We start from the raw sequence: 70,919 nt of genomic DNA, 5'->3' as shown, positions 1-70,919 counted from the left end.
CTTTCATTTTTTCTTCATTTAACATCAATCCAGCATCTTGTCATTGTTGCTGAGGATACAGAGGTTAATAAGACACCAGTCTGGGCCCCCTCTATCTAGTAGAAGAAACAGATGTGGGAGGAATGGTGCCTTAGGCTGAGAGGTGGTGTTTGCACATAGCACAGATATGGGAATCTGGGTTGCTTTGGGAGGTGGGGAGAGGGAAAGAGGATGCCAGTTGACAGGAGTTGAGTTGTAGAGGATCTTACATTTCCTTGTATTACATCCCACATGGTAGTCAGGGCAGGGCACAGAACAGTGGAGAGTTCTAAGCTTGGAAGTTAAATGATTAGCATAGCAGTGGGGAGTGGTCGGAAAGATGGTTAGAAGGGGAAGGATAGAAAGGGAAGTTCCTCAGATTCATTTGAAATGCCAAAACAGTTGTATAATCCAGATATTCTCATTATGATGATTTTTGGCATAGAAAACAGACCCTTATACTGTTTACCTCTTGTTTCTTTGTGTATTGAATGCTCTCTCTCCTCCCATTTTTTTCTTTCAAGGACTATTCAAGCTTCCGAAATACAATAATCACCTTGTGAGAGTACATAAGCTGGCAGTAATCCTTTTCTGTATGTGTGTGTTTGTCTGAAGCAGACGGGAGGTCTCCGGTCGGCCCCTCCGTCTGCTCAGCAAAGTGATGTCCCCGAGTCATGTGCTCCCCTTTTGCACTCATTGCACTAGAGGAGGACAGATTCCTCTAGACACCCTCCAGCATCACTGACTTTATAAAGCAAAATAAACAGAACGTGTGACTTTGTAATAGACAAACTTTTTTTTTAATGGGGTTCTGTGGGGGGCAGTTCAGCCTTTCGTCTTGCTGTGTGCTATCCAGGTGCCTCCCGGGCACTCTGTCGTGCTTGCCTCTGCTGTACAAAGGGTGTCGTGACCACGTGTGCAAGCCAGAGCTTGGACTGAGAGTGAGCAGTATTATGAATGTCTGTGCATCCAGGAAAAGCATATTGTTGGAGAGTCCCGGAATAGCTATAAACGCTCTCTTCGAGATCTGCCATTAAAGTATTGGACGTTTTGTTTATTTTACGCCCCTTGTCCCCCAAGACCACCCTTTCGGAGCGTGTGTTACTGATTGTGTAGTCTCCTGCCTTACGCCCTCCAGTCTTCCCTCCTGTGGGACTCTTTGCTTTTAGGTACTGCTGCACTTAAAATTGTAACCAGTGCGCCACACAGGTCTCACTGAGGTGGCTTAGAAGGTATGATTGTAAGTTAAACTGCACCAAACTGCAGTTTGATGAGGAGCGAGGTTATACTGGAGGTTCCAAGAGCAGGATTTGGAGCTGAGGGCGGTTTCTGACCCAGGTTCCCAGACGGGCAGGACCTGTTGTGTCCAGCCTGTGGCTGTGGGTTCTTGCCTTCCCCTCATGGAGGAAGGGAAGCAGAAGTTGGCTGCTGCCAGGTGTTAACATGGTCAGTTCTATGATCTCCAAACTGGGACATCTGGAGAAAAGGTGACTGTGATGGACAGCTTTCTTTTCATGGCTCTGCCTGTCTGCAGTGGTGGAGAAACCTCTCAGACCTCATCACCTGGTAGACGGGTTAGCTAGTGTGTGCTGATCCAGGAAGCCCATTGCAGACCTTGTGGGCTGCTGCAGGCAGGCTCTAAAAATGACCAGGCACACACCAGAGAAACCGGGTGATCTGACTCCAGAAGGACTGAAGTCAGGGAGGTTAGGGAGCACCCAGGGTTGGAATAAGTACCGAGGACCTCCAAGGAGCGCCATCTTACTTGGCTCTTGTGAGCACAGATTGCAGTACCTTAAATTAATGCCTCCCCTAAAACCTATCCCTGCAGGCCGGGGGCGTTGGCCACCTGGCCTCAGAGAAATCATAGGAGAGTAAGGCATTTCCTTCTGGTATTGATATTACTCTTCCTGCTTTCCAACTCCTGAACACTGTCTCATTACCACTGCCTTGGGGTGCGTACTCCTAAAAGAACAGAGGCATATAGGGGCCAAAAGGGAGGTGCTTCCATTGCAGGCGAACTTAGGTCAGAGAAGGTCTAGCAGCGATTTAAACTCTAGGAGTATGAAGAATAAACTGGTGTCCAGACAGTTGTGAAGGGCTCAGACAAATAAAGAAGCAACGTTGGCCCAAGCAGTGGACAAAGGCTGCCTCCTGAGTTTAGCCCCCAGGGAGGTCTTCACTTTTGCCTAAACTCAGATTTTCCATCAAAATTTCAAAGAGAGTGGATGTTTGGATTTGCTCTCTGGGCATCTACCTGACTGTTAGAGTGTGCGTGTCGGTGCATATGTGTGTAACATGTTCATGAGTGAAGGTTTTGTCAGACCAAGTGCTTAGTTGTCCATATTTTTTTTTTGGGGGGAGGTGGGTGTCTCGTTTTGATTTCTTAGTCTCTTGTGTTTTCTAGAGCTGCTCATGTTACTCCCCACCCCCTGCCTTCCTCTTTGCAGTATTCGAAAGTCATTTTTTCCCCATCAAAAATATGCTGGCTAGAGCAAGAGTTATTTCTGCTAGGCAGCGTCTTGTCCTAGAAGTCTCCAGATCTTCTGCCTAACAGCTTTAAATCTGAGATCGAAGAGTCGGTTTCTCCAAACCACCTGTTTTCCACACTAGCTTTCGAGGTCTTTTCAATTCCTAATGACTGCACGGACCCCCGTGACACTGAGACGGGACACAGTTGCGGTTATGGTATCACCTGTTCCAGAGAAGCAGGAAGAAAGGTGCACCAGGGCCACCCTTGCAGACGTGTTGGGTGGCTGCTGCAGGTGGGACGTCCACTGTGCCCAGGCGGGCTGCTCCCAGGACCCCCAGAAACTGGCCCCACGCCTCGCCAGTGCTCTCCTCTTACCCTCCCATCCATGTGTGTGTGTGTATTTGCCCTGTGACGTTGGCAGTGACAGTTTTCCACCCAGAGACGCTTGTGGTCCATGATGCTCCAAGAATGAATTTCCAAGTATTTGCCAGTGGACAAGCAGAGGCTGTGACAAGAGTGATTTAGTGTTGCACTTTCAGAGCAATTGTCTGCTGCAGTAATAAATGGAAAATATTCAGCAAGAACCTGGTTGTGGACTCTTTAATACAATGGAAAATGGGGATACTAGTAGTGTTTTGCTTCCTGCTTCTGCCCTTCAGCATGTAAGTCTTTAAGTGTATTCCAGAACAAAATATGTGGAAGAGTCTATACACTGCCAATATCATTTACATGAATGTAACATCACTTCATGGCAAACAGATGGGGAAACAGTGGCTGACTTTATTTTTCTGGGCTCCAAAATCACTGCAGATGGTGATTGTAGCCATGAAATTAAAAGACACTTACTCCTTGGAAGGGAAGATATGACCAACCTAGTCAGCATATTAAAAAGCAGAGACATTACTTTGCCAACAAAGGTCTGTCTAGTCAAGCTATGGTTTTTCCAATGGTCATATATGGATGTGAGAGTTGGACTATTAAGAAAGCTGAATGCCGAAGAATTGATGCTTTTGAACTGTCGTGCTGGAGAAGACTCTTGAGAGTCCCTTGGACTGCAAGGAGATCCAACCAGTCCATTCTAAAGGAGATCAGTCCTGGGTGTTCATTGGAAGGACTGATTCTAAAGCTGAAGCTCCAATACTTTGGCCACCTCATGCGACGAGTTGCCTCATTTGAAAAGACCCTGATGCTGGGAGGGATTGGGGGCAGGAGAAGAAGGAGATGACAGAGGATGAAATGGTTGGATGGCATCACCGACTCGATGGACATGAGTTTGAGTGAACTCTGGGAGTTGGTGATGGACAGGGAGGCCTGGCGTGCTGAGGTTCATGGGGTCGCAAAGAGTCAGACACGACTGATCGACTGAACTGAACTGCCAAAACAATTTACATTTTTAATACCAAAGTAATTTTAATTCTGAATTTGGAATGAGGAATGTTGGAATTCAAAGATTTAGACGTGGAAGTAAGAAACCACCCCAGGTCTTGGCCTGGGATGTTTTATTTAGCCCAGGGGTGGACATGTAGCGCATTCCAGTGACCCTTGCTCATGTGAAATACCAGGGGAGAATGAAGCTGAATGCAGAGCCTCACAAAAGGTTTGAAACTGTAGGTCTGAGACTGCATTTCCACAGGCAGACATTCCCTTTCTGTCCATCTGTCATGGTCCAAGTGGAGACAAACCAGGCAAGTCATTTTAACAATATGATCGAATTGTTGACTCAGCCACTACGAAGGCCTGAAGGAGACAAAGCCAAGGAGGCCGTGAGTCCAGGGGGAGGCGCCTCGGGGTGGATGCCGCTCAGCTGGTGCTGGTGTGAGGGTGGAAGGAAGCTGGCCTGAGTTGTTCAGCTTCAGGAACACACTGCAACCGCTGAGGTGAGGTCAGAGCTCGTCCCTTCTCCTCCAGCACTCGAGTGCACCCGGCGGGAGAAATCCAATGGTCTGCCAGCTGCCAAGGTAGAAATCTCTGCTCAGGGAACTAAGATCCCACGAGCTGCAAGGTGCTGCCAAAAGAATAAGGAGGAGAAGAAAAGTAGAGACTCCCTTCTAATGAGGGAATGTGTGGGAAATAAAAAATAGTAACTGGTAATTGAGAAACCTGACAGAGACCCTGTTCGCCGAGTGACCCAGGTTCACGGCACCACTGGGGCGTGTTGATGCCATGTGCGCAGATACGTGTCGAGGACTCTTCATCTCTGATGTCTTTCCCTCCAAATGCATAACCTGTCTACTCATGAGAAAACATCAGACAAATCCACACTGAGAGACAGTCTCAGTTCAGTTGCTCAGTCTGACCGCGACCCCATGGACCACAGCAGGCCAGGCCTCCCTGTCCATCGCCGTCTCCCAGAGTTTACTCAAACTCGTCTCCACTGAGTTGGTGATGCCATCCAACCATCTCATCCTCTGTCGTCCCCTTCTCCTTCTGCCCTCAATCTTTCCCAGCTCTGCCTGTTTCCACCCACCAGCCTCCACCTTCCCCATTACCTGTCCTAAGTCAGCACCCAGCCCACAATTGCTGTAGGTTTCCAGCTTGACAGTAAATCAACATGAGCCCCACTTGACACGAGGGAAATATTTTCATGAGCTCAGATTTTTTAAAATGCTTATAAAGCTGAACAGGACCACCCGCTACCCTAACCACAGTGGGAGGGGAGGAACAGTAAGACCCAAAGGAGCAGAGGGTAAAGAATCGGGCCCCAGAGAGGAGATGTGGCTCCTAAAGGCCAGCAGAAAGAGGACAAGGTGGGAGCCCCAGGAGTGGAAGGCAGAGCCCTTCCCATCAAGGAGCCTCACAGATTTCTCCCACCAGCCCTGCATGGGCTCTGGGTGGGCCACACAAGCAGGCGGCTGGAGGCCAAAAGGAAGGGGGCACCCCACCGGCTGATAGGCCAATGGTAAGACTGTCTTCTCCCAAGTTAAGGCTTGGTAACGCAGAAGAATTGATGCTTTTGAACTGTGGTGTTGGAGAAGACTCTTGAGAGTCCCTTGAACTGTAAGGAGATCCAACCAGTCCATCCTAAAGGAGATCAGTCCTGGGTGTTCATTAGAAGGACTGATGTTGAAGCTGAAACTCCAATATTTTGGTCACCTGATGCGAAGAGCTGACTCATTTGAAAAGACCCTGATTCTGGGAAAGATTGAGGGCAGGAGGAGAAGGGGATGACAGAGGATAAGATGGTTGGATGGCATCACTGACTCGATTTACATGAGTTTAGGTGAACCCCGGGAGTTGGTGATGGACAGGGAGGCCTGGCGTGCTGTAGTTCATGGGATCACAAAGAGTCGGATACGACTGAGCGACTGAACTGAACTGAAGGTGGTCACAGATAAACCATACCGAAGAAAAGGCAGGAAAAGGGCACCATACCAAGATTGGACCTCTAGAGCAACCATCGGTAAAATGTAAGTCCCAAATGAGCGCAGGCCTGCCAAAATGACCACAGGCAACAGAAAGGAGCATTTAATTGATGATCAGAGCATAAAAGAAATAAGGGCCAATTGGTGCAATATCGTATTGTTGGAGGAAAATCGAACTGTCTCCCCAGCATGGCAAGAGTGGGCCCAGCAGCATAGGAGCAGAGAAGAGCCCAGAAATCATGGATGCCCAACCCTAAGCCAGGCAGGAGAATGGAGGTGTGGTGACAACTGGAGACAGAGAAACCTTATCTGGTTCTCTGGAAGAAGAGAGACTCTAGCTAACTACACACAGGGTAAATGCAGATGGTGGGTCTGGCGGGGAGGATGGCCCCAGAAGTCTCCTCTAGTCTGGAGAAAGGAATGTCGACAGGTGAATGGCTTCAAATGGCTCATTGACTATGGAAAAATGGCCTTGTGCCATGGAACCAGGACCTCTGGGTAGACAGAGACAGGCTTTCAGTTTCAGAAGAGCTTCCTGATAATATGGAGTGACTGGTGCAGGCAGTGCAGGTGAATGAGCAGAGGCCAGAAGGTCACATATTTGGGGGATTTACCGGGAAGATTCCAATGGCCCCACTCCAGGGTAGACCAGATGGCCTTTAAGGCCACAGTCATTTCTGGGATCTGACAGTCTTAAAATTGAGGGGGCAACTTCTCTGCCAATTCTCTCATTGCTTCTGGAGATGCAGTGGCATCAGGCTCTCAGCCTGTTGCTGACTGGTGAATCACACTGCAGCCCCAGTGACAACAAGCAGCCTGCCAGTTTGGCCACGAAGGTGCTAAATGTCCAGGCTCTGAGCCCCTGGCCTCCTGGGAAATTCTTACAGCATATTTATAAAATGACGGCTTGATGGTGAGCTTTTCCAGGCTGCAGCTGCTAGGAAGGGGTAGGATGAGTGGTTTGAAACCCACCATAATCTGGGCAGGAAATTCCTCAAGACACTGGTCAACATGAAGCAACATAAGACCTAACCGTTCCAGCACCTGTCATGCCTCCGCCCTCTCTCCCAGGACCCAGAGGCCCTGGGCTCCAGCGAAGCACCTCCTCCGGTGCCCTTCCGCAGTCCCTTCTCCAGGCCATGCAAGCTGACGCCTGCCCCCTGGAATGCCCAGCTGTGCCCAGTCCTCCCAGCCCACAGCACCATCATGTGGTGCCTCTGCCACACGGTCTCATTCTCTCTCGAATATGCTTTATACCCCTTTTATTTTAAAAAGTGCTCAATAGATAAACAAACTGCTGCATCTATACGGCAGGATGTTATTAAGTAACATAAAAAGAAATGAACTATCAAGCTATGAAAAGACATGAAGGAAACTTAAATGCATATTACTGAATGAAAGAAACCAATCTGAAAAGGCTACATACCATGTGTTTCCATGACGTGGGACAAGATAAAATTATGGAGACGGAAAAAACAAAAAAAAAATTAGTGGTTGCAGGGGAGAGGGGAGGATAACAGAGGCACACAGGATTTTTAGGGCAGTGAAACTTCTGTCTGATATGGTAAGAGTGGGTAAGTTTATGATACAACTGTCAAAATCCATAGGATGTGCAACACCAAGCCTGAAGCCTGATGTAAAGTATGGACTTTAGTTTAATAATAATGTAATAATAATAATGACAAAACTGGCTTGTCAATTTTGACAAGTACACTACACTAAGATGTGAAAAATACGGGAAGTTGGGGAGGGTGGTAGAGAGGATCTGGCAACTCTAACTTTTGCTCAAATTTTCCTGTAAACCTAAAACTGCTCCGTTACAGGAAGTACAAAAAGGGGTGAGGTGATCAAGAAAAATCCATCATCTCACTCAGAAAAACATTTTTGCTACCAACGTATGTGAAACCTTTACTATATACATATATACATGTTAGAGATTTTTAACAAATGGGATTATTCTGTTGTTGTTCAGTAGCTTAGAAATGTCCAACTCTTTGCGACCCAGTGGACTGCAGCACACCCAGCTTCCCTGTCCTTCGCCTTCTCCTGGAGCTTGATCAAACTCATGTCCACTGAGTGGGTGATGCCATCCAGTCATCTTGTCCTCTCTCATCCCCTTCTCCCCCTGCCTTCAACCTTTCCCAGCATCAGGGTCTTTTCCAGTGAGTCAGCTGTTTGCATCAGGTGGCCAAAGGATTGGAGCTTCAGCTTCAGTATCACTGCTTCCAATGAATATACAGGGTTGACTTCCTTTAGGATCGACTGATTTGATTTGCTTGCAGTCCAAGGGACTCTCAAGAGTCTTCTCCAGCACCACAATTAGAAAGCATCAATTCTTTGGCCCTCAGCTTTCTTTATGGTCCAACTGTCACATCCATACATGACGACTGGAAAAATCAGCTTTGACTATACACACTTTTGGAGGCAAAGTAATGTCTCTGCTTTTCAATATGCTCTCTAGGTTTGTCATAGCTTTTCTTCCAAGGAGCAAGCGTTTTTCAGTTGCATGGCTGCAGTCGCCATCTGCAGTGCATCTTTTTCATGTTTTCACATTTTCTTTTAAAATAATTATAGACTTACAGGGCGTTGCAGAATTAGGGTCCCCAGTGCCCCTCACCCAGCTTCCCGCAGTGGTAACATTTTGCACAAAGATATCACAGGAACAAAACTAGGAAACTGACAATGTCACAACTGTGCTTTTTGTCTTGTAATTGGCTCTGTTTGTTCAGCAATGAACTGTGAACATCTTCCAATGGTTACATTCCTGCAGTTGTGGACTTCTGGATGGCTACCTAATAATTTGCTGTGTAAACCGCTGCAGTGCACTCGATAGTCCCTGTGGTTGGATGTTAGTTTATTTCCAACTTTTTTGCTGTCACCAAAGGCATTAACTTTATTTTTTGCACAAATTTTAATAACAGTTACATGTAAGTGTGTTTACTCGATGTGCCTCCCTGAAGTGGCTTCATAAAACGCACTTCCCTGGAACTTCCCTGGAGTTCCGTGGTTAAGACTTCACGCCTCAATAGCAGAAAGCAAGGGGTTTGATTCCTGGTCAGGGAATTAAGATCCTGAGGGCCTCACTTGTGTGGCCAATAAGTAAATAAGTGAAATGCCATTTTAAAAACAAAAACATACTTCCCTCCCCTGTGTCACTTCCACACTCTCCTGCTGGTGTTGCCTGGAATCACTTTTCAAATAATCCACTTGCCCTGGATCCTTGCTCTAGGATGGCTTCTAGGAAAACCCAAACCAAATGATAAGAGGAGATTCCCTGACACACAAAACCAGAATGTCCAGAGGTAGAGCAGGCTTCAGGGTTGCTGTGGTTCACTGTGGTTCACTGCTCCCCCAACATCATCAAGGACCCAATCGTCTTCTCTCCAATCTGCCTCCCTCAAGACAGCTTAGCAGCGCCCCTCATTGTGGCAAAGTGGCTGCAACACTTCCTGGGTTCTCAATGCACTCCATTTCTTCCAGAGAAGGATGGAGAGCACACAACTAGGAGCTCTGGCTAAAGAACAAGGAATTTTCCTTCCCAGCAGTCCCAGCAAATTTCCCTCTCTTTGGCTTGATTTGGACAAAGTGGCCAAACCAAACCAGACATTTGGCCAAGGGAAGTGGGTTACTTGGCCAATTGCTGTGGCAAGAGGTTGAATTTATCCCAATTGGACTCAAGTACCCCTCACACCTCCCCCCCACCCCCACAAGTTTATTCAGAGGGCAGGCATGTCAGGGATACTGGGAATCACAGCATGGTCTACATACCTTGGAAAGGCTTTGGCGTGTACCAGCAAACTGCCCCCAGAAAATACCTATCTTTTACACATTCTCCTACTCTGGGTCTTACTATAAGTTTTTTAAATCTTTGCAATTTGATAATTAAGAAATTATTCATTTTTGACATATTTGTTGGGTATTCATATATTTTGTAAGTTGCCTACTTATGCCCAGTTTTTCTACTAAAATAAACATTTTTACTTGATTTCTGAAGAGCTCTTTAGAGATTAAATATACTAATCTCTTGTCATAGCTGTTGCAAATATTTCCCCCAGAATGTCATTTCTTTTGAGTTTCATTTATGGTATATTTAATTTTTTTTACCTGGTTAAGTTTATCAATTTTTCTTTATGCTGTTAGCTTTTGCTTAGTTCTTCTATTTTAAAGTTTTGAATCTTTAACCAAACATTTTTTTTCCAGTAAAACTTCTGCTTTTTGTTTTGTTTATTCTTTTGCATTTAAATCTTAGTAAACTCTGGAATAAATTTGGCTTTAGATATTAGATAGGCATCAGTTCAGTTCAGTCGCTCAGTCGTGTCTGACTGTTTGCGACCCCATGAATCACAGCACGCCAGGCCTCCCTGTCCATCACCAACTCCCGGAGTTCACTCAAACTCATGTCCACAGAGTCGGTGATGCCATCCAGCCATCTCATTCTCTGTCGTCCCCTTCTCCCGCCTCCAATCCTTCCCAGCATCAGAGTCTTTTCCAGTGAGTCAACTCATTGCATGAGGTGGCCAAAGTATTGGAGTTTCAGCGTTAGCATCAGTCCTTCCAATGAATACCCAGGATTGATCTCCTTTAGAATGGACTGGTTGGATCTCCTTGCAGTCCAAGGGACTCTCAAGAGTCTTCTCCAGCACCACAGTTCAAAAGCATCAATTCTTCAGCGATCAGCTTTCTTCACAGTCCAACTCTCACATCCATATATGACCACTGGAAAAACCACAGCCTTGACTAGACAGACCTTGGTTGGCAAAGTAATGTAATATAACCATATTTTCCAGTTTATGATGTTAGCCAGGTTTTATTCAAAGTCTTTATTGAATTTATTAGCATCTTACTTCTGTTTTGGTTTGTTTTGTTGGCAGCAAGGCATGTGGGATCTTAGTTTCTGATCAGGGATCGAACCTGCACTCCCTGAATTAGAAGGCAAAGTCTCAACCACTGGACCACCAAAAAGTCCCAAAAGCCAGGTTTTTTAAAACACCATTTGTTAAACATTCTCCCCAAGAACTTGAAATGCATCCCTTATCACATATTGTGTTGTTGTTCAGTCTCTCAGTTATTTCTGACTCTTCGTGACCCCATGGACTGTAGCACACTTGGCCTCCCTGTCCATCACCAACTCCCAGAGTTTACGCAAACTCATGTCCATTGAGTCAGTGATGCCATCCAACCTTCTCGTTCTCTGTCGTCCCCTTCTCCTCCTGCCTTCAGTCATTCCTAGCATCAGGGTCTTTTCTAATGAGTCGGCCCTTCACATCAGGTGGCCACAGTACTGAAGTTTCATCTTTAGCATCAGTCCTGCCAATGAATACTCAGGACTGATTTCCTTTAGGATTGACTGGTTTGATCTCCTTGCAGTCCAAGAGACTCTCAAGAGTCTTCTTCAATACCACAGTTGAAAACATACAGTTCATGGGCCCACTTATGGATTTTCTGTTAAGTTCCTTGGATCTGAATGGCTGTTTCAATTTTTCTTTTACCTTTAGAAATGATTTCTTTATTTTTTGCCTGTGATGCTGCATCTACAATATGCAAAAACACAAATAAAACTATCCAAGGTGTTTTGTCACTGAATGGCTGTTTCTATGCCTATAACACAAGGTTTTAATAGATATAGTTTAAAAATACATTTTAGTAACTGTAAGAAAGTCTGCTATCACAATTATTCTTTTTCAAAAGTTTCTTGACTATTTTCGCACATGTATTAGAATTTATTTTTAATTAATAAAAACAATTAATGGAATTAAAATCTGAATATCTTAATAACATACATTATTTTCAAGGCCGTGGTGTATATTCTTCTCTTATCAAGTCTGTTATGTCTCTGCAAAGTTTTATTGTTTAGCTTTATTTTTGTTCACTTTTAAATCTAGGTTCTATTCATGTTTGTTAAATTCATTCATGTAATTCAGACTTTCTATCTTGCTGTTATTGTGAATTTTTTTTCATTATACTTTAAACTGATAATATAGGGAGGGGAAGAAGTATTGTTTTTGTAAGTTTCTCTTTTATAACCACCTTTTATTGAAAATCAGCTTATTAGTTCTAAAGTTTCTTGAGTTTGTAGGGTGTGTGTGTGTGTGTGTGTGTGTCTGTAGAGGGTGGTTGATTCTTTGGACTGTGTGTGTGTGTGTGTGTGTGTGTGTCTGTAGAGGGTGGTTGATTCTTTGGACTTTCCCAGCTAGATGTCTCATTTTCATCTCCGGCTGTGTGTGTGTGTGTGTGTGTGTGTGTGTGTGTGTGTCTGTAGAGGGTGGTTGATTCTTTGGACTTTCCCAGCTAGATGTCTCATTTTCATCTCCGGCTGTGTGTGTGTGTGTGTGTGTGTGTGTGTGTGCGTCTGTAGAGGGTGGTTGATTCTTTGGACTTTCCCAGCTAGATGTCTCATTTTCATCTCCGGCTTCCTATTTCCCACAGCTCCTCAAGACAGAGAGACCCCCTCTCAGCCCGCATGGACTGGACTCAGAAACCGTGACACCCCTCCTCGGACATGCTTCTCACAGCCGCCCTTCCCCTTGGCACCCATATATTCTTGGGTGGTTATGCCTTTAATACATAATCTCATTCTGTCTGTTTAAGCTCTGATAGCCGGGCAACTGAGATCCCATTTTACAGCTAAGGAAGTGGAGGCTCCAGGAAAGGAAGCAATTTACCAGACTGAGCATCTACTAATAATTGCAGAGCCTAGGAAGGGGGAGGGGGTGGCACCAGGCACCCAGAAGTCCTCAGCAGATCTGCTCTCCAGGGTGTGTCCCAGCTCTCTGGATGTCTCACAGGCCTGCCTTGGTCTCTTGCCCCATGTTCTTTCGCAGGAGAGTCAGGGACCCAAACACTAAGCTGCAGCTCCCACCCCCAGTCTCGGGGGCATGTTAAAGGCTTAGGGACAAGTCCTCAAGACCGTGACCCCAACGTTCCCCACCCTCTTCCACCTTAGGCTCTTTTTTTGTCTATGACTCTTGAGCATCTAGAAAAACACCTTCAACAAGGAAGTTTAACCCCAGGGAGAGCGAGTGCAGGGCAAGCGGGGAGGGAGGTTACGACCTTTGGGGGTCAGGCCAGCTTTGCTGCTTGCAAGCCGTGTGACCTCAGGCAAGTCACTAGACCGCTCTGAGCCTCGGGTCCTCCTCTGGAAAGGTAGCGATTTCCTCCGCCTGAGGTTCCCTTATCATCAAGTACACTAAAGTCCCCCAGGAGCCAGCGCGGCGCCTGGGACGTGGTGGGGACCAACGAACCGCCACGATCGCTATCAAGGTGGATGCGGAGGGAAGAACTTGGCTGGTCTCAAGGCCGAATGTGAGCGGCGTGGCGGCGCCCTCTGGCGGTCGGTCTCTGCTTTGCTGCATTTCTTCCCACGCCTGGTCCAAGAACAGAGGGAGTGCTGGTTGAGAACGAAAGAGACGCCAGCGACCCTTTATCCAGAAGCTCCCGACTCTGGGGGCAGCTGAGAGGGGACAGGCAGGGTGTGGAGCTACATGGCTGTCACCTGGGGTGGGGGTGTCCAGGCTCTCGTCTCCTCTTCCCACCTTCCCACTGGACACAGATATCACTGTCACTCCCAATTCAACAGGCTTAAAGTGAGCTATGGTTTTCCCAGTGGTCATGTATGGGTGTGAGAGTTGGACTATAAAGAAAGGTGAGCTCCGAAGAATGGATGCTTTTGAACTGTGGTATTGGAAAAGACTTGAGAGCCCCTTGGACTGCAAGGAGATCCAACCAGTCCATCCTAAAGGAGATCAGTCCTGAATATTCACTGGAAGGACTGATGCTGAAGCTGAAGCTCCAACACTTTGGCCCCCTGATGTAAAGAACTGACTCACTGGAAAAGACCCTGATGCTGGGAAAGATTGAAGGCAGGAGGACAAGGAGACGACAGGATGAGATGGTTGGATGGCATCATCAATTCAATGGACATGAGTCTGAGTAAACTCCAGGAGTTGGTGATGGACTGGGAGGCCTGGCATGCTGCAGTCCTTGGGGTCCCAAAGAGTTGGACACAACTGATCAATTGAACTGAACGTAAACCGAGCCCATCCCCATCCCGCTTTGCTCTGGACATCTGGCTCCTTCATCCGTGACTACTCTTGGGTGGAGGAGACATCAGTTGACTGCAGGATAATTTCTTTCACTTTTCAATGATTCTTCAAGTAGCAACCCTTAACATACATATTAAAATCTAGTGTATGACACGGCAGCAGTAGAAGGAATTGGAGACACAAGGCATGAGAATATCACTTCTGTTCACTATGGAAAAACTAATTCCACCAAGAAACACTCAGGCTGCTAAAATGAGTGGGTGAAAGGGGAGAGGGACAGGCCGTTATATGATCCCAGAATATCTGTGCACGAAATACGTATTAAATACAAAAGGAAGGAAAGAAAGTTCACCTTAAAAATACCAGACACATATTGTTCCCATCAAGTGGAGCAGGCCATTACCACCGGCTGTGTGACCGAGGGACGTTGTGTGTCGCCCACCAGGTTGCAAGGGAGAGGACACAGTGCATTTGACACTCTAACCACGAGGAAACACTGGACAGACCTAAACAGAGGTCCATTCTATGAAATGACCGGCCTCTGTGCTTTAAAAAATATACAGTCCTGAAAGTCAAAGAAAGACTGAGGGGCTAACTGGGATGGAAAGTGACTGCAGAGGCAAGAGAGCTGGCTGTGATGTGTGATACTGAACTGGAACCTTCTCCCTAAACGATGCTTCTGGGACATTTGGTGAATAGTCTCCAGCTGGAGGAGGTACAGAAGCTCTTTGTCCTGATCCTGCAGCTTTTCTGTAACTTTGAAGCTGTTTTATGTTAAAATGTTGAAACAAACTAGAGGATGGGGCTGTAGGCTGCAGTGAAGAGTAGAATCTCCTGCTTCCTGCCCTGAGAGCATCAGACAGTCCTCCCCCGCACTCCTGTTGGAAACAACTGGATAACTGGATGAAATGCTCAAAGGGCCTTGGGAGATGGGCAGCTCAGAAGAGGGAGGAAATGAGGTGAGTTCTACGGTGGCTCAGATGGTAAAGCGTCTGCCTGCAGTGCAGGAGACCGGGGTTAGTTCCCTGGGTTGGGACGATCCCCTGGAGGAGGAAATAGCAATCCACACCAGTATTCTTGCCTGGAGAATTCCATGGACAGAGGAGCCTGGCGGGCTACAGTCCATGGGGTTGCAAAGAGTTGGACATGATTGAGCAACTAACACTTTCTTTTCTTATTCTTTCTTTCTGCCAGGAAGGTAAAGTCCAAACTGGCACAAAGAAGGGAAACCTAAGCAGAGCCCAGTAACCTCCCTGAGTTAAAGAGTCAGGGGTGGAAATTTGCAGAGGTCTGACAGGACAGAGCAAGCAGGCAGGGGGAAAGCAGATGAAAAACTCTGCGTGGGGTTCCCTGAGTCTCTGGCTAAATACAAATTGTACACGCATGGGGGGAAAAGGTGTGGGGCAGATGGAAACACTTCTAGGGAAGGAACAATTACTGCAGAGCTGAATCGTTCCCCAGACTCAGAAGCATGAGCAATTGTATTTTATTCCCATCAGCCAAAGTGAAGAGATTTCATTGAATGCATAGGGTGTTGGGTAGAGAGTCCAGACATGCCGCACCTTACAAGTGGGTTAGATTGGTCATAGAGGAAAGGCTAGACCACCCTTGAAAGAGCTTAAAACAAGTCTTAAAAGATCAAAGTGATCTGCAAGTAAACTACTAATAACTGCTTCCCATAAAAATTCCAACACTCTTTATTAGGTGTTCTTTAAAGCCCCTTTCCATCTTGAAAGTCCATGATTTTTGATGTTAACCAGCTGATCTTTTTTAGTTTTAGCTTTATGGAAGTATAATTGACATATATAAAGTGTACACTGTGGTGATTTGATATATGTATACATCGTGAGAACATTCCCCATCTACTTAATTAACACATCCATCACCTCACATAATTATCTTTTTTCTTTCCTTTCTTTTTTGTTAAAGGTCTACTCTCCTAACAAATTTCTTGCCTTTGTGTAAGGACGCGGTAATTCTTCATTGCTGCCACTGGGTGGCACTTCTAGTTTTTAAATCCCCTGCCTGGCTGCAGATTTGAAATCCTCTTCTCTGTGGCTCTGGGAGTTGGTGATGGACAGGGAGGCCTGGCATGCTGCAGTCCATGGGGTTGCAAAGAGTCGGACACGACTGAGCGACTTTTTCACTTTTAAACCCATGTTCAAGTTTGTCTTGTATAGAAGAGAGTATTGGTAACTAAAAGCTTGTAAGATCTCATTGTCTCCTGAAACCCTGTAATGTGAGAGAAGTCCGAAGCAGACTCACCTGGAACATTAGTGAGGGGGGGGTGGGGGGTCCCCACACTGTCCCTCCTCCTAGGCTGCTGGCTCACCTGCCTTCTCCCCTTCAAGGGGCGGGTCCAGTGAGGAGACCCATAGGGCCGGAGACGCCCTGACCAACTTCCACGCAGCACAGACCCTCATCTTTAAAGTTAGGGTCACAAGATCCACCTTCTTGGTATGCTCCAAACGTGGGACACCCCAGAGCATCTTATTTCTAAAATACAGATCCCCAGGCTCCATCTCCAGGGATCCTGATTCTGGTTAGGGTGAGGGGATTTCCCAGGCTACTGGGAAGACTAAATAAGACTCTGCAGAATTTAGGGGAAATCAAGTGAGGCTGTATATGGAAAGTTCCTAGTGTCACGTGCAGCACAGAGTAAGTGTTGGTTGATCGGGAGCTTTAACTGTTTACCACCCGGGGTTAGCAGCCCAGGCGCCCTTGACTGTGTCTGTATATAGTAGATACCAGTGTGTGCCTGTGTGCTTATTTGCTCAGTCGTGTCTGACTCTTTGTGACCCCATGGACTGTAGCCTTCCAGGCTCCTCTGTCCATGGCATTTCCCAGGCAAGAATACTGGAGTGAGTTACCCTTCCCTTCCCCAGGGGATATTCCCAACCCAGGGATCGAAGCTGGGTCTCCTGCCTTGCAGGAAACTTCTTTACCATCTGAGCCACCAAGGAATCCCAGATGCCCAGTAAATACTGTCAAATGAATGAAAAAAACCTTCCAGGCAGACCCCGGGGGTGGAGGCTCCAGAGCCCATCTGCAGGGACGAAGGAAACAGTGTGACCACCTGCCCCACCAGGATCCCTGTTCTGCCCACGGAGTCTCCAGTGGGTTGCACATGCATTCTGGAGATGCGAGGGGAGACGGGGATGAAGGTGGGGGGCGGGGGTTAGAGGGAGTCCATCCTGAGAAGACAGCAGCCTGGGGGAGTCTACCCAGAGCCCTAAAGCCAGGCGAGGACACGGCTCTGCACCTGGCCCCTGGGGCTTCTTGGGAGAGAGCCTCTGCTCCCCGTGTCACACGTATTGCATCTGTGACAAGATCCTCTATAACTTTCCCCGATGGCTTGTGGTAAAGAATCTGCCTGCAATGCAGTAGACTTGGGAGACCCAGGTTCGATCCCTGGGTTGCGAAGATCCCCTGGAGAAGGAAATGGCAGCCCACTCCAGTATTCTTGCCTGAAGAATCCCATGGACAAAGGAGCGTGGTGGGCTACAGTCCATGGGGTCACAGAGAGTCTGACATGACTCAGTGACTAAGCATGTGCGCACGCACTTCTGTGACTAGAGGGCTCTGGCAGCCTGGGGAATGAGGAAGCCGCAGGCACGGCCCAGCAGCGGGCACTTGCACAGTCAGTTGGGATGCAGCAGCAGAGAACTCAGGGTGGCAGGTGGGCCAGCCACGCTCCCAGATGCTCACCAGCTGGTTGGAGCCACTTCTGTGTCTGAATCTCCCTCCCTTGGGCAGAGCAGTTCTGTTTGTCCTCCTAAACTTCAGAGCTTCCAAGAACTAAATCTGAAACCCCAGAGGCACAAACTGTCCCAGCGATGTGCCAACAGGAAACCTGCTGCCATCCAGAGAAGGCGCAAGTAGGAGGCCCACCCTCCCAGAGGGTTCCCACGCTGGGTGACTCAGGGAACCATTTGCCATGTGGTTCCCCATGGCCTCCAGCAGAGGACAGCCTGTCTGAGAAATTGGGGGCCATGCTCTCCCAACCGGGTGCAGGCTTCCTTAGGTATGCTTGCTGCTGCTGCTGCTAAGTCGCTTCAGTCGTGTCCGACTCTGTGCGACCCCACAGACGGCAGCCGACCAGGCTCCGCCGTCCCTGGAATTCTCCAGGCAAGAACACTGGAGTGGGTTGCCATTTAAGTGAAAAGTGAAAGTGAAGTTGCTCAGTCTTGTCCGACTAGTAGCGACCCCATGGACTGCAGCCTACCAGGCTCCTCTGTCCATGCGATTTTCTAGGCTTCCGGGTGTCAAAAAAGGATACTGAGGGACAGGGAAGCCTGGCGTGCTGCAGTCCATGGGGTTGCAAAGAGTCAGACAGGACTGAACCACACACATCGTTCCAGTCTTTGCTGTGATGTAGCAAAACACCTGGAACTCCATGGCATTCATAAAGTGAAAGTCACTCAAGTCACTCAGTCGTGTCCAACTCTTTGCGACCCCGTGGACTATGCAGTCCAGGGAATTCTCCAGGACAGAATAATGAAGTGGGTAGCCTTTACCCTTCTCCAGGGGATCTTCCTAAGCCAGGGATCGAACCCAGGTCTCCCTCATTGCAGGCAGATTCTTTACCAGCTGAGCCACAAGGGAAGCCCAAGAATACAGGAGTGGGTAGCCTATCCCTTCTCCAGTGTATCTTCCCAACCCAGGAATTAAACCAGGGTCTCTTGCATCGTAGGTGGATTCTTTACCAACTGAGCTACCAGGAAAGCCCTGTTGTTTTACCACAATTCCCAAAGACACAGTGATGGAAAACGCCATGACTAGTGTCCTCTATTCATGGACCCTCTGGGTCAGGAGTTGGGCACAGGGGCGGTGGCCCTTCTCTGTTCCAGGGTGTCTGGGACCTCCGCAGGGGCGACCCCAGTGACTGGGGTTGGAAGACCTGGGTCCCAGAGTCCACTCCCCAGATGACTTCTTTGCTCACGTGTGTGACACGTGGGATGGACTGGTTCCTCTGGGCCCGCAGATGATATCACCACGAGGGGTGTCTCAGGCCTGGCAACCTCAGAGTAAGCAGGCGTTCTGCACGGTGACTCAGGGTTGCAAGAATGAGTGTTACCAGAAGGCAAGGAGGAAACAGAGAGGCCTTTCTTCATCTAGTCTTAGAAGCGATGTTGGATCCCTTCCACCGTATTCTCCCTCTCTTTCTGGCTATGCTGGGTCTTTACTGCTGCTCTTGGGCTTTCTCTAGTTATGGCTCCTAGGCTCCAGAGCACAGCCTCAGGGGTGGTGGCGCACAGGCTGAGTTGCCCCAAAGCATGTGGAATCTTCCCAGACCAGGGACGGAATCTGTCCTCTGCACTGGTCCATCAGGGAAGCCCTTCCACCATATTCTTTTGGTTCTCCAGTCACACGGGCCCATCCAAGTTCAAGGGGGTGGGGACACAGACCCTCCCAGTGGGAGGGATGTCAAATCATTTGTGGCCATGTTTCCAAACCACCACAGACATAGATGCAAAAAATTACAAAACGTAAGTAGCCATCATGAGGGCATTGCTTGATGAAATTTTCCAACATGAGCCACTGGTATTGTTACCAGCGAGATCCGGAAATAAAACACTGGGTGAAACTCCTCCTGTGTTCCCTCCCAGTCATTCCCCCGGCCCTCATCCCCGATTTCTGACCCTGCACGTTACTTTTGCTTGACTTGAACTGAATTGTATACTTCAAAATGGTTGATTGTGTGTTTTGTGAATTTTATCTTGCGTGCATGCTAAGTAGCTTCAGTCATGTCTGACTCTTTGCGACCCTCTGGATTGCAACCCACCAGGCTCCTCTGTCTGTGAGATTCTCCAGGCAAGAATACTGGAGTGGGCTGCCATGTCCTCCTCCAGGGGATCTTCCTGACCCAGGGATTGAACTCGTGTCTCTTAAGTCTCCTGCATTGGCAGACAGGTTCTTTACTGCTAGTGCCACCTGGGAAGCTCAAATTTTACCTTAACTTTTTTTAAAAAGGCCACACAGTCCAGATGTACCCGCCAACATGATATCCAAAGGATCTCACCTCGGATGTTGCTAATGAAAGTCTTCCTGTTATGCATAACTTGATCAATCATTGAAACATGACTACTAATTAAGCTAATGATGTCAGAAATTAAAAAAAAAAAACATCGGTGAATATAGCAGCTCATTGACTAAACTGAATAATGTTCAAAGCGGGCCCTCATTGGTGAAATGAAAAGTACTGTTTTTTTTAAGATATTTGGGTTGCTTTAAAAATAGTTTAACCTCCCACCCACCTCCATACTGCAAAGGACATGAGAATATGCCAAAATTTCTAACCTGCCCCTAAGGCTTGATTTTTATTAGCCAGCGCTCAGCCACTGATGTAGGAGGGCTTCTAGTTGTTTGATGATGGTCATAAGTAAGGCAAGGAATCTGGCCTCTCGAGTGTGTGCCTGCCTCTGGTGAAGGCTTTGGTTGGATTTTCTAAAAGGTGGTCAAGAGCTGGGACTTGAGACTTCATCAAATTTATAGAATTCGCTGTCTGAGCTAGTCTGTGTCTGCTTGCTGGGGATGTTGGTTTAATAAATATCTTTTTTTTTTTTTTTGTACTTGCCTTGATGCTTATGGGCTTCCCTGATAGCTCAGTTGTAAAGAAATCACCTGCAATACAGGAGACCCCGGTTTGATTCCTGGGCCGTGAAGATCCACTGGAGAAGGGGTAGGCTACCCACTCCAGTATTCTTGGACTTCCCTTGTAGCTCAGGTGGTAAAGAATCCGCCTGCAATGAGGGAGACCTGGGTTTGATCCCTGGGTGGGGAAGATCCCCTGGAGAAGGGAAAGGCTACCCATCCCAGTATTCTGGCCTAGAGAATTCCATAGACTAGCCCATGGGGTCTCAAAGAGTTGGACACAACTGAGAGACTGTCACTTTGAAGCTTGAGGAATACTAGTTCCTGGACCAGGGATCAAACCCTCGCCCTTGTCTGTGAAAGCACAGAATCCTTCCCACTGGACTGCCAGGGAATTCCCATAATAAATAATCTTATATTTAGGAGAATTTAGTCTGGGGCTGGCTTTCCTTATAATGTGATAACAAGAATGTGGGGGAGTAAACACCCCCCTGAACTTCTTTGACTAATCCACGAACCAACCAAGTACTCAGTTGTACTGGGTCAAACCTGTTTAGGTAAGTTTGCTCATACCCTTTTCCAAGTGTTCATCAGTTTGTTTTCAACCACTGCTCTGTAGGAGTGCCCAATGAGGTTCTGATACTTTGTTGCATTTGTTGATATCTCCTTCAGGTTTACATGTTAAACCTTCCGTTACTTTTCCTTGCAATGCTGTTCAGTCACTACTGCTGCTGCTGCTGCTGCTAAGTCGCTTCAGTCGTGTCCAACTCTTTGCAACCCCATGGACTGCAGCCTGCCAGGCTCCTCTGTCCTCCACTATCTCCCAAAATTTGCTGAGATTTATGTCCTTTGAGTCAGTGATGCTATCTAACCATTTCATCCTCTGCTGCCCTTTTCTTTTGCTCTGTCTTTCCCAGCATCAGGGTCTTTTCCAAAGAGTTGACTTTTCTGACTCTTTTGTGATCCCATGGACTGTAGGCCACCAGGCTCCTCTGTCCATGGGATTTCCCAGGCAAGAATACTAGAGTGGGTTGTCATTTCCTCCTCCAGGGAATCTTCCTGATCCAGGAATCCAACCTGAGTCTCCCCCATTGTGGGCAGATTCTTTACCACTGATCCTCTAGGGAAGCCCTGTAATGATACAAAGTAACTCAAGGACCCATTAAACACTCAAGATAGAGTGATTATCGTTTTCAATGTAACAGAGTATGGAGAGTTTGGTTTGGATGTGTCCATCTTCCATGTTGCAATTAAATTTCAGGAAATTATCACTTAGGAGTTTTGTTGTAGTAACAAAGAAAAATGATAACCACAATTATCTGGAAAGAGGAAACAAACACTCCCCCCTTTTCCATTTATACATCCAACTACATTCCCAGCTATGGTTTGTCCGGTAGTGAAAACTATGGTCAAAGCTGTGGTTTTCCAGCAGTCATGTATGGATGTGAGAATTGGACCATAAAGAAAGCTGAGTGCCAAAGAATTGATGCTTTTGCACTGTGGTGTTGGAGAAGACTCTTGAGAGTCCCTTGGACTGCAAGGAGGTCAAACCAGTCAATCCTAAAGGAAATTAGTCCTGAATATTCATTGGAAGGACTGATGCTGAAGATGAAGCTCCAATACATTGGCCACCTGATGTGAAGAACCCACTCACTGGAAAAGACCCTGATGCTGGGAAAGATTGAAGGCAAAAGGAGAAGCGGGACGACAGAGGACAAGATGGTTTGATGGCATCACCAACTCAATTGACATGAGTTTGAGCAAATTCTGGGAGATGGTGAAGTACAGGGAACCTGGCGTGCTGCAGTCCATGGGGTCGCAAAGAGTCGGATACGACTGAGTGACTGAACTGAACTGACATTCCCAGTGGTCTTTGGAAGCCTGGATTTTCTTCACAGATTTCAAAGAAAGCACAAATCACAGCAATCTAATGCACAAACAGATGTGATATCCAAGTTTTCTGTTAAGGCAGAGATGAAAGACGTGTGTGTGTGTGTGTGTGTGTGTGTGACAGACATGCAGAAATGTAAAACAATGTTGGTCTTCTCACTTATACTATTTATGTTAATCGGTAATGGCTTATTATTGTCATTTTAAAAAGAACAGGTTTGTTGAGATATAATTCACCCTTTTGAAGTGTACAATTCAATGGCTTTTATTATATTCATGGAGTTGTACAATCATCCTCACTATCTAATTTTAGAATATTTTCAATGCAATGAGGGATGGCATGAAGAGACTTAGGAAGAGCACACGGCACTGACAATTACTTCATTTGTAAAGGACAAAACCTTTTCCTCTAAAACAAATCAAAGGCCTGAGATTTTGTCTTGTTGAAGCGGCTGATAATGCCAAGATGCGCAGGACTGAATGCCCCCAGAGATGGAAGCAGACCCAGGTTTCTCCTCACCTGGAAGCGTTTTTCCCTTTCTGGACTTGGGTTCATTCTGACTTCCTAGTAACTTGCAGGTCCATGCTTCCCAGAGGGCCGAGAGGCTGGTGCCAACCCATCTAGGCTGAAGGGCATACCTGTTCTTGTCTGGATGCCACAGAACCACAAGAGACTCAAGCCTGCAGGGGTTTTCAGAGGGAGGACTGGCAAACTGTATTTTCCTAAGATGGTCACAATGGAGGCTTCCCTGGGGCCCAGTGGCTAAGACTCCCTGCTCCCAATGCATGGGACCTGGGTTTGATCCCTGGTCAGCAGATCCCGTGTACTTCAGCTAAATGGCCCGAGGGCCACAGCAAAGATCAAAGACCCTGAGTGTCATGACTAAGACTCAGTGGAGCCAAATAAATAATTTTTTTTTAACAAAAAGAGAACAAAATGAGCAATTTAAAAAAATCAATAGATTTTTAAAATGAAGACAGATGATCACAATGACACATATCCCATCTCACACACTATTTTTAGATGATTTTATCATGCCTCCATTGAGAGGTGGAGATTGTATTTATTTATTTATTTATTTTTGGCTGTGCTGGGTCTTCATTGCTTGCTTTTCTCTAGTGGCGAGTAGGGGCTACACTCTAGTTGCACTGCCTGGGCTTTTCTTTGCCTGGCTTTTCTTATTGCGAAGCATGGGCTGGAGGGCTCGTGGGCTTCAGTAGCTGTGGCATGTGAACTCGGTATTTGCAGTTCCCAGGCTCTAGAGCGCGGCTCAGTAGTTGTGGCACACGGGTGGGATCTTCCCGGACCAGGGGTTGAACCTGTATGCTCTGCACTTGCAGGCGGATTCTTACCCACTGGACCACTATCCAGGGAAGCCCGAGGGGTGGAGATGTCTGTCCTCTCTCCTTCATGACCGTTCTGACCAATAGAGTCGAGCTGTGTGATTTCTGATCCTATTCAGAGGCAATGAAGCTTCTACCTCCCTCTCCCTCTTTGCAAGCCTGCCCTGGACACCCAGTGACCATGCTGGGAGGAAGCACAGGCCATATGTAGGTGTTCTAGTCAACAGCTCCAAGGAGGGGCCAAGCATCAGCCAGCGTCAGTCCATACCTGGCAGGGAATAAGTCTTCAAATGGATTCTCCCCTCCAGCCTCCGAGCTACCCCTGCTTGCACCAGGTGGATCAGAGGAGGGACTTCCCCATGAAGGTCTGTCCAAAGTGAAGATTTGTGAGCAAATAAATGTGTTGTTTGAGCCTTAGGTTTGGGGATGGTTTTACATAGCAATAGGGAACTGAAAAGAAGTCCTGGAGGTAAAACACATTTGATTTCCCCTGTGAAATGCAAAGGGGCTTCTCTGATGGCTCAGATAGTAAAGAATCTGCCTGCAGTGCAGGAGACCCAGGTTCAATCCCTGGGTCGGGAAGATCCCCTGGAGAAGGGAATGGCAACCCACTCCAGTATTTTTGCCTGGAGAATTCCATGCACAGAGAAAAGGTAAAATCTCCTGTGGCCATCCCCCAGGAATGTTAGTGAAATAAACACCTTCATGGGATGACAGGCAAAATAGTTTTGACTGCTCTACAGCTAACATAGCTCCCCTCTGGTACTGTTCCATTGCAAGTAATCACATTTGTTTTCTGGTTATAGCAGTTCTGTGTAGTCATTGCAGAAAATTCAGAGAAGTGAGAATTAAAACAGTTGACGGACATGGCTGGACTCCTAGCATTTGCAACGGTTAATAATTTGATCCCAGACTTCTCTGGTGGCTCAGTGGTAAAGAATCCGCCTGCCAGTGCAGGAGACATGGGTCCGACCCCTGGTCTGGGATGATCCCACATGCCATGGAGCAACTAAGCCCGTGCACCACAGCTACTGAGCCTGGAGGCTGGAACTACTGAGTCCACGTGCTACAACTACTGAAGCCTGGCGCCCTACAGCCTTTGCTCCACAGCAAGAGGCGTCACGGCGGTGAGAAGCCCGGGCAGCGGAGGAGGCGCCACGGCCACAAACAGAGAAAAGCCCACACATCGACCAAGAGCGAGCACAGCCCATCAATAAACGCAATTATTTTTTAAATGATAATTCGACCCCTTTCACTCTGAAAGTGAAAGTGAAGTCGCTCAGTCGTGTCTGACTCTTCGTAACCCCATGGACTGCAGCCTACCAGGCGCCTCATCCATGGGATTCCCCAGGCAAGAGTACTGGAGTGGGTGGCCATTTCCTTTCTCTTTAGTTTTTTTTTTTTTTTTCCTGTGCATAGAAATGTATTTTACAAAATATGGGTCATATTTGCACAGTAGTATTGATGTGTGTGTGTGTGTTAGAAGCTTAGTCATGTTCGACTCTTTGTGACCCCATGGACTATAATCCCCCAGGCTCCTCTGCCCATGGGGATTCTCCAGGCAAGAATACTGGAGTGGGTTGCCAGGCCCTCCTCCAGGGGATCTTTGTGAACCAGGGATCAAAACTGTGTCTCTTACGTTTCCTGCATTGGCAGGAGGGGTCTTTATCACTAGTACCACCTGGGAAGCCCCAGTAGGGATGTTAAAAAGATTTTATTTGATCACTTTATTTAAAAACTTAATTTTTTGCTAATTAAAAAAAAAATATATATATATATGTATGTATGGGGCTTCCCAGTAGGGATGTTGAAAAGGTTCTATTCGATCACTTTATTTAAAAATTTAATATTTTCCCTAATTATATATGTGTATATATATATATATATTGGGAAGATCCCCTGGAGGAGTGCATGGCAACTCATTTCAGTATTCTTGCCTGGAGAATCCCCACGGCCAGAGGAGCCTGGTGGGCTACAGTCCGTGGGGTGGCCAAGGGTCAGACAGGACTGAAGGAATAAGCACACAGGCCTCTCCAGATGCTCAGAATCCCTGCCAGGACCCCGTTGTGCCCTACACACCCCAGTGCCAAAGGCTGGTCCTGGATGTCAGGTGCCCACAGCCAGCAAAGAGGACAGGCCTTGGGCAGCAGCCCCCAGGCAGTCAGAACAAAGTTAGGACAGAGTCAGAACTAAGTCCTCAGGGGCAGAGCTGGTGTTTACAAGATTTTTCTCAAGGCTTGGCTGACGTAACAGCCATCCACATCAGCCTTCCTCAGGGAGTGATTTTTTTTTTACCGTGGTGTTAAAATGCTGGCTTCTTTCTTTACTTTCAAGCTTTACTTTGAGAAAAAGTCAGAGCACCCAAAGCGGTGCTGGTGTCTTTCCACAAGAGAGCCAGGAGTTCGTCTCTGCCTGCTTGCTTTTTTTTTCCTCCTTGTTTGCTTATTTGTTTTTAGTATTTTTAGTATGTTTTGGAAACACTTCTTTAGAGTGAGTGTTTAAAAGTCAGTTCGCCCTTCCCCTCGCTCCCTGAGGGCGCCTCCCTCTCCCAGACCTCGCGGCCAGTGGCGGCGGGGGTGCCACCCGCAGTCCTGGGGGCGCGCGGGTGTCACTCGGGGGCGCTCGGCTCCCGCCACCCCCAGTCTGTCACCGGCCGCGAGCTCCGGCAGTCGGGGCACTTCTGGGGGACGAGAAAGGAACCGCCGGAACGGTGGTGAAACTTTCGCCCGCTGCCGTTTCCGGAGGAGCCCAGGGTACCCGGGCCGCCGGAGCGGGCGGAAAGCTCAGCGCTGATCCTAGGGTCCGCGCCCCATTTCGGGAAGCGCTCGGCCGGTCGACATCCCCGGGACAGGCGGGCACCTGTGGCCTCCGGGGCGGGCGGCCCCCGAGCCGCAGCTCCTCCTTAAAGCCGCGGCTCCGCCCCGCCTGCCCACGGTTCCACCCAGCCGCCGGGTCCCCGCCGCCTCGGCAAAGTGTCGCAGAGTCGCCAGCCGCCCAGGAGCGCGCCGTCCGCCCAGCCCCTGAGCGTCCGGATCCACCGAGGCCATGGCCAGCGAGGAGCTGGCGAGCAAGCTGCAGCGGCGACTGCAGTGGGAGGAGGGGGACAGCGGGCTCCAGCCCGCGCCCGGAGCCGCCCCAGACCCCGAGCCCCAGCCGCAGCCGCCCGCCTGGGCGCCCACCGCCAGAGCCGACGCCGAGCTGAGCGCGCAGCTGAACCGACGGCTGGACATCAACGAGGGCGCGGCGCGGCCCCGCCGCTGCAAGGTCTTCCACCCCTACTCGGAGTTCCCGGAGTTCAGCCGCCGCCTCATCAAGGACCTGGAGAGCATGTTCAAACTGTGAGCTCTCCGCGCCGGGCGCCCCCGGGGACCCAGAGGGAAGCGGCAGGGGCAGCGGGTCGGTCTCTCGGACTCGGAGTCCCAGGCCCCGCTTGCGGTGGAACGGAGGGGGCCAGTGCAGCGGTTTCTTTATCATTTAACCCTAACGACCCCCAGATCCCGCACTCCCCGAGCGATCCCGGCGCGGTGGTGGTGCTGGGTGATCACCCGGGGTGAGACACCGAGGGCAGGAGCTGCGGTTCTCCCTGACCCAGCTCAGAGGTTCCGCTCGGGCAACCGAGCCCGAGTCCTGGGCTCAGGGTTCCAGACGGCGGGTCCCGCCCCCTCCGCCGCCTGGCGGGGAGATTTTGCCCAGCGCGCAACTTCTAGGAAACCGAGACGCGCTGCGCCTCACCTGCCAACTTTTATCTCCCGAGGGAGAAATTAGCCTTCTTTGTCCTTTATCTTTTGAAAACTAAGGAGGAAACTTATCCTTGGTTGCCGCGCGGGGTTTGATGTACCCGCGGACACAGAGAACTGGGGGTTTGTTAAACTCTTTGCAGAAGATCAGTACGTTCCGGGAGCGAGCGCGTTTGGGGAGCCTCCCGGGGGCGTCGCCTTGACCGTGTTCCCCCTTCTTGCCTCTTGGGCAGGAGGCGCCCGTCGGAACCGGACACGGCAACTGGCAACTGGTCCGGCGGGGGCTCATTCCGGTCGTGCCCCTCGGGGGAGCCCCAACCCCGGGCGATGGAGGCAGCGTTGCCTGGCAGCCTGTACTAGTAGTCGGCCTTGTAGCCTGGCAGCTCCCTGGGCCTCAGTTTCTTCATCTGGATAGTAGGGAAAAGAAATCATCCTGCCTTTTAAGGCCAGAAAGTATTTTGCACACCATAAGCTCCCAACTGAGCTATTAATATTTGTCGGAGAATTGCGCCAAGACCGGGAAATGCCTAGGGGGACCTGAGGCCGCCGGCCAGGTCTTGCTTGGGGCGTTTTAAAAAGCGCTTGGAATGTGTTTGTCCTACCCGCGGAGGTTTTATTTAAAGGCGCTGTGGCCGGCACTGTGTCGCGGGAGCCTGAGCCCCTTCCTGAGGCCGGACGGTGTCCAGCTCCAGCCTCGGCACCGAGGTCGGCAGATTGGTACCCCGAGCCACCGCGTCTCCTCGGCTTCCTCTACACCCCAGTTTCCCGGTCCCTCGCTTCCAGGCTTTGTTCTCTGGAGTTAACACCTGGTGGATCTAATTTGGGCCATTTAGGTGCCCTGGGGCTTCCCAGGCGGCGCTAGTGGTAAAGAAGACACAGAAGAAAGAAGGAAACTGAAGCGAAGTGTCTCTGTCCGACTCTGCGACCCCGTGGACTGTAGCCTACCAGGCTCCTCAATCCATGGGATTTTCCAGGCAAAATTTCTGGAGTGGGGTGCCGTTTCCTTCTCCAGGAAAGACGACGTAAGAGATGCGATCTGATCCTGGGTGGGGAAGATCTCTGGAGGAGGGCATGGCAACCCACTCCAGTACTTTTGCCAGGAGAATCCCATGGACCGAGGAGCCTGGCCGGCTTCCGTCCCTAGGATCACACAGAGTCAGAGAAGACTGAAGCCACTTAGCACAGCAAGGAAAGCTGTCAGGGCGGAACACTGTGACTGGGGCAGAGACTGAAAAGTGCCTGGTTCGTCAGCACCCCTTTGACTTAACCGGGGTTACGCCTTTCCTGGCATACTGCTCCCCGACTGACTGCATGCAGGGCCCAGCCGTTCCTCCCAGTGCAGGTGGCTTTAGAGAGGGCTTCGCGGGGATCATCATCTTCCTGTTGCTTTGGGGTCATTCAGATTTCATTTATTTTTATTATTATTATGTTTTTTCTGTAGAATAGTCTTTGAAAGGCTGTTTGTTTGTTGACTGCCTAAGAGTAATAAAGGGGGTCCACACAACCTAGACAGCATATTAAAAAGCAGAGACATTACTTTGCCAACCAAGGTCCGTCTAGTCAAGGCTACGGTTTTTCCCGTGGTCATGTATGGATGTGAGAGTTGGACTGTGAAGAAAGCTGAGCGCCGAAGAATTGATGCTTTTGAACTGTGGTGCTGGAGAAGACTCTTGAGAGTCTCTTGGACTGCGAGGAGATCCAACCAGTCCATTCTAAAGGAGATCAATCCTGGGTGTTCATTGGAAGGACTGATGCTAAAGCTGAAACTCCAATACTTTGGCCACCTCATGCAACGAGTTGACTCACTGGAAAAGACTCTGATGCTGGGAGGGATTGGGGATGGGAGGAGACGGGGACGACAGAGAATGAGATGGCTGGATGGCATCACTGACTCTATGGACGTGAGTTTGAGTGAACTCCGGGAGTTGGTGATGGACAGGGAGTCCTGGCGTGCTGTAATTCATGGGGTCGCAAAGAGTCAGACACGACTGAGCGAATGAACTGAACTGAACACAATCAGATGGTTGGATGGCATCGCCGACTCGATGGACATGAGTTTGAGCAAACTCTGGGAGTTGATGATGGCCAGGGAGGCTTGCTGCAGTCAATGGGGTTGCAAAGCGTTGGACTGAACTGAACATAATCAGAGGGGCTTGGGAGATCAAACAAGATGGCACCGATGAGGGAACAGATGCTGAAAGAAGGTCAAGCTAAAGGGCAGGCAGCGTGTGGTCTAGGGTCCTGAAGAACTGGCAGCCTAGTCAAGTGTGGGACTTCTTTCTCCAGAGCTACTGTGTTAGTCACAAGTCTAGGTGGGGTTTTCTGCCACTCTCAACCAAAACTGGCAGAAACGAAAAGGGCATTAATGGGCTCAAGAAGTTTAGAAAAAAGGGCTGGTGTCAGGTATGGCTGGATCTGGGAGCTCAAATGATGCCCTCAGAGGTTCATGACTTTTTCTGAAGCCAGCTTCCTCTCTGTGTGCTCCCCATTCTCGGGTGGCTTGTCCCTGGTGGTGGCGGTGTGGCCACAGCAGCTCCAGTAAGTCCAGTGGGACGGGTAACCATAGCAAAGGCCTTATTATGTGTGTGTCTTTTGTAGCTTTACTATTGTTTCTGGTTGGCTCTGAGTCTATTGCTGCAGCCAGGGGAATTCATTGCTCTGATTGGCTGGGCCTGATTCACGTGCCCCACCCTTGGCAGAGGGCTTGGCCATGGGACTCTTACTGAGGAAGCCAGTGTGTGCGCTGTGGTAAAATTACCACCTTCCTGTGAAGGCCAGGTACCTGCTGTGACTGCCAGGGGCAGGGACCATTGGGAGAATCATGCTTTCCCTGATGGTGGTTTGGAAAGACCCCTCCCGCCCCCCAAATCTAGTGTTGTGCTGTGTTTAGGTCGCTTCAGTTGTGTCCGACTCTGCAACCCTATGGATTGTAGCCCTCCAGGCTCCTCTGTCCATGGGATTCTCCAAGCAAGAATACTGGAGTGGGTTGCCATGCCCTTCTCCAGGGGATCTTCCCTGCCCAGGGATTGAAGCTGGGTCTCCTGCATTGGCAGGTGGGTTCTTTACCACTAGCATCATCTGGGAAGCCCCCCTTAAATCTAGTATCAAGACCCAATTATCCATTTTGAGTTTGGAGAAGGTACTGACAGAGCCGCCCCGCCCCCCCCCCCCATTCCAGGGTCATTTGCTGTGATCGTGGGCAAGTTGCTTAACCACATCTCACTTTTCATCTGTAAAACGCGGGCAGCTGTTTCTTTCAAGTTTTTTCTTTTTTTTTAAATTTATTGTTGGCTGTGCTGGGTCTTCGTTGCTGCACGGGCTTTTCTCTAGTTGTGGTGCCTGAGTTTTTCACTGCCGTGGCTTCTCTTGTTGTGAAGTACCAGCTCTAGGGCGTCGGGGCTTCAGTAGTTTCAGCTCCCAGGCTCCAGAGCACAGGCTCTGGCTCAGCGGCTTAGTTGCCACGTGTGGGATCTTCCCAGATCAGGGATAGAACCCACGTCTCCTGCACTGGCAGGCAGATTCTTTCCCACTGAGCCCCCAGGAAAGCCTCTTTCAAGTGCTTGGTGCGGACTGAATGAGAGGAGTAGGTGGCGCGTGCCAGGTCAGTGTGAGACGAGAGACAGGGGCGTTCTGCTGAGAGCCGTCCCCCAGCTTCGGCTCCAAGCCCCAAGTCCATGTCCAAAACCCTCCCCGGCCCGCTACCTACACCGGCACAAACAGGGACTCCTTGGCCCTGACCCCCGTGAACGCCCGCCTGAGCGTGATGGGGTACCCCCCTCAGGGGTTCCTGACCCGTTTCCTCCCCCGGGAGGCAGCTGAAATCTTGCTTCCCCCAGCCCACCAGGGTCAGGAGCTCCCAGCCTGGACCCCTCTGACTCAGCTCTGCCCTTCAGTCCTCATCCCCCTCCTACCCGGGAAGGCTTCTGTAGGGCCTGGCATCTGGAGATTTGCCACCTGCTGGCCTGGCACTGCCACTTTCCTGTAGGTGCCCTTTGCAGTTGATGAGCTCCTTGATCCAAGCTTTGCTCACAGCTCAACCCAGCTTTCCTGCTGGCCCTCTTTCATGTTTTCCTCTTCCTGCTGTCCTACATGACTTTAAAAAAAAAAAAAAGACTACATCTAGGTAAGTCCTCTTGAAAACCTCATTTTTGCTCACAGCCCCCTTCACATCTAGTCACTCCTGCACTGAACCTTTTCTGCAGCTGCTCTCTGAGACTGGGCAAGGAAAGCACTTTGTGGGGGTCTTCCAGGTGCCTGTGCCCCCGGGCATGCTCACCCCTCCCCGATCCTCTCCCTGCCCTGTGAGTGTATTGCTACAGCGTCACCTTGTGCAGCCAGAAGCTGGTCATTGCCACGTGTCTGCTCTCCCTGAAGCGTACCTCGTTGCTGTTGTTCAGCCACTAAATCATGTCTGACTCTTTGTGACCCTGTGGACTGAAGCCCGCCAGGCCTCTCTGTCCTCCACTATCTCCCAGAGTTTACTCAAACTCGTGTCCATTGAGTCAGTGACGCCATCCAACCATCTCATGCTGTCATCCCCTTCTCCTCCCACCTTCAATCTTGCGCAGCATCAGCGTCTTCTCCAATGAATCGGCTCTTCTCATCAGGTGGCCAAAGTACTGGAGCTTCAGCTTCAGCATCAGACCTTCCAATGAATATTCAGGGTTGATGTCCTTTAGGATGGACTGGTTTGACCTCCTTGCAGTCCAAGGGACTCTCAAAAGTCTTCTCTAGCACCACAATTCAAAAGCATCAGTTCTTTGGTGCTCAACCTTCCTTATGGTCCAACTCTCACATCCGTACATGACTACTGGAAAAATACCTCTTCGTCCCTTTTTCTACTTCCTTTGCTTTTTATGCTTAAACTGAAAAAAAATCATGTGAAAAATCTCAAAGAACACATAACACATTAACTTTCCATATTTTATCCATTGGAGAAGCAGTGCTTTGAGACTGTTAAGAACATGAACGTGGAGCCAGGCTCCCTGGGTTCCAACCTGACTCTAGGCAGGTTACTGGAAGGCTCTGCGCCTCAGTCTCCCTTTCTGTCAGGTGGGGACAGAATGGCACCTGCCTTGTGAGATTGTTGTGGGAATTAGATGAATTCATGTATGTGAAGCAGTCAGTGCAATGCTTGGCCCACGGTGAGGCCAGTCGGTTTGAGTCACTAATTTTCACAACTGCAATTTGGGTGGATATGCAGATTCTGTGTTGTCCGTTTTGTTGAACAGTTTGCAAACACTTTGCAATGTCTGGTTTATCCTTTGAAGCTGATTTCTCCTGCAACTTGAGCTATGGAGTGTGGACGTGGAGTGTGGCCGCTTGGTGGGTTATTGGTCCCTCTGGGACTGCACCCAGGGGGTTTGTTGAAGGGATTTACTCACTGCACTGTGGGGCGGGTGGATGCGAGTCCTAGGGCTGCTGCAACGAGGACCACAAGCTGGTGCCTTAAGAGAGATGTGTTTTCTCACCATTCTGGCAGCTGGAAACTGGAGTCGTGGTGTCAGCTTGGCCACTCTCCCTCTACCGGCTCTAGGGAAGCACGCTTTCATGCCTCTTCTAGCTTCTGGTGGTTGCCAACAATCCTTGGCATCCCGGGCTTAGAGACACATCACCCTAGTCTCTGCCTTGATAGCCCATGGCATTCTCCCTGTGTGTTGTCTTCACGTGGCCTTCTTGTATAGACACCTGTCATCGGATTTAGGGCTCATCCAAATCCAATGATTTCATCATCTATTTTTTTGGTTGTGCTGGTCTTGGTTGCTTTGCCCAGGCTTTCTCTCATTGTGGCGAGCGGTTCGCAGGCTCCTGATTGCCGTGGCTCCTCTTGGTACAGAGCATAGGCCCTAGGTGCATGGGCTTCTGTAGTTGCAGCACTCGAGCCCTGTAGTTGTGGCCATGCTGAGGGATGTGGGGGATCTTTGTCCCCTAACCAGGGATCAACTGCACTTCCCCTGCAGTTGAAGTCCGGAGTCCTAACCATTGGACCACCAGGGAATTCCACAGTATGGCTTCATCCTAATTCAATTTACCACGTCTGCAAAGATCCTATTTGCATAGAGGTCACATTCTGCAGTTCTGAGTGGCTGTGAATTTTGAGGGGACCCCCTTCAGCTCATTACTGAGGGTGGGCAGAGGTGTCCAGTTCATGTACACCATGACTGTCTCGTCCTGACCTCCTGGGAGAGTGCAGTGGTGGTGGGGAGGCCCTTCCAAGGAACCCTCAGGTTTAGGAATGTCAGAGTCTTAACCACGTTAGGTTATTTAGGTGATTTAGGACTGTCTGAGAGGTAACCCAAGCCAGAATGATTCCTACCCCACCAGAACGGGGATCAGATGCAGTTGCCATCTAACTGCAAAAAAACAAACAAAACCAGCAGAAAACCCCTACTTGTGCCAGGAGTGCACTTACTTTCAGCAAGAATTTCACTTCTAATCAGTCTCTAGATCCAGATTGTGATGTCGCCTTTGAGTTCACCCAGAGCCTGACTTGACCGGATCAGAGTATGCCCATTCTTTTTGTCTGGGGCTCTACTCACATAGACTTTGTAAAACGTGCTTTGATCTCTTAAATACTATTTAAAAGTATTTTGCCTAGGGATTTCTTACATTTTCAAGGTTTTAAAAACCCCTGGATTCTTGCCAGCCTGTGAACATAGTGGGGGTCATTTGTCTTTATATTGTTGGGACCTGGTATGTTGTAGAAGAGAGAGAATTTTCTAATGAGTGTGGGAAGCCAGAGGCATCACCAGCCTGGCCGGAAAAAGTTCCCTTTCCGTCTCCAAGCGTGTTACTGGATAGCCTGGGCCCAGAGAATAGTGGCCTGATTTTAAAACGAAGAGGGAGAGGGCCCCGAAGAAACTGACTCTACAGTGTGTGTCCAGGGCTGTAATAGGAGCTGGTGGAGCGGTCAAGGTTAGACAGGAAATTTTAATTACCCTGGGCTTATCCAGAGGCCCCGTTCAAAGGGAGGTAATGAGGGCAACCACTTAAAGGCAAGACCCAAATACAGCATCTTAAAATGCAGCTGTGATGTTTTTGAAGCATGCTAAAAGCTTGTGTTTCAATTCCCCACAGAGAGGGTGGGGAGAGGAGCGTTTGGCTATGGGAAAGTTGTCTTTTTATTCAGAATCCGAAATGATGATGTCATGGACGCCCTGCCAGCACCCGACTCCCCGTCACCAGTGAACTCCAAAAAGGCGGGGCTGTCCTGGAATTCTTCATTTCTCATCTCCCCCATCCCCAGTTTCTTTTTCTCCTCCCTAGATTTTTCTCTGAGGGAAGGAGGAAAAGATGTGGAGATGGAGGGCTGGGAATTTGCCAAAGGGGTGAAGGGAGCCGAGTTAAGGAGGTTTGCTAGGGAAGGGGGAGGGGAGGCAGCCCACCTACTCTTATCTGTATCTTTCGAGTGAATTGCCTTCTTCGCAGAGAAAGGTGGGTGGAAATAACCGGACATTGAGTGCTTCTTTTTCCTCCCGTGGAGAAAAGCAAGGGCTTCTGACTCTCCTGATTGTGTCTTTGGTGCAAAGTGATCCACCTTAGAGTTGAAACTCCCTCACCTGCACTGCGCGTTTGACTGTTTTGGTTGAAGGTGGGGCAGGAGAACTCAGGGCTTGTCTGAATTCCTGGCGAGTGGTCAGCCAGAACCCAGCCGTCTGCTTCTGTTTGAGGCCTTGGTCTCTGGCAGAAAGATGCTGTAACTGGGAACTAGTTCTTAAGGGGTTTAAGCACTGGTTCTCTTTGCCCTGCCGGGGTGATGTGGGAGGAGCTGGAAGGAGATGGCGCGGTTTCCGGCCGTTTCATCTTTGCAGAGAGCTTCCTTCTCTCTATTCCTTGCTCCTCACCTCCTCTGCTGGGGACGTCTCCTCCACCCTCCTCATTACAGAGCATCCTGTTTCATGAGAATTCGAGTGACTTATTAAAATCCTACATGAGGCAAAAATAAAAAGTCTTTTTCCCTTTCTCCCTTGCAAAATTAATTAAGTGCCTGGTGTCAAAACTTCAGGGCTTCCCCGATGGCTCAGCAGTAAAAGAATCTGCCTGCAATAAAGGAATCTGCCTGCCAATGCAGGAGACGCGGGTTTGAGCCCTAGATCGGGAAGATGCCCTGGAGGAGGAAATGGCAACCCACTCAGTATTCTTGTCTGGGAAATCCCATGGAGAGAGAGGACCTGCTGGGCTACAGTCCACAGGGGCACAAAGAGTCGGATACAACTGAGTGATTGAGCACGTTCAAAGCTTTAAGGTCCAGGGGACCCTAACTGTATTTACACCCTTAGCCCTATAACACCTCCCTGCCCTAGTCTAAATAGTGGATAGAAATACCTTCCTCCACTGGATTTGGGGAGTTTGATGGACATGGGCTGTGTCATGCGTGGTTTTACAGTACAGCTGACCCAGGGAATCTCTCAGAATGTGTTGCATGAATCAAATCTTTGGAGCTAGTGGCTCCCAGGCCCGTCTTCTTGGGCAGAGATACTCAGTGGAGGAGCCCAGCCCTCACGCTGGGTTTTTGCACGGCTCGTTATTGGCTGCCTGCTTCACGGATAGCTGTGTATCACACGCACTCTCGCAGGCTCACCGCTGCCTAGAGGCATGCTCGCTCACACTCTCACGCACAGCGTTGGCCTCATCACAGAGTCCTCCTGGGACAAACCTCTGCCTTCCCCCTGCTTCTGTGTCCCCTGAGTGTTGATGACTGAATGGCACCCTGGTGCTAAGTCTCAGATGCTCCTTGGAAGGCCTGTGTACAGGGGGACCTGAGTTACTGGAATGTGGACTGTGCCATCCTGCAGTCCTGATCTGTACTCAGTGGCCCCGAGATGCGGACCTGAGGCTCCCTGGTAAATCCTTCCTAGGTTCCCAGGCTGCCTGGACCTTCTGTGACCCCCTGCCTCGGTGTTCCCACCCCTGGGCTCCCGTGGCCAGCACAGTCTGTGTGTTTGCTGATGTCTGCTCCTGTGGAATGGTAGTAATGGTAATAATGATGAATCTTTTTCTCACCTCCTGTCGTGATCTGTTCATTCATTCAGCTTTCTTATTCATTCAGGGAAGCACATGCCAGGTACTGGGGTTGTCCAGATTGATCTGGACGGGTTTCTGCCCTTGAGACACTCAACAAACTTTGAACAGTGGGACGGATTGACCACAATACTGCTTGACAGGGAAGGATTCAAATTCCAGGAAAGCTGTCCACCACCCATGTACAGGACATACCGGGTAGCCTAGCAGACCCTGGGGGATGCTGCATTCAGGAGGTCGATCGTGATCTTTCTGGACACAGTCAGGGAGGAGCAGCCAGCCAGGACTGGGAAGGGATTCAGGCCCTTGATGGATCTAAGGTCTCTTAGAGCCAGAGGATGGGGGCTGAGAGCTTGAAGTCTGGTGGGGACTTGCTCGACCTTAGGGGGCAGAAGGTGGGCAATGAAGCTGCAGTGAAAGATACATTGTAGAGAAGAAAGAGCTTTCTCCTGGTTGGAGTTGTGGAGCAATGGAAGGAATGATCTCAAAGGTGGTAAGCCCCTTTGTCGCGAGTTCCAATGGAAGGTGGGTAGTCTTTCTTCATGGAGTGAAAGGTTTGCAGTAGGAAAGGGTTGGAAAGTTCTTGGGAGGCTGGGGGGTGGGCTAGATGACCTTCAAGGTCCCTTCTGGGCCAGGGTTGGGCTAGCTTGGTCTGTAAAGGGCCAGGTGGTAAATATATCTGAGCTTGTGGGGTCCCTAGAGCCACTTGGCCACTGTGATAGACAGTAGCTGCAGAAAGTACATCCAGGAACCTAAGCTAACCAACATGGCCGCATCCAGAGAAAACCTGGCGAGTGGGGTTTGCCTGCAGCTGTGCTGTGCCGGCCCCTGCTGAAGCCGTTGTTTTGGAAACTTCTGAATCCGGAGCCCTGTGAGTCTTTGGTGGTCGCGTTCATCCCCTCCTTCATTTCTTGGCCTTTCTCCCTGTCTGTGGCCCGGGGTTTCACTGGCTGGGGCAGACCTCAAGCCCCCAGGGGGAAAGGAGGCAGAAGTGGACATGGACGGCAGAGTGAGCCTGGAACCCGGGACCCAGAGTCGCTTCTGGAAGATTGTTGCTGAAGCAGGAGCAACAGGTCTGTCTGCTTCTCTCACCAGCTCAGAGGAATGGGCAGCTGGCAGCCCTCAGAAGGGCTGCCTCGGTGTTCCTTCCTCTGAGAGGTGGCCCAAGGTGCGCTTGAGCTGGCCTGTGGTCGGGGAGGACTTAGGGACTTCCCTAGTGGTCCAGTGGTTAGGACTCTGCGCTTCCACTGCAGAGGGCACAGATTCGACCCCTGGTCAGGGAACCAAGATCCCACAAGCTGAATGGTACAGCCAAAAAGAGAGAGAGAGAGAGCTTAACTCCAGATGAAAAGGAAAGTGAAAGCTAACTTGGTTGCACAAAGTTGCACCATGGGGCCTTGGGTGTCTTCCTCCTTGAGCCCCATGGTTAGAGGAGGCGTTCTTCATCTCAGGTTTTTAGACCAGCACCCCCCAACCCCCGCCATGCTCCTTTATTATCTTTATCATCTCTGATTTCTTCTTCTTTTAGGAGGTCTTCAGGTGGAGAGGCGGGAGTGCTTGGGGCCAGCGCCCTCTTTGGTGGGTGTCTCCTTACACTAATGGCTCTTGCGCCCTTTGAAACTGTGGCTGTCTGATGTTGTCTTGCTAGCGGCCCTTCTCTGTGGGGAGGCCTTCGTGTAAGTCGTGGGTGGGTCGCTGTGTGTGTCCGGGGTGTCCAGACCTGGTCTTGCTTTCTTTCAGTCTCAGCCTGGCGGCTCTGTGTGTTGCTAAATGAAAGTCAATTCTTTGATTTTTGGAAGCAAGGGCTGGGTGGTCTGTCCCTGCGCAAGGCTGCCTCTAATTGACAATACATCCTCGCGCTCTGCCAGCTTGGGTCATGTTTGCAGGAAGTTCAGGACTCAAAAACTCTCACGTGCCCAAGGCTGGCCCTGCTGACCCTTCCTGGTCAGAATGGCAAGGGACCCCAGGGCTGTGATTGATCCCACCCTTGGGGTATCAGCTCCTGGGGATCCCCCGGCTCTACCTGGCACTGCTCCCTGAACATTGTGCCTGGGACGGTGGACACCGGTCATCTGTCCTCTACCAAAAAGGTGTGGCTGATGACAAGCCCAACTCTGTGCCCTCAGGGACCTGGTAAGCTCTGTCCCAGCCTTGGAAAGGTGCTGGCCCTGATCCTGTGCAGCTCTGTCTGTCTTGGCCTTGGTGTCAGTGTCTCTGTCCCCTCCCTAAATGACACGTGCTCCCCGCACCCTTTCCTACAAGGGCCAACTGTAGGAAATCTACACTCTGATTGAGTCCTATCCATCAGAGCCACTGCCTGCAGAGCACCTGCCATTCTGTGCAGCACTGTTCTTAGTGTTTATGTATCATCAGCACGAGGAGCTGGATGCTTTCAGCATCCCTCATTTTACAGATGGGGACCGAGGCGCAGAGACACTAGATGACTTGCCCAACATGACACTTTATGTAAGTGGCGGAGCTGGGGTTTGAACCCAGGTGGCCTGTGTTCTTGTCCCCTGTGCCACCAAATCTCAACCATCCTTTTTTTTAAAAAAAATAGTTAATTTGTTTTTGGCTGTTCTGGGTCTTCATTGCTTCCCAGGTAGCCTTTGTAGTAAAGAATCTGCCTGCCAGTGCAGGCAACACAGAGGTGCAGGTTCAATCCCTGGGTCCGGAAGATCCCCTGGAGAAGCGTCTTCCTTGCTCTACTCGGGCTTTGTCTAGTGGTGCTGAGCAGGGGCTACTCTTCGTTGCTGTGTGCTTGCTTTCAACAAGCTTCTCTTGTTGCAGAGCACAGGCTCTAAGTGTGAGGGCTTCAGTAGTTGTAGGGCACGGGCTTAGTTGCTCTGTAGCATGTACGAACTTCCTGGACCAGACAGAGAACCCATGTCCCCTGCTTTTTCAGGTGGATTCTTTACCGGTGAATGGGGACTTCCCTGGTGGCTCAGCTGGTAAAAAAAAAAAAAAATCCACCGCAATGTGGGAGACCTGGGTTCGATCCCTGGGTTGGTAAGATCCCGTGGAGGAAGGAGCGGCTACCCACTCCAGTATTCTGGCCTGGAGAATTCCATGGACTGTTATGGTCCACTGGGTGGCAACGAGTCGGACATGACTGAGCAACTTTCACGTCACTTCACTTCTTCACCACTGGACCACCAGGGAAGCCCTCAGCCATCCTCGACACCCTCCCCTGCACAGCCAGGCAGGGTCCTAGGTGGCAGGCTGCCTGACCTCCAGGACTCGAGGGACCACCTACTCCAGGCCCGGGGCTGCTGCCTCCTACATGGCCTCCCCTGATCCAGCCTACATGCCGGAGCCCAGATCTCATTACCTTGCTTCCGTCTTAAGAAGCCCTATGGGTTGGGGACAGCCCACAACATTCGGTGGCTCCCTATTGCCCATGGGACACAGTCCAGACTCTTCACGACAACCCTTAAGGCCAGCCATGGCTGGCTGCTGCATTCTTCTCTCTTGCTGGTGGCCCCCGCCGGGCCCCCCTCCCACCGGGCTGTTGGTCCCACAGCCCCCAACCTCCCCCACCCCTATCCACCAACCCCCATCTCCAATCTGTTCCTGCTGATTCTTAGGAGGCGCCCCTCTCCCTCCATAGTGTCTATCCTGGTAAAGCAGGCTTGGCTTTTTTTTTTTTTTTTTAATATTTATTTTCAGCTCTTCGTTCCAGGGCATAGGCTCCTCTCTAGTTGAGGCTCACGGACCAGTAGCTGCACAGCAGGTAGGATCTTAGTTCCTGTACCAGGAACCACCAGGGAAGTCCCCGGCCCTTCATGGCTGAGCGTGGCTGACTTCTTTCTTCAGTCCCCAGGGCTGGACCCCAGGCCAAAGGCAGGGCGGGGGAGCCTTGACCTCCGTAGAGAGGTCTGAGCTCTGTTTTAGAGCTGTCCCCAGACCCTAAATACAGCCCCAGTGGAGCTCCCCAGCCCCCAGGGATGTCAGGAGTGGGAGCCTTCCGTGGGGTGGTGCAGGGCCCTCTGGCAGTGCCACCAACCGCAGGCCACGTGGGCACAGACGGGCCTGTAAGTGAGACGTGGAACAAGGAGAGTGACCACCTTCTCAGCTTGTCCTGGAGATCGCGTGACCACTCGGTGTGCAGTGGCAGCCTTAATTAGGTCACTGCTAGGTTGCAGCCCCAGGTTCTTTCCACTGAGGGAGCTGCAGGTCTGGGCCCCCAGCTGGGCTGCTGGATTTAGGGTGATGCCAGCCCGGGGAGGGGGGCTTGGGGGAGGAGCCGCTGCCTGGTACGTGGTGGGTGGAGGTGGAGGCTCTGAGGACCCAGAGGTTGCCAGCCTGGGTGCCTTCCTTTCTGTTCGGAGGGACCTCTGAGTCACCCACGGTCCACTTCCCCTGGGCCCGTGGTCCCTGGCCTCCCCCTCCCTCAGGGCCTCCCCTGACCATGTCCCTCCCTGAATCGAGGGCTTGAGAGTCAAAGGGGTGTGTGTCACTGCCAGGGCTGCCCCAGGCCCGGCCGGGTCCGGATGTAGAAACTCCTAGTTGTTTGGGGTCACCCACAGAGTCGGACACGACTGAAGTGACTTAGCAGCAGCAGCATCCTCCAAGATCCACAGGGCTTCTGGGAATTCCCAGGACAACTGGGTTTCCAGAGGCCCCCTTGGGCCCAGTTTGGGCTTTTATGGAAGCTGTTGGGGGCCAAGGGCTTCCCTGGTGGTTCAGCTGGTAAAGAATCCCCCTGCAATGTGGAAGACCTGGGTTTCATCCCTGGGTTGGGAAGATCCCCTGGAGAAGGGAAAGGCTACCCACTCCAGTATTATGGCCTGGAGAATTCCATGGACTATAGTCCATGGGGCTGCTCAGACACAATTGAGCGACTTGCAAATTTTTTTCACTTCTTTGGGAACCAAGGGGAGGCACCCCATTGTTACAGCAAAGAGCCTACCCCTGCTCATTTCCACACCCCACTGATCAGGAGTGCCCTTGTGGCCTCCACGGCCTCCATCAGGGAGTGCTCAGGACAGGCGTTCCCTGGGACACCCTCTCTTCTCACGCTCCTTTCTGGGTGAATAGCCGGTAACTCTCAATTTCCAGACCCACTTGCTCCATCCCTGTTCCCACACTGAGTCACCAGCTGTCTGTAGTTATCCAAACCCAACAAAGGTGCTCCGATTTCAGAAGGACCAAAGGGAGACCCCAGGATTACGGTCTTTCTCTTAATAAGCTAAAACCAAAAAAAAAAAAAAGGAGCCCTTACTGATGAGCCGAGAGCTTATCTGCCGTCCTGTGATCTTGGCGACAAGGGAGTCACTCTGGGGCAAAACCCAGACAAAACCCAACCAAGGACACACAGCCCAGGACATCACCATGACCTTGAACCAGGGATGTCTGACCCCAGAAACACACTCCCATCTCCTGCCACCTCCACCTTCTTCAGGAAGAGCCCACCTGGGCTCCCATGGACTCAATTGTGCCCGGTTACATTTGCCAGGTCAGAAGCTTTCCAGGGCTCATCCCTCCCTACCCCGTCACTCGTGGCCAGAGGGTTCTTGGCACTTGGACCCTGCGTGTGGCTGAAGCACGCTGCACTCCTGACCTGTTAACTGGTGTCACTGGCACTTTCCTCTGGGGTGGGGGGTGGTCAAGGGGGCCTGGCTTGCTTTGTGTCCGCCCTGGGGTGCTGACATCAGTGGGGGAATTCTCATGTAGCTGAAGCCTCCCAATTTGAAGCCTTTTGCAGCCTGAGAGCACAGGGCTAGGGGAAGCTCGGCTCACCCTCGGTTCCCTCTCCTTCTGAATCCGTGTGAGGGTCCCGGTAGGGCAGTGCACCCCTACTGCAGGCATTTGGGACAAAGCAGGTTTCCCTGCTTCTCTCAACACCCTAGGTAGCAGCGGCCTGACTCCGCGTCCCCTCTGCTCTCTTGCAGGGCCCTGAGCTCATGGTGGGTGCTCTGTAGGGGTGGGGGTGGCCCCTCAGCTCTGCCCTGCCACCCCCATTTTCATTATAAGCGTCCAGACACCATGTATGAACCTATGGGGTCTGGTCTCCTGCAGCCTGTAGAGGTGCTGCTATTATGGTTGTTCAGTCACTTAGTCGTGTCCAACTCTTTGCAACCCCATGGACGGCAGCATGCCAGGCTCCTCTGTCCTCCGCTGTCTCCCAGAGTTTGCTCAAACTCATGTCCATCGAGCGCTATCTAACCATCTCCTCCAGTGGCAGAGGATGGGATGTTAAAGGTGCTGGCCTCTTACTGGAAGAAGCAGGGTATCAGCCAGAGGCGCATCCCTGCAGCACGGGCTGTGCACAGGACAGGGAAGGCTGGCACTCACCTGACCCCGAGCCACTGCCACCTCACCTTCGCCTTCGCCACATCTCTCCGCGGTGGGTACTGTGTGCTCCCTCAGCCGCCTTAGTCTGCTCACTCCATGACTGCCCCCCACTTCCCACCCCCCCATCCATCCTGCACATCGAGCTGAGAGCTCTTTTCTGAAACACCTGTCTAATGTCGCGTCTCTGCTTCACACTCTTTGGGGGTTGCCCCCATCCCCCCTTAGGAAGACACAGCTTTCCCAGATTGCCTTGTGGAACCAGACTCCTCCCCGCTTCTGGGACTTCCCATCCCCTGTGGACCTCGCTGGGGACTGGGGCTCCTTCCCAGGGCTCTGCAGACTTGCTGCTGTCAGACCCAGCTCTGCCCAAGTTCCGGCCGTATCACAGCTCAGCCGTCTGTACCTCTGCCTCCCCGCTGGGACCCGTCTCTGTGTTCTCCTTCATCTCCGGTGAGGCCCCGGGTAAAGCCGAGCCAGGTGGTGACTGAGTGAATGGAGTTGGTCCTGCAAAGGTGGCCGGGAGCAGCCTGACTGGAAATCAGACTCTGGGCTCAGGCTTTTGTGCTTAATTCCTCAGAGTCCCCCTTCCTCAGAGCCTGCAGACTCCTAGTTTGCCTGCAGTGGTAACACGCTTGGAGACGGGTTTCTCAGTCTGCAGTGAATTAGGAGGGAGAGGGGGAAGGAGGGAGGAGGAAGGGGCAGATAATTTGAGAGCCGGGGGTACCACATGAAAGACAGGAAGCCAGGACCTCAGAGAAGGGGCAGGCAGGGAGGCCTGGAGGAGGAACCGACTCCTTGGAAAAGACCCTGATGCTGGGAAAGGTTGAGGCGGGAGGAGAAGGGGATGACAGAGGACGAGATGGCTGGATGGCATCACCGACTCAATGGACATGAGTTTGAGTGAACTCCGGGAGTTGGTGATGGACAGGGAGGCCTGGCGGGCTGTGATTCATGGGATCGCAAAGAGTCAGACACGACTGATCCACTGAACTGACTTGGGGAAGGGGGCTGAGCTTATCTGGGTAGACACAGTTGCCACACCCACAGGCCCTGGGAAAGGCCATATGCTTCTGGCATGATCTGGTACAGTGTCCTTCTCTTACCTGAAAGAGCCTGGGCAGCAGAGGGGGACCTTGTGAAAACGCAGGTTCTGATTTAGCAGGTCTGGGGAGGGACAGGAAATTCTGCGTCTTAGACAATCCTGGGCCACTGGTCCAGGGACCACACTTTGAGTGGCCAGAGCCTGCCTGTCTGAAGAGGCAGCACGTGCTTCCTGTACCAGGCTTTCTGGGGGAAAGCCGGGTGTTCCTAGCTCCTAGCGCACTGAGACCTAGGCGCCCCTCCTCCAGCATTAAGAGTAAGGCATTTTCTGGGGCGCTGCCATTTCCTGAGAACCCTCTACCCGCTAGGGATCCCCAGGGTGGTTTCTGATGGCCGAGCCCCAGGCAGACAAAGGCTGGCCCGCTTCTTTCTTCCTTGATAGCAGGATTGTTCTGGGGAGGTGAAACCCAAGAAAACCCAGGGGCTCTGCACAGTGGAGCCCAGAGAGCAAGCCATTCATGGACCAGCACTGGGTGGATGCTGGAAACCCGCCGTGCCCCCTTGCCTCTCTCCCTTGCTATCAGGGCCTTTGACAGGGTGAGCCTTAAGGCTCATTTGGGCCCCTTGGCCAGGCTGGGGGCTTTCCCAGGTCTCAGGTCCAGTTTGGGGACCTCCGACCATCCTGCTTCCCTCCACCCCGTTCCACCAGCCAGTGGTGGCCCTAGTCAGAGTCAGGAAGCCCTCAAGTGAGGCCTCAGAGGGCAGATCTGATGCTGTCGTCAGGACGGGCTGGGTGACGCAAGTTACTCTGTAAGGGCTTCCTGGAAGTTCAGCCCAAGGGGCCGCGGCAGGCTGTGGACCGCAGTTTCTTCCAGAATGCTAATGGTGTTGGATGCTGTTTGAGGCCAGTGGGTGTCGGTACCTCTTCAACAGCAGCCCTGGAAGTTGTCTGCTTCCTCTTCATGGCTGCAGACAGGTCCTACTTTTAAATATAGCTCCCTCCCTTTGCACGCTTACCAGGCACAGAGGCCGGAGCTGGTGGGTTATCTTTTTATGGCCCCTCTACAGCTCTGCACGGCACAGACAGCTCGGTGATAGTCTGCAGCGGGCTTGCCAGCCCGTCTCTCCCAAGTGAATGGCAAGGCTGGGACTGCATGCACCCAGGCCTGTATCTGCAGGGCCATGTGCACCTCTGATGGGCCTGGAATCTCTCGCCTAACAGATCCTGGAGAATAGCAAGAGGAAGGGAATGTGGACCTTTCAAAGCAAAAGCAAGAAAAAAAGCTCACCAATCCAGAAGAGGGCTAGAAGGGAGCCTTAGGAGACAAACAAGGTTGGGGGGTGGTCTTGGGACCATGAGTGGCTTTTCTTCTTAATATCTTAGACTGCCTTTGAGAGGGTAAATGTGGGTTAAAATTTAAATTATAGGGGGAAAAAAATACTGGTGCATGGAGCTAAGATGTTGGTAGAGGAGGAGCCAAGGACTTAAGGGAACGCCAGTGAGTCTGCAAGCATTTGAAATAGTATATAAACTGTGGAGGGGTGAGGAAAGGAACTATTTCGATATTTTGAAAAGGGGGCAGGGGGTGCAGCTTAAACCAGACTTGGTGGGGAGAAGGAAAGCCCCACACGTGGAGGACTTAGCAACACAGCTCCTGTTATATCTGCCAACGTCATCAGATACCAATTGTAAAACATCTGACTCGCACAGTTAACTAGTGGTCTGTTTGTCGGAATACTGTGTATGCACTCTATCACCACCTGTCAAAGGGGGTGACTAATTACCACCTCACAGCCCTGCTGAACTAAATAAGGTGATTTAGCACAGTGCCTGGCACTTAGGAAGTGCTCAATAAAGAGTGAACGCAGGCGTCTATTATTAATTCTTCATAGGAATGTTGAAAGGGTTCGTGTATGAGACAATGTGTGGTGAACTGCAAAGCAGACCAGTGGTAGTTATTAGGTGCTTTGAACCCCATTGTCTGCGCTGACGACAGACGGTCACGGATGCTTTGAGAGGAGCAGATAAAACCGTGAGGTGATGAGGGGGCACCTGGGAGGGTTTTTCTGCCTGCCTTGCAAGTGCAGGCCCTGGAGGAGGTGGCTGTGGCCCAACCCTCAGAGACGGTCACTTTAAAGGAAGAAGGGCGTGCTTCAGGATTACAAATCCCAGTTCCAAGGGGAGGGCAGGGACACCACTAATGTGGTCTCTTTCTAGTCTGGCCGGGACTTAACGATGGCGCTTGGCTGGTGCTTCAGGCAGGAACAAAGGGATGCAGTCTTTGCTGGGTCCCTGGGAGTGGAGGCGCTGGCTGGCTCATGACCCCTGTCTTCCCTGCCCCTCTCCCCTCGGAGACGTCCCCTCTCTGTCCATACACGGGCTTTATTCCCGGGCCAAACCAGCCCTCTGGCCAGATGGCGGACCCTTTCCTCCATCTGGGATTTGTCCCCCGAGGTGGTGGGCTTCTGCCCCCACTGTGGTCAACCCCCTGCCTGTTTAAAGAAATGTGAATTCCTTTCACCTGTTGCCCAGCCTTCACCAAGGCTGTTTCTCACACATTTCCCCTTTGTTCTTAGGCCTGGAAAGTATTTCAGGCTTGAGGGCTTAAGAGAAGCTTTCCAAACTTTCATGGCCCTTCTCAGTCAGAACCCCAGAGAAATGCAGGGGTAGAGTCTCCGAACCCCTCGCTGCCTGTGGCCCCAGCCTGTCTGCCCTTTGGGCTGGGGAGCCCATGCAGGCTGTGGGCTCAGGTGATGGGGTTGGCCCTGGTCCTCCCTGCCCCTGCTGGGCGAGGACAAACTCTTGCCTGTTCGCTGACCTTTTCTTGTCTCGTCCCAGTTCATCTCCTGTTCCGGGGCCCCCTCCCTTCTCCTCACCATTGAGCTTTTCAGCTGTTCTCGTCTTCCCTTCATTCCCTCCCTTTCTTGTCTGCGTTCGGACCCCAGCCCTCAGCCTCTGCCCTGGAAGATCTGTATCTTGGATGCACCCGCTCTTCGTGGCTTCCGTCTCCTCTGCAGACTTCACTGGGGCCTGCGCTGTGTGCTGAGCAGAGGGCAGGGGACACCCGTCCACACTCTGGGCCTGGAGGGCAGAACACAGGGGCCGTTTACCTGGCCGCCTTTCCGAGGTAGCATTGCCCTGAGAAGCTGTTTCCCCAAGTGTTTTCCTTGGAACGATTGCTTAGAGGAGCCTCCCCGCCGTGGAAAGTCCCTGAACGCAGAGGACTGTGTGGCCTGAGCGCAGCTTCCCTCAGACACAGGACTGTATGGAAGGCTTTGGAAAGTTCCACACTAGAGAAGCCTGTTTACTTGGAGCAGGGCTCCCTGTAACAGAGACCATCCCTCCGGCCTGTTTGTAAGAGCTCTTCTCACCTCAGGTCTTGTGTGAGTTGTTTTTGCCAGAAAGGTTTTCCTTGTTCTTGTTCAGTCACTAGGTCGTCTCCGACTCTCTGCGACCCCGTGAACTGCAGCTCGCAACGCTCAGAGACGGCCTTCCCTGGGTCGGGAAGATCCCCTGGAGGAGGGCATGGCAACCCACTCCAGTGTTCTGGCCTGGAGAATCCCATGGACAGAGGAGCCTAGCGGGCCACAGTCCATAGAGGCCCAGAGTCGGACACAAGTGAAGTGAATTAGCACGCATGCTAACAATAATAAACAGCAGCTCCCCATTCCCCACTCTCCCCGCCACCGTTCTCCTTTCTGTCTGTGGATCTGACTGTTCTCGGATGCCGGACAGGCAGAATCAGGCAGAATTTGCCTCCTCGCATCTGACTTACTTTCGCATAGTGCAGTGTCTTCACGGTTCGCTCATGCTGTGATGGGGGCCACTCGTCACGGTGGTGACGGGCTGAGTTGCTCCGCAGCCTGTGGGATCTTTTCCCAGATCAGGGGTTGAATGTGTGTCTCCTGCCTGGGCAGGCGGATTTGCCACTGATCCAGCTGGGAAGCCCTGCCCCAGCAAACTTGGCAGTCAGCACTCTCCCTAGGTGGCCTACCTACACCTGCCTAATAGGCCAGCCCCTGAATTGCATGGGCATCTACCCCTGTTTATCTTTCCCTCCAGAAGCCTGATAGAGGGTCTTGCTGATTCTAAGAGTCAGTCCTGGTGTTCTGGTGGATCCGCTTGACCATCTTGTTTCAAAAGCAAGTGAGCCTGTGACCCAGCAGTTCTGCTCTGGGATATTGACCCAAGGGAAATGAAGGCATATGTCCATACAAACACCTGGACAGGAGTGTTCATAGCAGCATGATTCATCATCGCCAGAAGTGGAAACAACTTAAATGTCTCTCATCTGAAGAATGGATAAACAAAATCTGGTATATTTATACAATAGAATATTATTCAGCGATAAATAAGAATAAAATAGTGATTGATGTGTGCTTCAACATGGATGGACCTTGAAAACATTACCCTAAGTGAAGGAAGCCAGACCCAAAAAGTCACATATAGTATGATTCCATTTGTATGAAATGCCGAGAATAGGCATATACATAGAGACAGAAAGCAAGCTGGTGGTTGCTGGAAATTGAGAAGAGGTAATGGGGAATGACTGCTGCAGGGCATAGAGTTCTTTTCGGGGTGATGAAAATGCTGAGGAGTTATTAATAGGGAGTGATGATGTTCTACAACATTGTGAATATGCTAAAAATCACTGAGGTGTGCAATTTAAACTGAGCCACCATAGCTCAGTTGGTAAAGAATCCACCTGCAATGCAGGAGACCCCAGTTCGATTCCTGGGTTGGGAAGATCTGGTGGAGAAGGGATAAGCTACCCTCTCCAGTATTCTTGGGCTTCCCTGGTGACTCAACTGGTAAAGAATCCGCCTGCAATGTGGAAGACCTGGGTTCAATCCCTAGGTTCGGAAGATTCGCTGGAGAAGGGAAAGGCTACCCACTCCAGAATTCTGGCCTGGAGAATTCAATGGACTGTATAGTCGATGGGATCGCAGAGTGGGACACGACTGAGTGACTTCCACTTCCACTGCAATTTAAAAGAGTGAATTTTGTGGTATGTAAATTGTATCTCAGTAAAGCTGCTATTTTCAATGTTCAAGTTCTTTTAAAAAATTATTTATTTATTTATTTTTGACTGCTCTGGGTCTTCATTGCTGTGCTTGGGCTTTCTCTAGTTGTGGCAAGCAGGGGCTGCAGGCACTCGGGCTTCAGGAGTTGTGGCACATGGGCTTCGTTGCTCCAAGGCATACGGGCTCTTCCTGAACCAGGGATTGAACCTGTATCTCCTGCACTGGCAGGTGGATTCTTAACCACTGGACCACCAGGGAAGAATGATAAAGCTATTATTTTTTTTTCTTAAAGTTAAAACCCAAGAAAATACGGCCAATCCCTGAATCACTTTTAGGGAAACTCTGGCAGTCACTGCTTCCTCTTTTAAGTACTCACAAACCATCTGTTGATAATACTAGATCCAGAGCTAGTCCATCTGTGATTTATAAACTCTGCCTGCTTCCTGGAAACCCTGGCACACCTGGAAACTGTACTGGAACACCTGTCTTGTTCTTCAGGGTTCTCGGAGCCCACCAAGAACTTTCAGGGCACTCATCTGTGAACTTTAGCATCTTGCAACGTGATCCTTCCAGCCAAGACGGTGGTGGGAGTCCAGGGGGAGCACAGAGCTGCCTGGAGGAGGTGGCATCTGTTGAGGAACAGAGGGCAGACAGTGCTGTTGGAGATCAGGAAGGGGGGCAAGCTCCTTGGCTCTGGGGGACAGAAAAAGCCACCAAGGAGGGTGGGGTGGGGGTACGTTGTGGGTGGGAGGAACGGCATGAGCTGGCCACTGTGGCTGGAACACAGCATGCTGGGGAGTACTAGGCTTCATCTCCAGCAAGATCACGTGGGCCTCAAAATACCACCAGCCCACATGGTTAGATTTCTGGATGCCCACAGGCTACGGGTGTGGTGTGGTTCCCAACAATGGTGGTTTCTTTTGTGGAACTGAGGGTGGGCAGGACAGACAATCAAGAAGTCTGTTTTTTTTTGTTTCTTTGTTCATGTATTTAATTTTTTTTAACTGTGGTAAAAATATACATAATGTTTATCATCTTAACCATTTAAGTGTTGAGATCACCATATGCTCACATTCTTGTGTAACCATCACCACCTTCCGTTTCCAGGACCTTTTCCTCGTCCCACACTGAAACTCTAAACCATGAAACAGTAACTCCCACCCCAACCTCCTTCCCCCTGGTCTCTAGTAGCTACTCTAGGAATTTTGGAAATCTCGTATAAGTGGAATTGCGCGGGTTTGTCTTTCTGTGTCTGGTTTGTTTCAATCTTAGTATAACGTTCTCCAGCTTCATCCGTGTTGTAGCATGTATTCAGTTCAGTCGCTCAGTTTTGTCCGACTCTGTGACACCGTGGACTGTAGCACACCAGGCTTCCCTGTCCATCACCAACTCCTGCAGCTTGCTCAAACTCATGTCCATCGAGTTGGCGATGCCATCCAACCATCTCATCCTCTGTTGTCCCCTTCTCCTCCTGCCTTCATTCTTTCCCAGCGTCAGAGTCTTTTACAATGAGTCAGTTCTTCGCATCAGGTGGCCAAAGTATTGGAGCTTCAGCTTCAATATCAGTCCTTCCAATGAATATTCAGGACTGATTTCTTAGGATGGACTGGTTTGATCTCTGTGCAGTTCTAGGGACTCTCAAGAGTCTTCTCCAACACCACAATTCACAAGCATCCATTCTTCTGCGTTCAGCTTTCTTTATGGTCCAACTCTCACATCCATACATGACTACTGGAAAAACTATGGCTTTGACTGTATGGACCTTTGTCAGCAAAGTATATAATTTCATTTTTAAAATAATTTTTAAAATTTATTTTTTACCTCGCTGGGTCTTTGTTGCTACAAGGGCTTTCTCTAGTTGCAATACGTGGGCTTCTCATCACAGTGGCTTTTCTTGTTGCAGAGCACAGGCTCTTCGGTGCTCAGGCTTTAGTAGTTGCTGCCCATGGGCTCAGCAGTTGTTGCTTCTGGGCTTAATTACTCTGCATCATGTGGAATCTTCCTGGCCCAGGGACCAAACCCATGTTCCCTGCATGGAACATGGCATGTGGATTCTTATCCACTTCACCAGCAGGGAAGACCAGAATTTCGTTTTTAAAATGGAGAATAATATGCTATTGCATGAAGATATAATGTCCCATTGTATGGATATACCTCATTTTGCTTATCTGTTCATCCATCGGGATTCTGGGGTTGTTCCCACCTTTGGGCTGTTCTGAATGGATTTGATTACAAGGGATCTCTGGGGAGTGGAGAATAGGATGGATTTGCTGGGAGAAGAGCCAGGGTGTCTGTGAGAAGCTCCATAATAGCCCAAATGTGTAGAGAAGGATGCTGGGGGTGGGGCTGGGTAGAGCAGCTGGGGCAGAAGAACAGAGGCTGAGGAAGGCTCCCATGGGGCTGACCCAGGCACTTGGGAGTACAGGGCAGGGCCAGAATCCCTGCCATGGGGAGGCTGGGATTATTTCTGGCTGGGGGGCTGGGGACACCAGCAGAGGTGCTGGCTCTGTGTCGAAACTTGGCCAAGAGTATTGTGCCAAGTCCTGGCTCACTTGTGACATCGGGGCGTGACCATTCAGACCTGGGGACTGGATATCTGTGAGCTGGAGGGTGAAGCATGAAACCAGAGTGCCAGATCGGGAAAGCAGCTTCCAGAGACAGGAGACCTGCAGATGAGAGGAGAGGTGGGTGGAAATGGGGTGGCAGGGACCCAGGGACTGGTGACCGAAGGAAGCTTCCAGAACTGTCAGTGTAATAGAGTGGGGGCATAGGGTGCCTTGTGGCAGCCCTTCCATTGTCCAGCGTTAGGAGCTTCTGTGGATGTTTGTTGACTGAAACAGGGAAAAATAAAGCTACACAGGCATGTTTTTCATCCTCAGGAAACTTACGGCCTAATTAAGGAGTTAACAGATATGAAAACACTCCTGGAGTCCAAGACCCGCTTTGAGTCAGATCCTGCAGAGTACAGAGGTGTTGAAGGACCCTTCCAACGCAGTGACCCTAGTGGGCACTGCAAGGCAGGAGTTGTTTGAGTCGTTTTTCAGTAACTAAGGCCAAAAACATTTCGCATTTGGTAGATTAATGAGTGTCTTTTGGTCCTGGCCATGGCCAACCCTCACCAGCGTCCTGCGTTTGACCCCACAGGTATGATGCTGGAAGGGATGGCTTCATTGACCTGATGGAGCTGAAGTTGATGATGGAGAAGCTGGGGGCTCCCCAGACCCACCTGGGCCTGAAGAGCATGATCAAGGAGGTGGACGAGGACTTTGATGGCAAACTCAGCTTCCGTGAGGTACCTGCATCCTGCTGGCCCTGAGCCCCTGGAGGGGGAGGGCCCCTGAGAGGACCTGCTGATTTACTGTCCCCTGTACTGCACAATGGCTTGGGGCCCTCTAGAGAGCTGCTTGGGTATTTAACCTGCAGTTCTGCTTTTTAACATATCTTTAAGAAGCTAGTAAACCACAGTGCTGGCATGAGAAAATGCTCAGCAAGCAGTTTGAAAATCACTTTGGGTAGGATAGCCTCCTTTGGGTAGGACAGCCTCCTTTGGGTAAAACGGTTAAGTATCGAGAAATCTGGAAGGATGTTCACCAAAACATCCATAGTGAGTATTTGTGGGTGCAAAGTTTTGGTGGTTTTTAGTTTTACCCTTTAAAAATATATTTAAACTGTTAATTTTTATGTTGTTATTGTTTTTTAGTCACTTAGTCGTGTCTGACTCTTTGCAAACCCGTGGACTGTAGCCCGCCAGGCTTCTCTGTCTGTGGGATTTCCCAGGCAAGAATGCTGGAGTGAGTTGCCATTTCCTTCTCCAAGGGATCTTCCTGACCCAGGGATCGTACCCTCATCTCCTGCTTGGCAGATGGATTTTTTACCACTGAACTACCTGGAAAGCCCATTAATTTTTAAAATAAGCATTTTAAAGTGGTTTTTTTTTTAAAAAACAACAATTATACAAAGGGTCTTCCTCTCTGGCCCTGAACCTTCCCCTCCACACAAGTCCAGGATAGGTTTTTGGTCTTTGAACCCCTGGAATTGTGGGCAAAATTGTGTACATTCAGATATCTTCCTGGAAGAGTACATATAGATTCGCCTGATCTCCCAATGGGTGAAAACCTCAGCCATTTTTATTCTGGGGAATAAATCTCAAGGCCACTGGGTTTCCTCCATGGCAAGAATGCAGCTCCACAAGGAAGGGAATTGCATGTCTTGTGTGTTTGAGTTTTATTGAAAAGTTTTTAGATATATCCATGACCTGGTATTAGAGTAACTTTGGTGACACTGTCCAGGCTGAAGGTTTGGACATTAGCCCAGCTGCTGTGGTCTCGTTTTCAGTCGTGTCTCTTTTGGGACCCTCAGAAGCTGAAAGAAGAGAGGACAGTCCTTGTCTTCTGGTGTTTAACCTTGATTATTCCAGAAACAGTGGAGTGCTGGCATTCTGGTTTCTGAGGGTGAGAACTTTGGCCAAATACTGGTCTTCTGTCCAGGCTAGATAGGGCCTTTGGATGCTCTTCCTGGTTGCAGGGGCGGGGATGGCGGGGTGGGGGGGTTCTCTCTGAAGCTGAATTTGCAGCCATGAGTCCCTTCCCCAGCTGACCATGCCTCTCACTGCTCACAGATCAACTTCAGAATCTCCCATCTCTTCTTTTCCTCAACTGGCTGATGTGGAGATAGATCATGGAAAACCTGTGTTGGGTGTAACCCTCAGGATAATCTGCTGCCAGACTTCTCATTTCAGAGCTAAGGAGCTAGAAGACCGAAAAGGTCGGCAATTGCCTGAAATCAGGCCCCGGCTCAGGGCTGGGCCTGGGAGACAGTCTGCCACCATCATTGACCACGTTCAACTTTGCAGCTGCCTCTCTGGTTCCCTTGCCTCTTATTTGTATTACTACAAATTAAAATCATAATAATATCAATCCTTTGTATTATTCATGCAACATGCTCTTTCTTTCTAATGTCTCAAGTGGTAAAGAATCAGCCTGAAATGCAGGAGACATGGGTTCGATCCCTGAGTTGGGAAGATCCCCTGGAGGAGGAAATGGCAACCCACTCCAGGATTCTTGCCTGGGGAATCCCATGGACAGAGGAGCCTGGCGGGCTACAGTCCATGGGGTCACAAACAGCAGGACATGACTGAGCACACATAACAACAGCAACAGTAATCTGGGTCCCCTGGGGTATAGAAAGTAAAGGATTTTGCCTTGGTGATCTTGCTTGGAGGCACTGCTGGGGAAAGAACTTCTGTGGCAAAGTTTTGACCTCAGGGGAATGGAAATCGAGGGTGCTTAGACGTCTGTGCGAAGGTGTTCACATTCAGTTCTTTGCCAATTCAGAGCCCCACTGTGGCCCCATCTCTAGGAGTCATGCCCAGAGGTACAGATTTGGAAGTGTGGATGCGTTTGCCACACAGTACTCCACAGTCCAACCTCCTGCTCTTAGGATTTCACTCTGCTTGTATCCACCCACGTTGTAAGCCCACAGTGGGCTGATGCTGAGTTTGTGTAATGAAAAGAGGTGTACATTCCAACCTCCATCTTCCACACAGAGCTGCATAACTGGAACACATTATTTCTCAGCCTCAGTTTTTGAGTTTTTAAAACAGGACTGTTAACAGCTTTTGCTCAGGACGGTTTTGAGGACAAAGTTTTCTTTCCATGCCTCTCTCAGTTAGAATGCTTGACTGCTAGTGATGGAAAGAGAATGCTAACTAATTTAAACAAGGAAAGAACAAGTGACTCTTGGTTCACATATCTAGGAGATGAAGTGAAAGTGTTTTAGACACAAGTAATCAGTAATTTCCTCTTGCTGTACCTTGACTGTGCTTTTCTCTACATCCTTTCTTTCCAAATAGGGTGTTGTCCCTGGTGCCTGCTATGATGGTTACTGGCAGCTCCAGGCTACATTGCCCCAGGGGATGGAGGGCTACTTCATCCCAGAATCCATAGCAGTCTCAGAAGAAGGCTTCTGACTGGCCCTCATAGGGGTACATGCCCACCTCCTGGACCAATCATTGCATCCAGGATACTGTGATTGGTTAGATCCAGGTCATGTGCCACAGGGCATCATAGTCAACAGCTCCACCTCCATCACCACATGTGGCAGGAGCTGCCAGATAGACAAAATGGCTCATTTCTGTAGTGCCTTCCTGACCTGACACTTCGTAGGTGCTTGGCGAGTTTATATTCCCTTTTTTTTTTTTTTATTAACTTGACTGAAGTGAGTTACATCTAAAGAAAAGCTCTTTGATACAGAAAATATGTCTCCATTAAGTACCAGTTTGCTACTTTCCCCCAACATTCAAGAGAATTGATCTTTTAAACCATGAATTTTCCAATTATGAAAATAATATGTTTACATTCAGGGTATTTAACAAAATGGCCCACATGGAGCCTTTAAAAACGATGATCTCGCACAGTGTTTGATGACCAAAGGACAAATATTGGCAATGTGAGAAGCAGGAACAAAAGCATATTTCCAAACTATGTGTAAAAGATAATTGTTTGCCTTTATAGTTTATGTACATGTACAGACATGTAGGAGAAGGCACAGGATGCACGGAGTTAGCAGTTCTATCTCTGCTGCTCTAGGGATCTAGAATCGGATTCCAGGCACTCCCCACCTCGGTCTCCTTTGGAGGCAGACAGAGAGGCCTTAGTATCTTCCTCCCTTTTTCTTGTAGTCCTCACTAAGTCCATTACATCTGTCTCAAAGCAGAATTGCTCCGAGACCAGACGTGTGGTGGTTTTGTACAAAGGCTGGATAAGGGGTTTACTAGATTGCCTGTCAGTCCTGGGAACTGGGTAGCTTCCCAGGTGGTGCAGTGGTAAAGAATCCACCTGCTAGTGCAGGAGACCCAGGTGGGAAGATTCCCCTGGAGGAGGAAATGGCAACCCAGTCCAGTATTCTTGCCAGGAAAATCCCATGGACGGGGGAGCCTGGCAGGTTACAGTGCGTAGGGTCCCAAAGAGCCAGGCACACATAAGCACACACTGGAAACTGTAGGCCTTCTTTTCTCCTCTCACCGTACCCTCCCTAAGAAGGTCCCTGGCAGCCCTGACTGTCCTGGGTTGTACCCCTGTCTGTTTATGGTTGATTGGACCATGGGTGGACCCCTGGCCAGATTAGGTCAGTTGGATTCTCTATCTGGAAATTTAGGGCTGGAGTTTGGCATACTGGCTCTGCAGGTGGCTGTTCCTGCAAGGATAATTCAGTGTGGGATGGCTATTTTCTACCATGTGGTCCAGACACGAGAGCTCGAGAGAGAAGGTGGCCTCCAGTCTTGAACACATTGGCTCTCCCCATTCCAGCCTTCACTCAGGCCACTGTATTTTGCCCTTGGCTTTTGAGATATCCTGTTTGTATAATGAATACCTTCTTTTTGCTTAAGCCAAGTTATGTTTCTGTCACTCGCCACCTAAGAGCTCTAACTAACGTGGGCAAGTATTTGCATCCCCAGTCAGAGCCACGGAGTTAAAAATTCCCTTAAATTCATCACAAGCATTTGCTAGCTCATGTCTGAAACTGCTTTTTAGCCTTGTGAGTTCTCTCTGTTTCTTTGTTTTCTGCTTCTCCTTCCCAACCCCCTCTTTGCTCAGAGTCACAGCTAGGACACTTTCCAATTCTCTACAACATACCAGTCTTTGTGGACTATAAATAGGAAGACAAACAAGGCTGGGCGGTTGGAGAAATTGTCATTCAGGGGTTGGTGATTGTGATACATTAAATGGGAAAGTCTGGCATGCTCTGTGGAAGGCCGGAGGTTTTCAAGTTGAGCTGGATCTTTTTTCTTTAACTGGCTGGGGCAGGGAGACCCCCTAAGTTATGACAGAGCTGCTGGTGGTCACCTGTGAGCTGGCAGAGTTGAGAGTGAGCACTCGTGGCCGGGATCCACTCAGGGGAAAGGACTGTTGAGGATTCTTTAAGCCCTTTTGTTGTTGGTGGTGTTTGGTCACTCAGTCGTGTCAGACTTTTTGCGATCCCATGGACTCTAGCCCACCAATCTCCTCTGTCCATGAGACTTTTCAAGCAAGAATATTGGAGTGGGTTGCCATTTCTTTCTTCAGAGGATCTTCCCAAACCCTTCTGTAAACACCTACATTGTCTTCTCTGCTGCTGCTGCTGTGTCACTTTAGTCGTGTCCGACTCTGTGTGACCCCATAGACAGAAACCCACCAGGGTCCCCCGTCCCTGGGATTCTCCAGGCAAGAACACTGGAGTGGGTTGCCATTTCCTTCTCCAATGTGTGAAAGTGAAAAGTGAAAGTGAAGTCGCTCAGTCGTGTCCGACTCTTAGCAACCCCACAGACTGCAGCCTACCAGGCTCCTCCATCCATGGGATTTTCTAGGCAAGAGGACTGGAGTGGCTTGCCATTGCCTTCTCCTACAGAGTAAGAAAAATGAATTTTAGGGAAGAGACTCCCCTGCCCCAGGTCACTAGGATTGGTGCTAGGCTGGGGGCGGTGCTCTGTCTTTCCTAAGTTCCGGAGGGGCAACCTGTTTTGTGTCCTCCTTATGAAGAATTGGGGAGGAAGGTGGCTTCTGCTAAGTGCTTTAAGGACACATAGGGAACCAAGGGATGGTTGGGTGTTTTACCCTTTCCCTCTGTCTGAGGCTCCCGTGTGCAGGGCTCTTCAGCCTCTTCTATGAGAGCCCGCTCTCCACCATCCCCCAGCCCCCTTGTCCCCCATCCTTTCCTTGGGGGAACCTCTCCTCCTTCAACAGGCTTGACTTCAAGTCTTCTTTGGAGCCGGTGTTCTGGCTCTGAGAGTCTGCCGCAAACTGAGTCTTTGCCGGCCTCTAGTGAGAGAGTTTGAAGCTGCAGGTGGGTGACCGTGGCATTTCTGTCCAGCCAAGCTGACCACGGTGGCGCCCTCGTCCGTGAAGCTGAAAGTCCTGCAATATCTTGCTTCACCAGTTGCTTTGTTTTTGGTGAAGTAGGACCCTCAAAACAAGAATGACAAAGAAGGACTTGGCAAGGCGTTTTGGGGGTGGTGATGGTGGAAGCTCGGACTTTCACTTAAAGAAACACACTTCCCTCTAAGACGTTAAGAGACACTTATATTGGAATTTGGAAAAAGTGCATTGAGGTTGTCTTACCTCTCACTCTGCTTTAGAAAATGTCCTTTCCTCTCGGGGAAGACAATCTTTAGAGGAAAATTGAAATTTCCCTTTAGGCATACATATTTTGTGTGTGTGTGCATGCGCGCTCAGATGCTAAGTCGTGTCTGACTCTTTGCAACCCCATGGACTGTGGCCCACCAGGCTCCTCTGTCCATGGATTCCTCCAGGCAAGAATACTGGAGTGGGTTGCCATTTCCTCCTCCAGGGCATCTTTCCCAACCCAGGGATCGAGCCTACGTCTCCTGCCTTGGGAGGGGGATTCTTTATCTGAGAAGATCTGTTCTTCTTAGATGGATAAGTTATGGAAGTGGTATAGAAGCTGTTTGACAAATTCACAAAAAAATTTTAAAGAAGGGAAGTAAAAAAGCAATAAAACTGCCTTGGGGGTGTTGGAAGGACATGGAAGGGGTGAGACAGAGCAAGGACTGCTTTTTCAGGTTGACCTATTTGTTTATTTAAAAATGTATTCTCCAGAGTATGTATGTATTGTATTCTCTTAGTCCAGACTGACTTTAAAGACAAATTCATTCAGGTCACATTTTGAATCTTCAGGAAGATGATGGATTATTCTCAATGAGTGGTGTGGGGATTGCTAACTAACCATGTGGAAGAAAATAAGGTTAATGATCAACTTCACATGACAGATCAGAATAAATTTCAGAGATTAAATATTTACATGTGGTTTTTTTTTTTAAGAGTCCTAAAAGCTGTAGACAAAAGCACAGGTTTTTGAGTGTTTCTGTAACCTTGATGGCAAGGAAGGATTTTCTAAGCATAACACTGGGGAGAGAAAAACAGATTGATAGTTTTTGAAAAAAATTTCCACCGTAAACAAAATTGAAAGGCAAGTGACAGAGCTAAAGTAGAAAACACCGAGAAAGGTAAATAATTTAACGTCAAACTGGGACACAAGTGGGAAATAGGAATGGTTTCTGAAAATGTCAGAAATATTAAGTTATTTAGTTTTAAAAGCAGTACATACCAATCTACTGGACTTTTTCTTTCATGGCTGTTCAGTAGGATGTTGCCAATTTTTTGCTTTTATGGATAGTGCTTCTTCTTAAGCCATTTTACGTAATGTTTTTATGCGATATAGCGTTTATGTGCTTGTTTTAAAGGATGGATTCCAAGCGGTGGAATTAATGATTAGAAGGGTGAAAGCATTTGTTTTTGGTAAATATTTCCAGAACGCCCTCCAAAAATTTTGATTCAGGTTACACTCTCATCAACATGAGGGTGCCCCTTCCCCTACATCCCTGTGGGAAGATGGGCCTTTAAAAAAAAAAATTATGTATTTGCTTGTTTATTGGCTGCAGTGTGTCTTCATTGCTTCACGTGGGTTTTCTCTAATTGCGGCCAGCGGGGGCCACTCTCTGCTGCTGTGCGTGGGCTCCTCGTTGCTGTGGCTTTTTTCGTTGTGAAACATGGGCTCTAGGGTGCGCAGCCTTCAGTAGTTGCAACCTCCGGGCTCTTAGAGCGCGGGCTCAGTACTTGTGGTACCCCAGCTTAGTTGCTCCTTGGCACGTGGCATCTTCCCAGACCAGGATCGAGCCAGTGTCCCTTGCATCGCAAGGCGGAGGCTCAATCACTGGACCACCAGGGAAGCCCCTTGTTTTGTTTTTTTGACTGTGTCTCGAGGCATATGGGATCTCAGTTTCCCCAAGCACAGGGGATGGAAGCCACATCCCCTGCAGTCGAAGCACGGAGTCTTAACCACTGGACTTCAGGGAATTTCCCCATGTTTTCAGTGTTGACAGTGTGATAAGGAAAAAAATAGCTTGTCATGTGGACACGAATACACCCTTTGTAACAGGCATGGCTGTAATGACTGTAGCTCGGGTCAGAGGGGACTGTAAATCTCTCGGTGACGTTGACTTTGACCCTTACCAACCTTCCCCTGCAGTTCCTGCTCATATTCCACAAGGCCGCCGCGGGAGAACTGCAGGAGGACAGCGGGCTGATGGCACTGGCGAAGCTTTCTGAGATCGATGTTGCCATGGAGGGCGTCAAAGGTGCCAAGGACTTCTTTGAAGCCAAGGTAGGTGCCTCCTTCCTGCGAGGCACAGTCCCTCTGTCCCTACCCCCTGCCCAGCCAAGCTCCTAGCCGGCGACCAGCTCATCAACTCCCCCAGGACAAGGGAAATAGCAGTCATGTGAGCATGCGAGACTGTAGGGAAGGGAGAGTGTGTGCCATCTGAGAATTAAAAGCGGAATGGGAAAATGGCCAAATGGCAAATGCTTTGGATCCTGGTTTCAGATGTTTTTCTTTTTTTAAGTTTTGACTGTGCTGGGGCTCCATCACTTCTCGGGCTTTTCTCTAATTGTGGTGTGCAGGTTCCCACTGCAGTGGCTTCTCTTATGAGGAGCACGGGCTCTAGGGCACTCGATTTCAGGAGCTGCAGCACGTGGGCTCAGTAGTTGTGGCTCCCGGGTTTCCTACAGCACAGGCTCAATAGTTGTGGTGCCTGAGCTTAATTGCTCGGCAGCACGTGGGATCTTCCTAGACCAGGATCAAACCTGTGTCTCCTGCACCAACAGGGGGATTCTTTACCACTGAGCCATAGGGAGGCTCCTGATATCAGATTCAAAGAAGCTTGCTGGTGCAGTGGTCCCAGATGACTCTGGAGTCAGGCTTTCCTAGAGAATTCCTCTCTACCCCAAACCACACGAGTTACTTGAACGGCTGCCTCCATGTTTGCATCTTAGACACCTGTGTGTAAACAAGTGACTGACAGGGCCCGAGGAGGCTGCCTCGATGGCTTGCCCTGGATCAGAATCGTTACGTGCAACGTCGACGATGCCAGGGAGCCGGGAAGGATTCTGCAGCACGTGGTCTCGGAGCCCTTCTGGGTGCTTCTGTTCATTCATGAGTTCATCTGGTCATTGAACGTTTCTGGAGAGTTTGTCTCAATCTGGGTGCTGTCATTTTCCTCTCCACAGAGCACACTGGCAGAAAGAGAGATCAGGAAAACACTCCAAATTTCCCTCTGCAATTGGGGGTGGGGGTGGGGGGTGAGATGGGGTAGGGGTGGGGCTGGGGGGCTGGGGGCTCACATTCTGCCTCCTCCACTTCCCTGTTACCTGTCAGTGCCTTAGTCTTCTCATCTGCACCACGGAGTTGATAATGAGATCACCACGGCGATGAAATGCTTTCTTGCGTCTGAAGCGTTTAGCAAGTGCCTGGCTCACTGAGCGCTCTGTACATGATATGAGCTTTTGGGACTCCCTGCAGCTCCAACCAGGGGCCGACCCCTTGTAGTGGTTGTTTAGTCTTCCTGATCCAGGGACTGAACGGACGTCTACTGCACTGGCAACGCAGATTCTTTACCACTGAGCCACCATGGAAGCCCCACCTCTACTGGCTTATCCCAGGAGTTTCTTTGCCCAGAAACAGAGTGTCCTGGGTGACACAGCCCAGCCTGTTGAGGCCTCAAAGCAGCGCGCTCTCTCCACAGCTCTGTGATGCTGTGTGGAGACAGGAGTCCAGCACCTTTCCGCCAGGCAGACCCTTATCCATCGCGCCACCAGGGAAGTCCCTGCCTCGAGGATTTTATCCAATGCACATAGATGTACAGACAAAGCTTTTCATACAGTGAGGTCGGTAATAGAGGAGAACTGAACATAACAGAGATGTCCTGACCCGAGATTTCAGGCCATCGTGACTCACCCACACACTTACACATGCTGCAGCTCTTGAAGAACGAGATGCAGCTGCGTTCACGTTTGGTCGTTGTCCAGTCGCTCAGTCGTGTCCGACTCTTTGCGACCCCACGGACTGCAGCACACCAGGCTTCCCTGCCCTTCACCATCTCCTGGAGTTGGCTCAAACTCATATCCATTGAGTCGGTGATGCCATCCAACCATCTCGTCCTCTGTCATCCCCTTATGTGTGGACAGATGTCCAAAATGAATTAGGCAAAACAGTATGCTTGAAACCCAGTTTTGTGAAATAGTAAATACAACTTGGACAATTTTATACCAAAGTTTTAATAATAGTGATGTCAGAGGGACTGACATTTTAAAATAATTTCGTGAGGCTTTATAATGTATGTGCATTATTTTTACAACTGGGAGAAAAGATGAAAAGAATAACAATAAATTTTTTTGAACTTGTTCTGTTTATACGTCTGCCTCCTTACCCACAGACTCAAAGGCAGAGTAGGTGTGTTACCTGTGTAATTACAGTGCCTGGCTAATAATGGCCCTCAAGAAGTGTTGGCATGAATGACGAATGGAGGAAATCATCGCCCAAATTTGGGAGAAGGCCATGAAGGAGCTGACATTCGCGACAGATGTTAAGAGATGAATGGGGATTCACCTTGTAATCAGGGAGGAGAAGGCGTTCTTGCCGTGGGAACTGTGAGAGCAAAGGCTCTGAGGCAAGGGGTGGGGAGGGGCAGCGAGGGCTTGGAGGCTGGCCCCTGTCTGTACTGGATGCAGCTGGACAGGAAGCTCTGGGTTCCCCTGAGGGTCAGGCTTTCCCCAGCCTGTGGATCACCAGAATTATCTGCTGACCAGCTTCCCAAGCTTCACTCAACTCTCCCTGGGCTCTGCGGGAGGATTCAGTGCATGGCCAGTCTCGGAGAGCAGGGCCTTGCTCTGATCAGCCGTGGGTACAATGGGGACAGACTTCCTGGGGAGAGACTGGACTCAGGGAGGCTCCATAGATGCCTGGAGAAGGACTGAAGGCCAATGAGGAGTGCGACGTGGGCTGGGAGGAGGTGGGGATGAATCCAAACCCCCTGGAGCCCTCAGTGCTGGGACTCCCTGGCAGGCCTGTGGTTAAGACTCTGTGCTCCCAGTGCAGGGGGCATGGGTTCGATCGCTGGTCAGGGAACTAAGATCCCGCACACTGCACACTGCAGCAAAAAAAAAAAAAACCCAAAACTGTTCACGACCATGTGATTGGAGGTAGAAAGTAAAAAGCGACAAGATTATCGGAGTTGTGGGGCCAGGGGTTGGTGATGCTAAGAAAAATCAAAACAGGACCCCCGTCCCTGAATGTGAATGACTTAGGGAGGAAAAGTGATAAGCTGAGTTTTACTGTTAAGTCTGAGGTGACTTCAGGCAATGGAAAGACCTGCCCTTTTATCTGAAGGGCATACTGTTGTTTGCTACTAGTTTCTGCTCTGTCCTATTGGACAGAACTTGGCCACACCCCGTTAAATGGAGGCTACAGAATGCCTTTTTTTTTCTTTTCTGCGGGTCCATGTGCCCAGATGCAATTCTGATACTAAGGAAGACAGGCATACTAGATACTGTAGTCATGGAATAATCTCTTCCACGCTTGTCCATTCCTGAACTGACTCCTGGCAAGGGCTGGCATATTGTTATTCTGATTGGCTTCTCTCCTTGAGCCCAGGGGTGAAGCCAGTCTCCCCTAGGCCCTTGGGCCATGTGCTAGGGAAGCATCTCATGGAAAGAAAGTGGGGGAGGTTGGATATTTCATGAACAACCAGCCACACAGACCACAAGTGCTATCATCCCGGGATACAAACTGAAACCTGAGAACTAGAGGGAATTGACCAAGGGCAGAACGTCATGGTGACTAGAGTGGGAAAGGAAGTAATCAGAGATACAAAGAAACTCTGGAGAATGCTAATATGGAGGACAAGAGCAATTTCAAGAAGAGATTGAATCAGATGAGGTTAGGGCAGAGGTGTTGGGTCCAGCAAACGGGTCAGTGGAGAATTCTGAGAGATGAGGTTCACTATGGAGGGAGGGCAGATTGTAACAGGGTACGGGGTGGGTGGGAGCTGGGGGGAAAGAGCACTGATAGCTGGCTTCTTTGTCTAGAAGGTTGGCAGAGGACACCTAGACAAAGTTGGGATGGTAGCTTAGGATCAGGAAAGAAACTTTTTTTTTTTTAGCCTAGAGAAGATAGATGTCGGCATGTTTCTAGGTCAAAGGAAGTGATCCATGGAGAAGAAAACATAAAAAGTGGAGTGGTGGATGGACAAGTACTCAGCGACCATAGAATCAAGAGGAGAGGTGGACTTTTATAGTGGAGGAGAAGGACCCCAAGTAAAGTAATTGCACAGGTCCCCAATTTTCCTCTGACCTGGCCAGGAATGGGTAGGTGGGGTGATTAGCAAACATGTGAGTGTTTATGGTGACCCCCTGTAGACTGCTTCAGATTCAGATCGTATCGAATCCTCATACACGCTTTCTGCAGATGAGGAGAATGATGCTTAGACAGTGGTTTGTTGATCGATGTTTAACAATTGGCTATCTGGACAAAGAGTGTGTGTGTGTGTGTATATATATTATATTTACACACACGCACATATTTATATGGGCTTCCCTGATAGCTCAGTCAGTAAAGAATCCGCCTGCAATTCAGGAGACCTCGGTTCAATTCCTCGGTCGGGAAGATCTGCTGGAGAAGGGATAGGCTACCCACTCCAGTATTCTTGGGCTTCCCTTGTGGCTCAGCTGGTAAAGAATCTGCCTGCAATGCGGGAGACCTGGGTTCACTCCTTGGGTTGGGAAGATTCCCTGGAGAAGGGAACTTTTATATATATATAAAGTTCTTATATATAAGAAGGCATATATATATATATATATGCCTAAGTTTATTATATATTTTGCTGATAAAAAGGATATGTACAAGTAATAAATATACACTATTTTTATTGTAGATTTTATATAGTCTGTTTTTTAAAAATGGCAATGGTTTAGTTGCTAAGTTGTGTCTGACTCTTGCGACCCCATGGACTGGGAACCTACAAGGCTTCTCTGTCCATGGGATTCTCCAGGCAAGAATACTGGAGTGGGTTGCTATTTCCTTCTCCAGGGGATCTTCCCAACCCAGGAATTGAAGCTAGGGCTCCTGCATTGCAGGCAGATTCTTTACTGACTGAGCTACAAGGGAAGCTGGAAGAGCAAAGGATTTTAACAATACTTGTTTTTATTTATGTATTGTACCAGGTCTTCACTGTGGCATGCAGACTCTTAGTTGCAGAATCTAGTTCCCTGACCAGGGATTGAACTCTGAGCATTGGGAGCTCGGAGACTTAGTCACTGGGCTATCAGGCAAGTCCCCCTTATAGGCTATCGATTCTTAAAGAATAACTCCTTGATTTTTGCTGGTCTTTTGTGTCTGTAGGCAGTCTATGATTGCAACTGACAAAGGAATGTAGTTCCAACATGCGGGTTGGTTAGTATTCTGTTTAATTTATAAGAAAAAAGTGAAAAGACATGTGTCAGAACTTCATTCATTCCTCAGTGATGTGAGCAACCTCCTTGCTGAATTCAATAGTAGTCTTTAAATATTGGAAGAACAGCCTTTCCATTTTGGAGCTATTTGTAATGTGAAGGCTACAGACGCTACACGTGTTCACCTTTAATCTGCATTTTTGACATTTTACCACCACTTTCTTAAGAAAAGATTGTCTAGACAGTTACTGAAACAATAATCAAACCCTTGTTTATAGCATTGTTCTTCCAAGGTGTGAGCACCCCTCCTGGGATTGCTTTTAAAGCTACCAACGGGATGGCTTTGAACAAGGAGTTGGGACAATTGATGGTACCAGGTCATCATACACGATTTCCACCTTAGCAGATGTGACAGACGTGATAACCTTGAGGACACAGATAATAGTAAAATGTAGCACAATCACCAGAAAATGATGACTTTTAAGTATGTATTACCTTTGCTTGTAATATAATTTTATTGTGAAAGTATAATTAACAGTGGCTATATTTAGCAACCAGCTCATAAAATTCCTGAAAATCAAACAACTGGCTTGCAAGCAGGTAGCAGCTAGTACTCCTCTAGTCCCAGAGATGTTCAATGAAGCGCCCAGGGTCTGCTTCCTGCCCACCCTGAAGCACAGGGAAAGGGGTAGGGATGAAGAGGGTGGGAGAGGAGTCCAGACTGGACAGACTGCATTCCTCTGAGTTTTCTAAACAAGGGAGGAGGAGATGGTTTGCAGGGTGGCAGGGTCCCTGAGGACTGCAGCCATCTGGTTGACCACTGTGGGGAAAGAGCTGGGAGGAAGGCAGAGCCTCAGTAAAGGACCAGCCCAAACTGGAAATCCTCACCCGCAGTGGGTCCTGGTGAGGCTTCTAAGAAAAACACATTCTCAGCCTGCAAGCAGGAGCAGACAAAGTCCTTGGTCCAAGGGTGGGACTTGGCAGAGTTGGGGGGCAGAGGTGAAGCATGTCCGGCAGAAGTGCAGGTCCTGGCAGTTGGAGGTTATGTGACAGTTGCTGTTGTGAAGATTGTTCAGGCATCTGTTCTGGGTTAGAAAGTGAATAAAGGCGAGGCCAGAACATTAGGAAATAGGAGCTTGAACCCAGGTTGTAGGATTCTACAACCATTAGGGAGACAACAGTAAACTCCAACTTGGACATCTTGCCAAGATCAAGAAAGAGCAGTCTCTGAGGACTCTGACATAGGGAGCCAAGGGTGAGAACTGCTGGGTCAGAGCAGGGCCCCAAGGGCCTGAGAAATACCTGGGGGGGAGTTTGGAAAACATAATTTCCTTGGCCCTATCCCTAGGGATTCAGATTCAGGAAGAGTAAAAACATAATATGTACTGCCTATTGATAATTTCATTGGTACCTTGTCTTTAGAAATAGACCCTTGTGAAGTACAGGGAGGATTTGAAAAGGATGTTATAATTTTTCACTGAAATATGAGACTCAGCATTGGGCTACCATGGATGTGGTTTTCCCCGGTGGCACAGCAGTAAAGAATCTGCCTGCCAATGAAGGAGATGCGAATTTGATCCCTGGGTTGGGAAGATCCCCTGGAGAAAGAAATGGCAACTCACTCCAGTATTCTTGCCTGGGAAATTCCATGGATAGAAGAGCCTGGTGGGGCAACAGTCCATGGGGTTGCAAAGAGTTGGACACGACTTGGTGACTAAACAACAGCAGCCATGGATGTAATGAAATGAAAATCAGAATGGACTAAATAAAAAGCATCGTAGGGAATGGTAAGTCTTAGCTGCAGCAGTGCAGAGAAGTGCACGAGTGGACCAGGGGATAGACTGATGAGACAATGAGATAAGGAAGCTAGGGACAGAGATCAAGGAGACGATGCCAATAGGCAGAAATAATGAGGGATGATGATACATCAATGTAAAACCATTAAAAGCTCCATAAAGAAACTCACAGATCCAGAAAACAGGTTTGGTAACCAGAGGGGAAGGAAGTTGGGGGACAGATGGGAGAAATGGATGAAGAGAGTCAACTATGTGGTGATGGATGGTAATGAGACTCATGGTGGTGATCACTTTGTCGGGTATACAGATGTTGAACTATAATGCTGTATGCCTGAAACTTACATAAAAGGCTGTATCACATTCAGTCTCTAAAGCCATTATGAATCTGATTACAAAACCAGATGAAAATAACACCAAACAATTTATATATCCATCTAATAAGTATGGCTGTAAGAATCCTAAAACATTAAGAAATGGAATGGAATCAAAATATTTGAAATTTATGTTAAGATGGCAGGGATAATTTTTTAAATGTATTCATATCATAGGTTAAATTAGAAAAATGTGACCATTGCAATTAGATGTCTCAAAGACATTTGGTGAAGTTTAATACACATTCATAATCACACATTTGAAAATAAGAAAATATGCTTCTTCAACAGAAATTTTACTTTCTTTATAAATATTAAGGCATTCTATAAGGCAGTAATATTAACTAATTCAGTACAGGTATAGGAATAAACAAACCAGTTAGTAGAAGCCGGTAGAAAATAATCAAAGCGGATCTCCTTCACGTGGGAATTTAGTATATGGAAAAGATAATGTTCAAATCAGTGGGAAAATAGTGGGCTATTCAGTAACAAGTGTTGAGACAATTGGCTATCCACTTAGGAAAATGAAGTAAAGCCCTCCAGTAGGCTCCCTCACTAAAATAAATTGCATGGGACTTAAAGAGCCAAATGGGAAAATGAAAACACAAAAGTATGAGAAGTAATTACAGGAAAATGGGTTTAGAACCGGGGTGGTATAGAAGAACTTCTTAAACATGATATAAGGTTCAAAAGCTGGAAAGGAAATAAATGAACTTTTTGATGACATCAAAATTTAAATGTTTGTATGACCCGAGATACTTTGAAGTAAAAAGACAAAAGACTGGAGGAAATTAACTGAAAAATATATACCTAAATTATGTAAAGAATTACAAATTAAAGGAAAAATAAACACTAGCTGAATAGAAAAATGGGCAAAGAATATAAATGGGTAGTTCATCAAGAAAAAAAAAGAAAGAAAGTAAAGTTACTCAAAGTCTGACTCTTTGTGACCCCATGGACTATAGTCTACTAGGCTCATCCATCCATGGAATTTTCCAGGCAAGAGTACTGGAATGGGTTGCCATTTCCTTCTCCAGTTTATCGAAGAAGAAATAAAAGAAGGTGCCAATGTTTCTTCCACATCAGATTGGCAAACAGGAAAAGGGTTAATGATAAGTGTTGGTAAAGTTATGGGGAAATGAGCCTTGCATTTCATGATGGTGGGGTGCAAATTGGAGCAACTCTTTGGAGGGCGATCTAGCAGTTTTTATAAAAAATCGTGTACACCTAAAGATGGGGTTTCTCTGGTGGCTCAGGGGTAAAGAATCTGCCTGCCAATGCAGGAGATAGGCATTTGATCCCTGGGTCGGGAAAATCCCCTGGAGAAGGAAATGGCAACCCACTCCAGTGTTCTTGGTTGGAAATCCCATGGACAAAGGAACCTGGCGGGCTACAGTCCATGGAGTCACAGAGTCGGACACAACTTAGTGACCAAACAATGACACCTAAAAATACGCCTTTGCCGCAGGCAGACTGATGCAATCCCAGTCAAAATGCCCACAGGGCGCTCATTTTGTTCTTGACTTCCCCTCAAACTAAAGAATACCCTTGTGAAATTAAAGGTGGAAAGTAAGTAGCAGTGGGCAATAGTGGGCGTGGAGATGAACAGTATCCCGGGACTTCCTTGGTGGTCCAGTGGCTAAGACTCCATGCTCCAATGCAGGGGGCCCAGGTTTGAACCCAGGTCAGGGAGCCCACGTGCTGCAACTACAGACCCAGTACAGCCAAATAAATAAATATTAATTTAAAAAATGTATTCTGAAAAAGAAACTAAAAAAAAGAAAAAGAAGCTCAGGTGGAATAGGCAACCCCAGCAGACTGGAAGGAGCGTGTGTAACACAGAAGCAAGTAAAATGACGATATCCTCCCTGTTAGCAAACATGGGAAGACCAAGCGCGGGGAGCGCTGGCTCAGGGGTCCTGCCTCCGGCGGCGCCGGAGACCCCCGAGCTCCGTTTGGTGGGCTCCCTCTCTAGGCGTCTCTTTGGTCTCTCACCCTGTTGATCTGCCCTCGCTGTTTCTCTGCAGGTCCAAGCCTTGTCCTGTGCCAGTAAGTTTGAAGCGGAGCTGAAAGCAGAGCAAGATGAGCGGAAGCGGGAGGAAGAGAAGAGGAGGGTCCGCCAAGCAGCCTTCCGGGAACTCAAGGCTGCTTTCAGCGCTTAGGGGGGCTGACCCTGACCTCTGACCGCAGCTGTGCCTCACAGATGCTCTGGGGAGAGCTGGCCAGGCACCCTCACTCCTGCTGACCCCTTGTCCCCACCAACGGCCACACCCACCACCAGTGCACACCCCTTGGCCCCGTGGGGTGGCAGGGGCAGCTCTCATCCCCATTTGGGAACCCCTCCCAGAAGGTCCCGCTGCCCCCCTCGAGTCTCTCTCCTGCACCCTTCTCTGTAGCCGGAACGTGCCTCCACTTGGCAACCTCTACTTGTTCCTGTCTCTTTCCCGCTCCACATCAAAGAGTGGTCTGCTGTGTTATTTCATGCAGATGCTTCTTTCCTTGGTGGTCCTCAGAAGAGAGAGTTGCGGGAGGCCAGTGATGTTAGCAACGTCCACTTCCTTGGGTCATTCTTTTCTGTGTCTCTCCTTTCTTTCGTGTCCAGCCTCCTTCTTCTCATTCTTCGCCTGATCCTGCCAGATGCTCCTGCATCTTCTGTCCTTTGGTGATGGTGAGGTTTAAGGCAGGCCAGGCTGGACTACAGCCTGGTCCCTCTCCAACAGTGGGCCACAGCACTGCTGAGGCGACAGGAAAGAGTGGAGAGATGGGAGACTCTGGTCCTCCCCATCACCTTTCCCCTGGCCTTAGCATTCCTCTTAGGTCCCTCCCATTTCCTTCCCCTTTGCACTTCCCAGCCTTTCCCCCTTCTCCTAAATACTGTGCTACTTAACCATAAGAATGAGAGAATGATTATATAATATTAATGAGTAGAACAATTCTTATTAACTCTGACTCGATGCAAATTATATTACAGTAGACCCTTGCCATCGCCGAGTAACAAATCCAGAGTCTTTCAGGATCTGAAAATCTATGACCATATTCACCATCCAGCCAGTTTCCAACATCTGCTCTAAGGTGTTCAAAGTGAAGCTGTTCTTCAGCACAAATCTGTACATGTTTTGAGTTCTTGGGATTGCTCCCAAATATCAGGGGTTTGTTGTACATGAAAAAATAATTTCTAACGTCATATTTATTTCTTCCCTTTTTTAACTGCTGTCTTTACAATGAAGAAAACATCTACACTTTTACCTTACAGCTATTCTTTTTAAATAAACAGTGCAAGTGGGCTTAGCCATCACATCAGCGTGCTTCTTGTCTTCTTTGAATTGAAGGAGAGAGGAGGATGTTTTCTGTGTGGGCCGCTTCCAGCCCAGGCTCCTGTTTGACATGGAGTCCCTGAAGTCGAGTTAGAGGTGGTCCCTGTGGGACTTCGCTGGTGGTTCAGAGGTAAAGAATCCGCCTGCCAAAGGCAGGAGACATGGGTTCGATCCCTGATCCAGGAGGGAGCTAAGCTCCCTGGAGCATCTAAGCGTATGCTCTAGAGCTCAAGAGCCACAGCCGGAGAGCCCGTGCTCTGCAGCAAGAGAAGCCACTGCCGTGAGAGCCCCACGCACCCCAACTAGAGAGGAGATCC

General features: G+C 49.5%; 1 protein-coding gene across 1 annotated transcript; it reads left to right on the top strand.

The window, feature by feature from the left end:
* Positions 1-26,301: 26,301 nt before the first annotated feature.
* Positions 26,302-70,583, top strand: EFHD1 (EF-hand domain family member D1). Its single transcript, XM_055403268.2, has 4 exons — positions 26,302-27,061; positions 51,989-52,136; positions 59,867-60,001; positions 69,316-70,583. Exons 1-4 carry the CDS (start codon positions 26,769-26,771, stop codon positions 69,448-69,450), a joined length of 711 nt encoding a protein of 236 aa, XP_055259243.1. The 5' UTR covers positions 26,302-26,768; the 3' UTR covers positions 69,451-70,583.
* Positions 70,584-70,919: the final 336 nt, after the last annotated feature.

Source organism: Moschus berezovskii, chromosome 4, assembly GCF_049115385.1.
Source record: "Moschus berezovskii isolate FMDL1 chromosome 4, NW_MosBer_1.0, whole genome shotgun sequence".
NCBI classification, from domain to species: Eukaryota; Metazoa; Chordata; class Mammalia; order Artiodactyla; family Moschidae; genus Moschus; species Moschus berezovskii.
This window is presented reverse-complemented; position numbering and strand designations above follow the sequence as displayed.

Excerpts from the sequence above, each read along its gene's own strand:
- EFHD1 (XM_055403268.2), top strand. The coding sequence starts at position 26,769 with ATGGCCAGCGAGGAGCTGGCGAGCAAGCTGCAGCGGCGACTGCAGTGG. Across the intron at positions 27,062-51,988 it reads CTGGAGAGCATGTTCAAACT|GTATGATGCTGGAAGGGATG; the intron begins GTGAGCTCTCCG and ends TTGACCCCACAG. Across the intron at positions 52,137-59,866 it reads GCAAACTCAGCTTCCGTGAG|TTCCTGCTCATATTCCACAA; the intron begins GTACCTGCATCC and ends CTTCCCCTGCAG.